The sequence below is a fragment of the Mobula birostris genome, chromosome 2 (assembly GCF_030028105.1).
Source record: "Mobula birostris isolate sMobBir1 chromosome 2, sMobBir1.hap1, whole genome shotgun sequence".
Taxonomy (NCBI): domain Eukaryota; kingdom Metazoa; phylum Chordata; class Chondrichthyes; order Myliobatiformes; family Myliobatidae; genus Mobula; species Mobula birostris.
In genome coordinates this window covers 146,149,431-146,221,519 of record NC_092371.1, presented here as the reverse complement: position 1 = coordinate 146,221,519, position 72,089 = coordinate 146,149,431, and positions in this window count along the sequence as shown.

Below are 72,089 nucleotides of genomic sequence, written 5' to 3'. Positions count from 1 at the left end.
TATGTTATAGTGAATTGCTTCACTGAGATGTAAATATCTGCCTTTCTATGTACGTCGTGAATGATTTTAATCTCACAGATGACAAATAAATCTTACTTGCAGTTTTTCCAGAAATACATATGTTGAATCTTGCAATAACAAAAAAATGCAGAGATTTCACAATGTTATCTTAAAAACATTAAAATTCAACTTCTGTGTTCAAATTGCAGTAAAATAGTGATATATCTCCTTATGATCAGTAATTAGTTCTGCATCAATCCTGAGGCATGGGTATAAACTTAATGGATAACAATTAAAGGACTTCACCTTTGTCTATTTAATTACAAGAATATTTTGTACTGTAACTTGCTGAATGAACTAGAGCATAAAATAGTAATGGAGCAAAGCACACAGGATGTAAATGAATGGGAAAAGTGGTTGGATATCACTATAATCGATGAATATGAAGGATTGCTGAGTACATAGTGTCACCCAGATGAAAGTACAATTTTGAGTGTGTGCATTAATCATTATTATTGGGTGAAGAAAAGTGAAGAAAAAGGAAAGCAGAGTTAAGAAAGAAAAATGGTAATTATGTGAACAGAATATAAGAATTGAATATTGTTTGACATTTTTAAAAATCTATAATGACAATTAAAGTCTGAAGGAATGAAAATTCATTCTTGTAATAATAAATTTTCAGTCCCAATGTTGTTGATTAGTGATAGTTAACAGTTCCCACATCCCTATAAAATGAAAAGTAAGCATGAAGCAATTGGGCTGTATTTTCTCCAGTAAGTTTAGTTCACGTGTTCAATGTAAATGCAATAGTTTTGTGAAAATGTTACTTGGTTTCCTAACTTACCATTAAAGATAACAGCTCTCTTATCCTGTGCCCCGTTGCAAGTTTTCCTTTAACTGTTTTGAAATGAAGCAAGGTATAGAGATGTTCGCCGAGCTGAACTGTGATTATTCATCCAATTTACATATGTATGGGTAGAAATGAACATTGCATGAAAAATGATGAGCAGTGCACAAAGCACACAGCCTTGTGGTTCATCTGTGCTGATGGTGATTATGGAGGAGATGTTGTTGCCAATCCAAACTGACTGGGAACTGGAAGTGAGAAAATTGAGGATCCAGTTGCACAAGGAGATACTGAGGCCTAGGTCATGGAGCTTGTCGATTATTTTTGAGGGGAGGATAATGCTGAATGCAGAGCTGTGGTAAATGAAGAGCGTTCTGGTTTTTGCGTTTTCACTGTCCAGATGTTCCAGGGTTGAGAAAATAGTCAGTGAAATGGCGTTTGCTGTTGACCTGTTGTGCCGGTAGGCAAATTGAGGTGGATCCAAGTTGCTCCTCAGGCAGGAGTAGATATGTTTCATCACCGACCTCTCAAAGCACTTCATCACCTTGGAAATACTGTAGGTGCTATGGGACAATCGTCATTGAGGTAGTTGCTACATTCATCTGGGGCACTGGTATAACTGAAGCCTGCTTGAAGCAGATAGGTAATGCAGGCTGCCGATGTAAGAGGTTAAAGATACCAGTGAACACTCCACCCCGTTGATTAACGCAGGTCTTCAGTACTCAGCCAGGTGCCCTGTCTGTGCTGGATGCTTTTCATAGGTCCACCTTTCTCTGTCATCGGCCTCAGAGATTGAAGTCACAGGGTCACGTTGAAGTTTAATTGTCATTCAACCATACATAAACACCCATGAATACAGCCAAACAAAACAGCATTACCCTGGAACCAAAGTGCAAAACACAGCAACAACAGTCATACACAGCACAAGGCATATACAACACAGAAGATGGCAAGCACAATTAAGATAATCAGTAAAATAGAGTCACACAAAAGAAGTGTATGATGCAAGACCCTGAATCTATGAATGTTGCAGAAATCTTCAGTCAGCCACAATACAGTTTGCCTTCTGCCAACAGAAAATTGGGGGGGAAGCACCGACTCCAGCTTGGACATTGCACCACACCGCCTCCGGTAGAGCACACCAACTCTGTTGCCCCTCTCCAGGGTGGCTATAAATGCCTTGACTTGAGGCCAAGTCCTCACTATGAATGAGGCCACAAAGCTGTTGTCCCCTCTGTGTTTTGTTGGTCAAAGCGAGCATAAGAGCTATTGACAAACAAGAGAAAAGCTGCAGATGCTGGAAATCCAAGAAACACACACATTGAACTCACCTGGAGGCAAAAACGTGTTGTCACATATATCGTTTGCTTTTACTTTATAGCAAGTGATAGCATTTAAGTTCTGCCACAGTAATCAAACGTTCTTCTGTGACTCAAGTTTGGCCTGGAATTTGCACTTCACACGTGATGTGGCTTCTGGAGATCTTACCTGGACCTCTTATATTTTACATGATCCCCAGACCACTTGTGATTTACATGGGCCCTCAACAGATTGTGGATCTCTTGCTTCTTCCAGCATTTCTGGTTGTGAAAGACTCTGAATGGTTTTGTGGGTACATACTTGTCCATGACTTCTTTAAGAAATCCAAGACAACCATGGCAAACTCTTCCAGATCCTCTGATGAACCCATGAATGTGGCCCAGTCCACCGGCTCAAAGTAATCCTGTTGCTGCTCCTCTACCTCCCATGACCACTTCTTTGTTGTCCCTACCTCTGGAACCTTGCTCGTTAGCCTCTGCCTGTGTGCAGATAGGAAGGGATCACCCAGGTGATCTGATTCCCTGAAGTGCGTTCAGGGGATGGAGTGGTAGGCATTTATTATCATGGTATAACAGTGGTCAAGTGTATTGGGATCTCTATACTGCAAATATGCGGTTGTGGCATTAGGCATCTTGTTCTACTCACTTTATACTTATGACTGTGAGGCTAAGTACAGCTTCAATGCTATATTTAAGTTTTCTGACAATACCACTGCTATGGACTGAGTCGAAGGTGGTGACAAATCAGCATGTAGGAAGGAGATTGAAAACCTGCCACAGCAGCAACCTCACACTTCATTTCAGCAAAGCTGAAGAGCTGATTATTGACTACAAGGTAAGGAAACCAGAAGTCCACGAACCAGTCTTTATCAGGAGATCAGAGGTGGAGAGAGTCAATAACTCTAAATTCCTCAGCATGACCATTTCAGAGTGTCTGTCCCGTGTCCAGCACATAACTGCCATTACAAAGAAGCCACGGCAGCACTTCTACTTTCTTAGAAGTTAATGCAGATACAGCATGTCATCTAAAACCTTGACAAACTTCTACAGGTGTGTGCTGGAGCATATACTGACTGCTTGCATCATGTCCTGGAATGGGAATATCAATGCTCTTGAACAGAAAACCCAACCAAAAGTAAGGGATACGGCCCAGTCCATCATAGGTAAAGGCATTCCTACCACTGAGCACAGTTACAAGGAGCGCTGTTGCAAAATGCAGCATCTATCATTAAGGACTTCCACCATGCAGATCATGCTGTTTTTGCACTGTTGCCATCATGTATAGAAGCCCCACACCCACGCCACTAGGTTCAGGAATAGTTATTACCTCTCAACCAACAGGCTCTTGAACCAGATGGGACAACTAGACTCACTCAACACTGAACTCATTCCACAAACTATGGACAACCTCTGGTCTCACTTTTAATGACTCCACAACTCACGTTCTTGATATTTATTGCTTATTTATTTATTATTAAATAAAATGAGAGTGAGGATGCCTCCACCATGGCAATGTGGTCTGGAGGTAAAATAGCAAGAGTCTATCAATTTTGTTGCAAGAACTAATATAATAGAATTACATAAATCAAACAATTTAGCGCTGTAGACCTTATGCGGAAGGCAATGTTTTGAATCAGGTAGCCTTGTTTCGGTATCACAGTTCCTGTACTGGCAACTTCACAGCTTATCCTCTGAAGTATATCTGCGAAATAGATCAGACTCAATTAATCAGAAAACTGGACTTGTGGAAAAGAGATGAGCAGAATATCTATGCTTAAGGATGAAGACAAGGTCAAAGCTGAAGTTTTAAGTTTTCTTAAGATGATATTGCACTTTAATTATTAAAGTGTGTTAATCAACTCAACTAAATTTAAAACAGAAACCAATGCTGTGTGAGAATGTCAGGAATGCAGAACTGGTGACACAAAACAACTGATATCAGTGATCAACAAAGGAATCGAAAATCCCCAGTGGCGGGAATTCTCAATAGTTCATGAAAAATGAATAGGAAGGTAAAATACATTCAGACCAAATCATTCAAGGAACCTCATCCTTGGCAGCATGTCTTTTCCTCATATGTCATAACCGAAACATGAGATCAAACTTGGTTCAAAGAAGAGTACAACTGTACATGCTGAGAGCAGCATTAGGCAATCCAGAACATGTTGAGTACTAAACAGCCAAAACAGCATGCAAGTAATCCATCAGATCAAAGCTCTGACTTCTGCCATAATCTGGCATGAATGGAGGTGGATAATTAAAAAAAACGACCAGCAAGAAGAAATGTTTCCAATGACGATGCCCAGAAAATAATAATAAGGATAGTGCTGAAAAATGTTTAACTACATCCAGCAAGCTGATGAGTTGTTGATTCATCTCTGTTTCTACATCTTTCATAAGGTTTCTGCTCCTAGTCATGAGGCTAAGTAAGTTTTTTTGAAATTATTTTGCTAATATTCCTTGGAAAAGTATTCCGTTGATCACATTTCTAATTTTTTTGATTAATACAGTTGGACTTTGGTATCTACATTGGATTCATAAATATATTGTTAACTGATATGCAAAGTTGTCCCTGATGGAGGTCAGTGCAAGACTGAGGCCAGAAGCTTGTCTCACCTTGATTTTTTTGGGTTATGTAATACTATTATTAAGGCAATTGTTCTGTAGTTAGGTCACTAAAGGAAATCTGTTAGTATGGGAGAAGATCAGGAAATTGCACTTCATTGTACATAGACTCTTGATAGTATGGCAAAAAATACAGTTAGAAGAGTTCAAATATTTTACAGTTAGTTTGCTTTTCTTGAGGTAAGCCACTGGTGAATGTATCCTCAGTTATCTTGGTGATTAGTTGATTACCTCTTGCCATTGAAGTTAAGTGCAGAGTTTTCTCTCCATCTTTGTATTGGATGGGTGATCATTTATATTAGCTATGGAATGGCAGGCATTCCTAATAAGATGGTTGAGCGTGTAGGAATCCTGGTGCTGCAGGTGATATGTAGATGATAACTAGGCAGAGATTTTTTCAAACAAACCTGATTGAAGTCCCTGCCAATTATTCAAAAAGTGTAGGGGTAGGCCGTTTCTTGTTTGCTAATCACAGTGCTTAATACATAGAGTGCTTGCATAACATCAGCCTTTGGTGGTATGTAAGCTGTGGTCAGGATCACAGAGGAGAACTCTCGATAAGTAGAATGGATGGCACTTAAGGTTGCTGCGTCTCAACACCACGGAGAGTTTATCATAAAACACAGATCCCCAGCTCTTGCCTTCTCTAACTGTACTGCAGATTGATCCTTCTGATAGATCAAGATCCCCTCAGGCATAATCGCTGTGTCCAGCGTGTCTTGAATAAGCTATGTCTCTGTGAAACTGAGAACGCAGCAATCCCTCATTTCCTTCCAATACAGAAGTCTTGCCCATATGTCCTCAGTCATGTTCTCCAGTGAGTGTACATTTGCTAACAAGATACTAGTTAGAAGAAGATTTATACCTCACTGTTTTAGTCTGCCTTGAAGTCCTCCACATCAACCTCTCTTCTGGCCACAGTTATGGACATCTGCTAATTAAAGGTAATGTACCTGCATTAGAACCAATCAACTAATTAAGAAGCTATCAACTCCCTACTTCAAATAAACCCAATGAATTGGACTCAGCAGCCATCTGTGGCAATGAATTCCACAGATTCACCTCTACCTAACTAAAGAAATTCCTCCTCATCTCTATCCTAACAGGACATCCTTGTAATACGAGGCTGTGCCATCTGTTACTAGACTGCCCATTTTTGGAAGGATCCTTTCTAGGTCCACTTAATCTTTCAATATTCAGTAGGTTTCAATGAGATCCCGCCTCATTCTTCTGAATTCCAGTGAGTGCAAGCCCAGGGCCATCAAATGCTCCTCATATGTTCACCCTTTTATTCCTGAGATCATTCTCATAATCTTCCTATGGACCATATCCAATTCCAGCAAATCCTTTCTTAGATATAGGGCCTGAACTGCTCAAATTGCTCCAAGTACAGTCTAACCGATGCCTTAAAAAGACTTAGCATTATATCCTTGCTTTTATATTCTAGTCCTCTCAAAATGAATGCTAATATGGCATTAATTTTTCTTAATACCAATTCAACCTCCAAATTAACCTTTAGGGAATCTTGCACTGGAAGTCCCTTTGCACCTCTGATTTATGAATTCACCCCCGATTTAGAAAATGGCCATATACTTCCCTACACTATATTCCATATGCCACTTCTTTGCCCATTATCCTAATCTGACCAAATCCTTCTGCAGATTTTCTGGTTCCTCAATGCTACATGCCTCTCAGCCTATCTTGGTCTTATCTGCAAACTTGGTCACAAAGCCATCAATTCTGTCATCCAGGTCATTAACATATAATATAAAAAGTATTTTATGTGCTTTTTATACACGTATTTTATGTACGCTTTTTTAAAATCACACCAGCAACTTGTGTGGTTTCTTTCAGGGAGCTTTTGTTCCTCTTGGCAACAGTTCCTGGCAGGTGCAGCCCCCATTTGGTTCAAAGGTTAAAATCACCTGATAGGCCCACTACATTATACATTGCATTTCTCTACTTATCCTTTACATAGAGGACTCTGTCAGTGTGCAATGACTGGTCTTATTAACAACAATTTGCAAGTGGATAAAATGGGGTGGCAAATTCTCTTTATTTAACTGTTCCCATTTTTAACTTCCGTAAGTTGCAATTGACCTTGCAATTTCATTACACAGAGGAAGAAACATTCAATAAATACCAACTACAAAATACCAACAATTGAAGTTCTGGCAAACTAATTAGAATGAGAGACAACATACTCTAGGTAGGAAGAAAGCCTTGATCTAACACACAAAAAAATAAGAATGTTGCTCAAATGAGTTCCTGTTCCTGAAAGAAGTTTAAAATCAGCTTATTTTTTAATATAAATTGGCATGTCAATGTTCAAAGGTTTCACTGTGCAATTAATTGCACAGCTCTGAGAATTAAGCCTTGTTTAACAAAGGGAACTCCAAAAATTGAGTCCTCCAAAAAATTAATTTCCTGTTCTTTATTGCTCATTTGCAGAATTCTCATTCTTTAAATAGAAAGGAAAATTGTTACAGTGCTAATTTCAATTCTGAAGGCAGCTCCATACGAAAACACCAAAGAAGCATATACATAGCTCAGAAGGTGACAGGAAATTAAATAGAAAGATGACAGCTTGCTTCTTGCTGATTTATTAACTTAGGTAATCATTTCTAAAATCTCCGATGAGGTCACTTTATCTGCAGGGATCCTGTTTTTAATCTGTAGCCTTGATGTTTTGACCCTGAGCACACAATGGGGATATCTCTCACATCTCACTGGGTGTAGAACATAAAGGGTCTCATTAACTAGTGGTAATAAGAAGTACCCAGTGTGTACATAATAAAGAACTGCAGTTCCCAGTGTGCAATGCTGATGGTTGACCTGGAACCAGAAGTGATGTTGTTGAGCTGGTTGAATGTGCTCATGTGAAGCTAGAAACAATACTGTAAATAAATAGGTTGTTTTTGTTTTTACCCATGCTGTTTGTCTTTATTAATAACAAATATAACATGGTGTCAGAAGTCGGCGTGAGGATTAAACACAGAGAGTAAATGTAGCATGAGTGATTAAGAAAGAGACACTAGGTTCCAACAGAGAGAAGCTGCCGGCCAGAGAGCACGTTATGTCCTGAAGCTGCCAAAGTTAATTGGACTCACCAAGAGAATACCTGGAGAGAGGCCGAAAATTCTGTCATTGATAAAGTCCTCCCATACCCAATCATTTTACTGGCAACCTACCTGATAACTGGAAATGCTTCAAATATCAATTCAAATATATGTTTAGCAGTGAGTAAAGTCGGAAACATGGATGAAGAATTGAAACCATCTATTTTTCTACATGTAATTGGCAAAGATCATTTGGAAGTCTATAACAGCTTTCAAATCGATGAGACAGCCTTTACGTTGGGCACTCTGATGACAAAATTTGAGGAATATTTTGTTCCAAGTCAAAACATCACATTTGAGAGATTAAGTTCTTTTCCTGTGACAAAAAACAAGGTGTCAGCTTTGCCCAATACTTAAGTGAGCTTCACATGCTGAGTAAGTCCTATGAGTTTGGAGATTTGAGAGACTCACTAGAGACAAAATAGTTAGTGGAATCACAAATAATGTTTTCAGAGAAAGATTGCTCTGCGAACATGATTTAATGCTGGAAAAGGATGTGGATACGTGTAGAGCAGCCGAAACTACACAACCTCAGGTCAAGGAGCTGCACAGGGCAGAAACAATCATGCATACAGTGAAAGCAGAGGGGTGGAGCACAAGGTGTTTCCCAAAGCAATAGCATAGCAAAGAGGTAGGTGCAAACAGCAAAAAAAAACAAATGTGGATATAGACACATTTCCCGCTTATGGAAATTCCTGCAAGAATTGTGGAAAGAAGAATAATTTTGCAAAGTGCTGCAAGGTGGGGGCAGAAAGGTGCAGATCATTGATGAGAAGCTGGAAGAAGTCTTTGTAGATTCTCTACAGACTGCTGGTGCTGGTAAAATAGAATGGATTGTTCCAGTGACTGCGAATGAGACAGTAATTCCATTCAAACTTGACAGCAGAGCCCAGTTGAATCTATTGTCCATGGATGATTACAAGACTCTCAAAGTTAAGAGCATGATTTGACCAGTGAATTTAAAAGTGACACTGAAGAGAAGGTTCCAGTAAAAGGGAACTGTAGAGCAATCTTCCAGCACGAGGGACAGCACCTAAAGGCACAGCTACTGATCATAGGGAAGTGTGTATGGCCAATATTAGCTCTGAGTACAGGTGAAAAGCTCATTGTGGTGGAAAGAGTTTTCCTAGTGGCTTCACAAACCCCACTTCACTTATGGGAGAGTACACAGGAGCCTTAGAGGGGTTTTGATGTTTGCCTGATGTACCTCACGAAACTAGCAACAGCATCCATGAGCACTTCAGGGAAGCACAAGAACTCCACCTTCCTTAAACATCTGTATCAGCAACACTAGCATGACAGTCAGGAAGCCAGTGCTGAACAGAGTGATCATAATGAAAAAGTTACCAGTCTTCCTTCCACATCATGCAGTTTTGGTTCAAAATTTGTCTTTGATTGACTTTCATTTAAAGACAGGAAATCAACAATATCTCCACAATCCTCTGTGAAGTTGAAGAGGAAAAATGAAAAAGAAAGCTGGGGAGACCACACAATCCCAAGGTCAGAACAACAGCAACAGTTCAACACTAACCAACAGGAGGAGTTGCTATCTACAATACGCAGCCAACAGAAGGAGCCCTGTAAATTGAGATAAAATTAGTTGGGGTTTACACAACGACTCATTGATCATATGGACGTAGTCCAGTGCTCCAATATGAGGCATGTGGAGTAAATTATGGCCACACAGCCAGAACAAGAGCAGAGATGAAAAGATAGGATCTCGGTAGCAGATGTGAAACATAAACTTGTTGCTCAGAAAGACATTAACATTAACACTAACACAGCAAGTGAAGGCAATATATCTGTGGAGACAAATAGCAGATTAGAAAGGCTCATCCAACCACCGCGGAGTCTGATTGAGAGTTAATGAGTGAATAAGGGACTTTATTTGCTTATTACAATTGAAGTTAATATAAATATCTTTGTTGGAAAGCATTGTTGTTTCTTGCAGGTTTATGATAACGTAGTATTGTGTTTGGTTTTTCCTTAAGGGGGAAGATGTGTTATTAAAAAACACATAATAAAACAGTTCCCTATGTGCAATCACTCCCAGAACAGGAAGTGATGTCGGTAAGCTGGTTGCACATACTCAAGTGGAGCTAGAGCCATTACTGTAAATAAATATCTGTAAACGTTTTTACACACACTGTTTGTCTTTATTAAAAACAAACATAATACCAAGTGTCTACAGTAACCTCCGGTGGGCTAAACATGGGTTAGCTTCCATTTATTATCTGATGCCTTCATTTTACTATATTGGCTCCCCTTTTATGTTCCCTTAAAATTGCCTGCAAAACGGGGACAGTGTGTAACGATAGAGGGCAGCCCACCTGTTTCTGTCTAAACCCATTGTGTCCCTCCTTCTCACTTTTGTCATCCCCATTCTACTTGCACTATCACCGTTACTCTTTTCCTCACCTGCCCACCATTTCCCACTAGCTCCCATCCTCCTTCCCTTTCTTCCATGGTCCACTGTCCTCTCCTATTAGATTCCTCCCTCTTCAGGTCTTTACCTCTTCCACCTATCTCCTCCCTCACCCACCCACCTTCCCCCTCACCTGGACTCACCTATCACCTGTTAGCTTGTACACTTCCCCTTCCCCTATCTTCTTATTCTGGTGTCTTCCCTCTTTCTTTCCAGTCCCAAATGAAGGGTCTCAGCCTGGGATGTTGACTGTTTACCCCCGTCCACAGATGCTACCTTACTTGCTGAGTTCTTCCAGCATTTTCTGTGCATCACATTGATAACCTGCTCTGTGGGACACACAGGAGGGAAGTGGGGTTTCTTTTTAAGTATATGGTGATTCTATCCTGTGATTTTAGTGATTGGTCTGGGATAGAAGCAGTAGTGGTTTTTCCATTAGGCTAGATGAACAGTGTTGTAGATTTTGGGCTATAAGATGCCAGGCAAGAAGGTAATTTAATATTCCTAGATGGATCATCGTAAGCTGCATTGCTCCTTAGAACCTCATTTGGAGACTTTGCATCTTGCTTGCCATAGGCTCCTCACCTTCTCCCAATCCCATTCAGAGCCTCTTCCTTTTCTCATCCATTTAGTAGTAAGGGCATGGCCACTTTCCAATGAAGAAATTCACCTTCCTGGCTATTATTCAGGTTGATGATGGATAGAGCTGAAATCAAACAAACTTATTTATGAGGGGCAGGATTAACCAAATCCTTAAACAGATCATCAGGGCTTATTCAACTGTAAACTCAACTCTGCATTTGTACGTACCCACGGTAAAGTTTCAGCCTCCTTGTCTATCGAAAGTGAATCTAACTCTACCTTAACAATACTTAAAGACTCTTTTCCCCAACTTTTTGAGGAAGAGAATTATGAAGACACAAGAGATTCTGCAGATTCTGGAAATCCAGAGTTACACACACACACACACACACACACACACACACACAAAATGCCTGAAGGAACTCAGCAAGTCAGGTAGAATCAATGGAAAGGAATAAATTTTCAAATTATTACAAAACCCTCAGAGAAAAAATATACACCTCATTTTTGCCTTACATTGGGAGTTCACTTACTTTAAACAACAATGTCCACCCCATAACCCTAGTTCTTGATTCTTCCACAAAGGAAAACATGCAAACATACATTCCACATCAACTTCCTCGCACCCCCCACCCCCTTACGATAACTGCTCAGGATCATTGAAATCCTGTCTTCACACCCATCGCACCCTGGACATCACCTGTTCCAACTCCTTCCTTCTGGTAGGCGCTTTAGATCACTGTATGCCAGGACAAATAAGTACAAGAACAGTTTTTTTCCGTATGCCATCAGTCTTATGAACACTTGAAATTTAGTCTATTATAAACCAAGTCCACCTGTACATACACAGGTATACCTCACTGTATATAGTTCACGATTATTTACATTATTGTTTTGTTTGCTTTTTGATTCTGTACAGCGAGAGCTCAGGGAGACAGGCATCAAATTCCCTGTATGTGTCCACATACTTGGCGATAATAAAGGATTCTGATTCTGATTCTGCTACTAAACTCCAGTGGTGCACACCTACCCTGTCCTCGTAAGACAATGCATAATTTCTAGGCATTAATCAAATAAAAGTCATTTGACTGATTTTAATGCTGTAACATCCTTCCTTAATTAGGGAGAGTAATGCTGTAGATCACGCTCTATTTTAGTATTTAATTTGTCCAGCAATATTCTGTTTGCTCTCCAAATCATTTATGATTCTGCATTCAAGAATCATTATGAACCATGCAAAGACATACAGATCCTTCTATAGCTCAAAACTCGATACCTCGCCCCGTTCAGATAATAAGCTTCTTTCATATTGTGACAAAATGGGTAAATTTAACTGTATCTCAGTGCGTGTGATAATATTAAACTAAATGTCAATAACTGAATACTCCATTTACTAACGCAAACACGAGGAATTCTGCAGATGCTGGAAATTCAAGCAACACACATCAAAGTTGCTGGTGAATGCAGCAGGCCAGGCAGCATCTCGCGGAAGAGGTACAGTCGACGGTTCAGGCTGAGACCCTTCGTCAGGACTAACTGAAGGAAGAGCTAGTAAGAGATTTGAAAGTGGGAGGGGGAGGGGGAGATCCAAAATGATAGGAAAAGACAGGAGGGGGAGGGATGGAGCCAAGAGCTGGACAGGTGATTGGCAAAAGGGATATGAGAGGATTATGGGACAGGAGGCCCAGGGAGAAGGAAAAGGGGTGGGGGAGGAAACCCAGAGGATGGGCAAGGGGTATAGTCAGAGGGACAGAGGGAAATACCATACCCTTCTCGCAATTCCTCCGTCTCTGCCGTATCTTCTCTCAGGATGAGGCTTTTCATTCCAGGATGAGGGAGTTGTCCTTTTTTAAAGAAAGGGGCTTCCCTTCCTCCACCATCAACTCTGCTTTCAAACGCATCTCCCCCATTTCACGCACATCTGCTCTCACCCCCTCCTCCCGCCACCCCATTAGGAATAACGTTCCCCTGGTCCTCACCTACCACCCCACCAGCCTCCTGGTCCAACATATTATTCTCCGTAACTTCCGCCACCTCCAACGGAATCCCACCACTAAGCACATCTTTCCTTCCCCCCATCTCTCTGCTTTCCGCAGGGATCACTCCCTACACGACTCCTTTGTCCATTCATCCCCCTCCATCCCTCCCCACTGATCTCCCTCCTGGCACTTATCCTTGTAAGCGGAACAAGTGCTACTCATGCCCTTACACTTCCTCCCTTACCACCATTCAGGGCCCCAGACAGTCCTTCCAGGTGAGACAACGCTTCACCTGTGAGTTGGCTGGGGTGATATACTGCGTCCGGTGCTCACAATATGGCCTTCTATATATTGGCAAGACCCAACGCAGACTGGGAGATCGTTTTGTTGAACACCTATGCTCTGTCCGCCAGAGAAACCAGAATCTCCCAGTGGCCACACATTTTAATTCCACATCCCATTCCCATTCTGACATGTCTATCCACGGCCTCCTCTACTGTGGAGATGAAGCCACACTCAGGTTGGAGAAACAACAACTTATATTCCATCTGGGTAGCCTCCAACCTGATGGCAAGAACATTGACTTCTCTGACTTCCGCTAATGTCCCACCTCCCCTTCATACCCCATCCATTATTTATTTATATACACACATTCTTTCTCTCACTCTCCTTTTTCTCCCTTTGTCCCTCTGACTATACCCCTTGCCCATCCTCTGGGTTTTCCCACCCTCCCCCTTTTCCTTCTCCCTGGGCCTCCTGTCCCATGATCCTCTCATATCCCTTTTGCCGATCACCTGTCCAGCTCTTGGCTCCATCCCTCCCCCTCCTGTCTTCTCCTATCATTCTGGATCTACCCCTCCCCCTCACACTTCCAAATCTCTTACTAGCTCTTCCTTCAGTTAGTCCTGACGAAGGGTCTCGGCCCGAAACATCGACTGTACCCCTTCCTAGAGATGCTGCCTGGCCTGCTGCGTTCACCAGCAACTTAGATGTGTGTTACTCCATTTACTAAGTCTTTTCCCCACTAACTAAAACGATTTTCATTTATTCACAACTTCCTTGTGTCTTCTTGATAACTTACTTTTCTCTCCATTATTGTGTCTTTAGCAGCATTATCAACCATACCTTGTATGCCTTCATTTACGTCATTTCCCTAAATTGTAAAATATTGAGGTCCCAGCACCATCTATGTGGTAGATCACTTCTAACATTGTTAAATCTTTGCAATCAGGAAAGGACACATTTATGAACCCTCTCTTTTTTTTCCTGTTTGAAAGCTAATCTGCTATCCATGCCAACATGTAACTGCCCACACAACAGGTTTTTACTTTCCGTAGTAACCTCCATCACTCACTTTCTGGAAATCTAATTTTAGAACATTGATTCATTCCGCTTTATTCACAATCCATTCTACTTTTCAAAGAACTCTAATAAATTGTTCAAACAAGATTTGTTTCTCCAAACTACATTGACTTTGCCTGATTATCTGGATTGTTCTGAGTGTCTTGCTATACCTTCTTAAATAGCAGCTTCTTATATTTTTCCTATGATAAACATCAAACTAATTGCTTTCCTATTACTATCTCTCTCTCTCTCTCTGTTTAAAGCAGTCTGTATTTTTTAAACTAATAGAACCTTACTCCATACCGGAACAATTTTGCAAAATTAAAAGCAGGCATCACTAGTTCACTAGTTCCTTCTTCTATGGCTCTAGAACAGTGGTTACTAAAGTGGGCGATAGCACCACATGGGGATGGTGGGAGTTTCTAAGGGGGCGATAAAGATAAAGGGGTGGTGGGGTTCCTTGGTAGTAAGGAAGGCAGCTGAGGGGTTACAGGCTTAATTTAAAAAAAATATTTACTTATTATAAGCATTTGATCTTCAGAGCTGCATAATAGATTACAATGGTCACATAATCGCCTCATCTCTTGCTAACCCACTGTTCTCCTAGAGTTTGCTCAAAGCATGTTAATATACTCTGATAAAGCAAACAAGAACTTAGCTTATTTTCAATCATTCACGAAAACGTTCAGAAATGGAAAACACTTCAAAAATTGTTTGCCAAGACTTCACAACAAAACAGTAATGTTTTGGGTGCTTCATAAACATTTTATTGCTGACTTGCTGAATCTGGAAAGCCCCATACAATTGAAGAAGATCTGACTCTGCCAGCAGTAAGGCAGGTTCTGTGTATGGTTTTGCATAAGTCACCAGACTGAATAATTAAAGTGATTCTGCTCAGTGAGAACTCTGTTCAAAGATGAATAGATAAACTGTCTGAGAAAATGGAAGACATATTGTGAAACTTACTTAGGACAACAGAACTGGCTCTTCAGTTGGATAAGCTAACTTTGCCAGGCAATGAAGCTTTGCTTCTTGGTTATATTCACTTGATAAAAGATGAAAGGATGGTTCAAGGGTTGTTATTTGCAAGGGGGTCTAGAAACAGATATGAAGGGGAGTCAATACTTCAGGTTGTTGAGCAACTTTTCAAAGAGGGGGCATTCCACTCACCAACATTCTTGCTTGTGCAAGATCTGGGGCACCATTAATGACAGGTTGCCATTGTGGGGTTATTACTTTTTTGAAAAAAGTTGGAACATATTTATTATTCATTGTGTAATTCACAGACAATATCTTGTTGCAAAAGACCTAAGTGATCAGCTGCATTAATCATTAAATGCTGTTATCACAGTGGTAAATCAAATCAAGTCCCATGCTCTCAATTCTCAATTATTTTGAGAGCTTTGTATTCAGGATTATGAACAGTTTGAACACCTGCTGTTGCACACAGAAGTCAGATTGCTCTCAAAAGGAAACTACCAGAGATGTTTTTATGCACTTTTTGAAACTATAATAAAATACTTTGAAGACCCCAGTGCTTCATTCAGTAATCAACTCAAGAATATTAGACAGAACATTGCTTATTTGTCAGAATTATTCACAATGTTTAATGAAAAATCAATCTTCAATTGCAAGAAAATTATATGAATCTTATCAAAGTCAAATCAAGTAGTCTCCCTGTGCCGAAGATGCCGCGTCCCAGCGGCCTCAATGACTACAGACCGGTGGCATTGACCTCCCACATCATGAAGACCCTGAAGAGACTTGTTCTGGAGCTGCTCCCGCCTATGGTCAGGCCACACTTAGATCCCCTCCAGTTCGCCTACCAGCCCCGACTAGGAGTTGAGGATGCCATCGTCTACCTGCTGAACCGTGTCTATTCCCACCTGGACAAGCCAGCGAGCACTGTGAGGGTCATGTTTTTTGACTTCTCCAGTGCGTTCAACACCATCCACCCTGCTCTGCTGGGGGAGAAGCTGACAGCGATGCAGGTGGATGCTTCCCTGGTATCATGGATTCTTGATAACCTGACTGGCAGACCACAGTACGTGTGCTTGCAACACTGTGTGTCCGACAGAGTGATCAGCAGCACTGGGGCTCCACAGGGAACTGTCTTGTCTCCCTTTCTCTTCACCATTTACACCTCGGACTTCAACTACTGCACAGAGTCTTGTCATCTTCAGAAGTTTTCAGATGACTCCGCCATAGTTGGATGCATCAGCAAGGGAGATGAGGCTGAGTACAGGGCTATGGTAGGAAACTTTGTCACATGGTGTGAGCAGAATCATCTGCAGCTTAACGTGAAAAAGACTAAGGAGCTGGTGGTAGACCTGAGGAGAGCTAAGGTACTGGTGACCCCTGTTTCCATCCAGGGGGTCAGTGTGGACATGGTAGAGGATTACAAATACCTGGGGATATGAATTGACAATAAACTGGACTGGTCAAAGAACACTGAGGCTGTCTACAAGAAGGGTCAGAGCCGTCTCTATTTCCTGAGGAGACTGAGGTCCTTTAACATCTGCTGGACGATGCTGAAGATGCTCTATGAGTCTGTGGTGGCCGGTGCTATCACGTTTGCTGTTGTGTGCTGGGGCAGCAGGCTGAGGGTAGCAGACACCAACAGAATCAACAAACTCATTCGTAAGGCCAGTGATGTTATGGGGACGGAACTGGACTCTCTCACAGTGGTGTCTGAAAAGAGGATGCTGTCTAAGTTGCATGCCATCTTGGTCAATGTCTCTCATCCACTACATAATGTATTGGGTGGGCACAGGAGTACATTCAGCCAGAGACTTATTCCACCGAGATGCAGCACAGAGCATCATAGGAAGTCATTCCTGCCTGTGGCCATCAAACTTTACAACCCTTCCCTTGGAGGGTCAGACACTCTGAGCCAATAGGCTGGTCCTGGACTTATTTCATAATTTACTGGCATAACTGACATACTACTATTTAACTATTTATGGTTCTATTACTATTTATTATTTATGGTGCAACTATAACGAAAAGCAGTTTCCCCCGGGATCAATAAAGTATGACTATGACTATGACTCCACGTTTCTGTTCAAGTTTACCCTATTTAGGTTCAACATTGGCTATCATGACCTTTTTCAATTTCCGAGTCTCTCTGAGTTGGAAGAGAAAGATAGAAAACAATATGATGACCTTTAAGTATACTGCACCTGTCTTGGGTGAGCTGCATAAAGACATGTCAGAGAGATTTTAGAATCTTCTTTTGATCCAAATTCCAGATCAAGTAATTAATCCATTGTTGAACATTGATAATGAGCTTGAAGCTCAGGTGCCAATGGGTAACTATGATGTTGTTGGGATAACGGAGACATGGCTGCAGGGGGATCAGACCTGGGAATTGAATGTACAAGGATATACGTGCTATTGAAGGGACAGAAAGGTGGGTAGAGGGGGTGGGGTGGCCCTGTTGATGAGGAATGAGATTCAGTCCCTTGCAAGGGGGGACATAGAATCAGGAGAAGTAGAGCCAGTGTGGATAGAACTGAGGAAGAGTAAGGGCAAAAAGACCCTAATAGGTGTTATCTACAGGCCCCCAAACAGTAGAATGGATATTGGGTGCAAGTTGAATAGGGAGTTAACAATGGCATGTGGCAAAGGAAATGTTGCAGTAGTTATGGGGGATTTCAACATGCAGGTGAACTGGGAAAATCAGGTTGGTACTGGACCCCAGGATAGGGAGTTTGTAGAGTGCCTACGGGATGCATTTTTGGAGCAGCTTGTACAAGAGCTGACCAGGAGTAAGGCTATTCTGGATTTAGTGTTGTGCAATGAACAGGATTTGATAAGTGATCTTGAAGTAAAGGAGCCATTAGGAGGTAGTGACCATAATATGATAAGTTTTTATCTGCAAGTTGAGAGGGATAAGGGCAGATCAGAAGTGTCAGTATTGCAGTTGAACAAAGGAGACTATGGAGCCATGAGGGAGGAGCTGGCCAAAGTTGACTGGTCGGATATCCTAGCAGAAAAGACAGTGGAACAGCAATGGCAGGTATTCTTGGGAATAATGCACAAGGTGCAAAATCAGTTCATCCCCTGGAGAAGGAAGGATTCAAAGGGGGGAAAGTGGCCACAGTGGTTGACAAAGAAAGTCAGAGATAGCATAGCATTAAAAAAGAAGTATAACAGAGCTAAGGTGAGTGGGAGGATGGATGATTGGGAAATTTTTAAGGAGCAATAGAACTTAACTAAAAAGGCAATACGGGGAGAAAAAATGAGGTATGAATGCAAGCTAGCTAGGAATATAAAGGAGGATAGCAAAAGTTTTTTTAGGTATGTGAAGAGAAGGAAGATAGTTAAGAACAATGCTGGGCCCTTGAAGAATGAATTGGGAGAAATTGTTATGGGAAACAGAGAAATGGCAGACGAATTTAATAAGTACTTTGGATCTGTCTTCACTAGGGAAGACACAAGCAATCTCCCAGATGTATGGATGGGCCAAGGTCATAGGGTAACAGAGGAACTGAAACAGATTGGCGTTAGGAAGGAAACTGTGATGAGTAGACTGATGGGACTGAAGGCTAACAAATCTCCAGGTCTAGATGGTCTGCATCTTAGGGTACTAAAGGAGGTGGCTCTGGAAATTGCGGATGCATTGGTGATCATTTTCCAATGTTCCTTAGATTCAGGATCAGTTCCTGAGGATTGGCGAATGGCTAATGTTATCCCACTTTTTAAGAAAGGAGGGAGGGAGAAAACAGAGAACTATCACCCTGTTAGCCTAACATCAGTAGTGGGGAAGATGCTAGAGTCCATTATTAAAGATGAAATAGTGGCATATCTTGATAGCTGTGATAAGATTGGGCCAAGCCAGCATGGATTTACCAAGGGCAAATCATGCTTGACTAATCTATTGGAGATTTTTGAGGATGTAACCAGGAAGATAGACGCGGGAGATCCAGTGGATGTGGTGTACCCTGACTTTCAGAAGGCATTTGATAAGGTACCACATAGGAGATTGGTGGGTAAAATCAGAGCTCTTGGCATTGGGGGGAGGATATTGACATGGATAGAAAACTGGCTGGCAGATAGAAAGCAAAGTGCAGCAGTGAATGGGTGTTTCTCAGAATGGCAGGTGATGACTAGTGGGGTGCCACAGGGCTCGGTATTGGGACCACAGCTGTTTACAATTTACATCAATGATTTAGAGGAAGGCATTGTGAATAACATCAGCAAGTTTGCTGATGGTACTAAGCTGGGTGGCAGTGTGACATGTGATGAGGATGTTAGGAGAATTCAAGGTGACTTGGATAGGCTGGGTGAGTGGGCAGAAACTTGGTAGATGGCATTTAATGTGAATAAGTGTGAGGTTATTCACTTTGGGAGCAAGAACAGGAAGGCAGATTATTATCTGAATGGTGTGGAATTAGGTAAGGGAGAAATACAAAGAGATCTAGGAGTACTTGTTCATCAGTCTCTGAAGGTGAATGAGCAAGTGCAGCAGGCAGTGAAGAAGGCTAATGGAATGTTGGCCTTTATTACAAAGGAAATTGAGTACAAGAGCAAGGAAATCCTTTTGCATTTGTACAGGGCCCTGGTGAGACCACACCTGGAGTATTGTGTGCAGTTTTGGTCTCCAGGGTTAAGGAAGGACATCCTGGCTGTGGAGGAGGTGCAGCGTAGGTTCACTAGGTTAACTCCTGGGATGTCCGGACTGTCATACGCAGAGAGGTTAGAGAGACTGGGCTTGTACACGCTGGAATTAAGGAGATTGAGGGGGGATCTGATTGAGACATATAAGATTATTAAGGGATTGGACAAGATAGAGGCAGGAAATATGTTCCAGATGCTGGGAGAGTCCAATACCAGAGGGCATGGTTTAAGAATAAGGGGTTGATCATTTAGGACAGAGTTGAGGAGGAACTTCTTCTCCCAGAGAGTTGTGGAGGTGTGGAACGCGCTGCCTCAGAAGGCAGTGGAGGCCAATTCTCTGGATGCTTTCAAGAAGGAGCTAGATAGGTATCTTATGGATAGGGGAATCAAGGGTTATGGGGACAAGGCAGGAACCGGGTATTGATAGTAGATGATCAGCCATGATCTCAGAATGGCAGTGTAGGCTCGAAGGGCCAAATGGTCTACTTCTGCACCTATTGTCTATTGTAATGAGGAATTAACAGAAAGGATAAAGGAAGAACTGATCTCACCACAAAATGTCTTTTTTTTGAAGCTGATGAAGGGTCTCAGCCTGAAACGTCGAATGTTTGCTCTTTCCTGTAGATGCTGCTTGGCCTGCTGAGTTCCTCCAGTATTTTGTGTGTGTTGTGAGATGGAATTTAATGTAGACAAATGTGAGGTGTGGTACATTGTGAGGATAAACCAGGGTAGGTCTTACACAGTGGGTGGTAGGGCACTGAGGAGTGTGGAAGAACAAAGGGATCTGAGCATAATTCATTGGAAATGGTGTTACAGGTAGACAGGGTCATAAAAAAAGCTTTTGGCACATTGACCTTTATAGATCAAAGTGCTGAGTACAGGACCTGGGATGTTATGTTGAAGTTGTATACAATGTTGGTGAGGCCTAATTTGGAGCATTGGCATGCATTTTTGTTCACCTACCTACAAGAAATATGTAAATAAGATTGAAAAAGTACAGAGAAAATTTACAAGGTTGCTGCTAAGACTGGAGGACATGAGTAATAAGGAAAGATTGAGAAGGTTAGAACCTTATTCCCTAGAATGTAGAAGATTGGGAGAAAATATGATGGATCTATACAAAATTATGAGGGATATAGAAAGAGTAAATGTAAGCAAACTTTTTCCACTGAGGTTAGGTGAGACTACAACTAGAAGTCATGGGTTATGGGTGAAAGGTGAAATGTTTAAGAGGAACATAAGGGGAAACTTCTTCACTCAGAGGTGATGATAGTGTGGAATGAGCTGCCAGTGAAAGTGGTGAATGCAATTTCAATTTCAACATTTAAGAGAAGGAATGGAAGGAATATTGAGGGCTATGGTCCGGGTGCAAGTTGATGGCAGTAGACAGGCTAAATGGTTTGGTACACAGCTGATGGGCCAAAGGGCCTGATTCTGTGCTCTAGTTTTCTATGACTCTATGACCAGATAAATAGATGACAACATTCAAGGATGCGCTCAAGGCTTCCTTGAAGAGAAGCCACTTTCCCACTGACTCCTGGGAACCTCTGTCCCATAACAGCTCAAGTAGAGAAAGAGCATTCAGGATGGCTTTGAGATCTGAAGCCCATGCATCAGAAGTACATAAAAGTACAACATAAGAAATGAAAGGAGCAGATCATTTCTCAAACTGCCCATCCGCCTCTCTTAGCAGACACCTCCTGCTCCCTGTTGTTCCCATATTAACCTCATCTGTCAGCTTTGTGTCCAGGGTATAAAACTGAGATAAGCAAATGGAGGCAACTCTTTTATTAAGGGTTCCATGTAAATGACTTTGATATGAATGAGACAAACTAGAATCTGCTGTGAATAGTGAGAGTCTTTGAGCAAAGGAGTGTCACAATAGGGTGCTGGAAACAGACCCAAATGCAAGACACAGACACTGAAGTAAAAGGAACAGGACTTGACTAGAGTAGGGATGTGACAGGACTCAGGCAAGGAGCAGGGACAAGAAAGCAGAGTTGGGCTAGGGAAAGAGGGACCAGGACTAGGAACCATGGACTAGGAGACAAGGCTTGGACTTTGAGCCCGAGACTGGACAAGGACCCAGAACCTGGGTCTTGCCTTGGGCTTGGACCCCAGAACCAGGCAAGGACATGACATGGCTTCAGGACAGGACGTGGCTGGGGTCTAGGGACCTGAGCATGGAGACAAGACAAGGCTCGGACTCCGAGTCAAAGACTGGACAAGGACCCAGAACCTTGGTCTTGCCTCGGGCTCGGACCCCAGAACCAGGCAAGGACATGACATGGCTTGAGGCTGGGGTCTTGTAAATTGAGTTTGGCTTAGAATCCTTGAGGCTTGGGGTCTTGGGACTTGAGCTTGGCTGCAGGCTGGGGATCTTGGAGCTTGAGATTGGCTTGGGATCCTCAAGGCTTGGGGTCTTGGAGCTTGAGCTTGGCTTGGGATCCTCGGGGCTTGGCTTGGGATCCTCGGGGCTTGGGGTCTTGGAGTTCAGAGACAGACTGGGAACTAAACATCAACATAGAGCCGGGACTTATCCTTCGACAAGCCAGAACTCATCTTTAACACGACACTAACATGAGACAGGACAGAACATAGACAGAGCCAGGACTTATGCTAAGATAAGCCAGGACTCAACTTCATCTCCACACCAAGGTGGGACAGGTCTCTCTGTCAGGTAATGGCAGAATGGCCAGACTTACCCAACAGCAGCAAAGACAAGAGAAGACAGGTCAACCCCTCCCCCCCCCCCCCCGCAGGGCAACGGCAAAATGGCCTGGCTGACCCCACAGAGGCAAGGACAAGAAGAGACAAACACGAAGAACAACAGACAGTTCCATCTCTGCTCCGGGGAAACTCCGAGTCTCAGCTCAGCCAGCAACCTCAGCTGGCTACGGAAACAGCCAGATCCCTACCTAGCTTGGAGTGGCTGGCAGCCACTCAGCTGGTCCAGGAAACAACCGAATCCATACCACAAAGACTACTCCAATGAGTGGCAACAAGGCTCCTTGAAACAGTGGTCCTCCAACCAGGCCTAGGGATCACAAATGGTTTCACTAGCCTTCCATCAGCAGGTTGCTCCAAGGAGGACTGACAAGACAAACCAGTAGCCCACACTCAACCCCAAGGCTACTTATATTGCAAGCCCAAAGATGGGAATCAGATGCCTATGATTAACTCAATCAACGGTCAGCTGGAAGACCCGGCGTCCTGAGTCCAGGGGCCGGACCGTGAACCGGAATGGGGACTTCACGGACCGGACCATGACAAGGAGAAGTAAATGGTTTGTTCTCTCTTTGCACAAAACACTGATTGGTGGAACGCTTGCAAAAGGTAATCAAACAGGATAAGCAAATGCTGCATCAGTGGTGCTGGATGTCAAACATAAAGATTTGGCTCATGATTTGTACAAAGCTTTGGTCTCCCTCTAAATGACATATTACTGAGCACGTGGTATTTGGAAAAGACAACTTTTCCTAAATAATATTAGGGTGCAAAGGGCTAAATAATGAAACCTGGGTGACTCTCAGATGCTAAAGTTTACATAGGTGGGGTGATCTGGTCGCTAACTTGTTGAAGGGTTTCAATATGTAAGATATAAAGAAGCTATTTCTTCTTGGCAGACATCACAGAAACAGGAGAATTTTCACAAAATTGAAGGTTGGCCATCTGTCAAAATAACATTCAGATCTTGAAAATGGTTATGGCTATGGCATCTTTGAAGAGCTAAAGCATCTGCTCCTTTTCACAGACATGAAAAGTGACACATAGGAATAAAAGCAGGAAATACAGAGGTGGGCTGAGTAAGTGAGTGCAGGTAGAGCAATTGCAGATGCATGCAAGGAAGTCTGATCTCATTGCTTTGAAGGGTTGAATCACTTGTTATGTTGTTAGATAGAAAAATTTATCTTGTCAGTGTTTAACGTATCTGCAGCTATCATGCTCTGGTTTGACTTACTTCTGCCCAGCAGAGAGTAGTTTCATTCATTTATTTGTTCACCAGTGCCTGTTATCCTGACTCTAAGATCAAAGTTTAAGCAAAGTCGGTGATGAGGTTCTAAATCATCATGTGCAAACTTTGGTTTAAGTACCCATTGGGATCAATAAGTAAACTCTTTATTGAGAACATTTGTATGGTAGCATACCGATTAGCATAATGCTATTACATCACCAGCAACCCAAGTTCAATTCCCGCCATTTTCTTTAAAGAGTTTGTATGTTCTCCCAGTTCTGCATGGAATTCCTCTGGGTGCTCTGGTTTCCTCCCACATTCCAAAGACATATGGGTTAGAAAGTTAATTCATCACATGGGTGTAATGGGGTGTCGTGGGCTTGTTGGCTTGCAAAGGTCAGTTACAGTGTCGTAAAGTAACTAAAGAAATAAAGGAAGGGATATGACCCAAGTTACTGGAGTTAACAGCTTTTAATGGTCAGGGGAGTTTTCTAAACACAAAATAGCACAAAGGTGCTAAAATGCTATATAGTGATGGCCGCAGGTTATACTCCACTTCTGCAATTTAGTTCCATTGGATGAAGTCTACATCTGGCCAATGGTTGCACTCTGAATATTTGGTTTCTTTGACCACAATAGAATTGAACTAGCGGAGCTGGAGCACAATCAGCAGCCAATAATCTTGCAGACATTTTGCGCGAGTAACAAATGCCAGTTTTCTCTTAATGTGTTGGCCCAATTGGATTAATTGAACTTCTGCAGCTGAGGGCTTGTTCTTTCCAAGAAGCATTCTTTTCCATAAGGTCTTGGAGTGAGCTTCTGATCTGTTTAGCCAGTGCCAATGGAAGAACATCTGAAACCTATTAGTGGGCAATCCGATCACACACAAATCTCACTCTCCCTCCAATTTAATAACCCAGTGGAGTGCTAATTCATCTCATTTTTCTGCTTGTATATTTTCTTGAAAAAATAAATCATTTCCAATGGTTTTGAGTGACTTGGTCATTGCTCAGGATAAGTAAGTAGACTATTAGCCTCCAAAGACAGCGAAAAAGGAAAGAGAAACTTGTGCTTACAGAGCACCTCTTGCAGTCTCAGGATATCTGGAACATTTAACAGCCTTAGATTACCTTTGTAGTAATGGTTGGATTGTTTTAGTAGAAAAACACAGCAGGCAGCTGGCACATAACAATGAGAAAAACGACCAATTGGTTTCTTTTAGACTGAGGGATTGCTATTGACTGGGAAGAATCTCCTGCTCCTTTCAAACATTAACTTAGGGAAAAGTATGGCTGGCAAGCAGGCTGAATCTCAGATTTATTGTCCTTTCAAATACAGAACCTCAACAAACCAGCTCCTCCTTAGTACCACACTGAAGTAGGAGCCTCATTATGTGCTGCCATTCAGGAGTTCAGCTGGAAATCTTTACCTAGATGCGCTGCTTGTGGTCCTGGTCCATCCAGACTTTCTTTCTCTGGATGTAGAGGGCTAAATGAGTATGTCTGTCCGCACCCAGCAGTCATCCCACAGGGCAGAGGGGAACTTGGGCAAATCATATGCCTCAGGCAGGGCATCCTGAAATCTAGCTTCAGCAACTTATCCAGCTGTCAAAGTCTTCTTAATAATTCTTAAATGTATCTGATAGAGAAATGAAAGAACATAAAAAGTAAACTTTCATTGAAACAGTTTAAAATATTAACACAGATAATTTATTGAATGAGCACTTGCATACTTCTATCTTTTCCCCACTGTAAATTAAAAGAGGTTACACCCTCCTACACTCCTGGGCTTGAGGTTGTCAACTACATGTAATTTTGATCTGGCTTCACTCCCCGGTATATTAACGCTCCTCCTGATAGGAGATAGACTGCCAAGTTCTTTCAAAAACTGTACTGAGAAGGCAGGGAGATATTCTAATCTTGTGGTACCAGAGCAATGAGAGCAACTTGGCCAGAATGTGGTGCGAGAAACACCATTTATATCTTCGTAAGGCCTGCTGAAGCTTCAGCACTTTGCAAGTGAGGAACCTGCACAAGTCCTGAGCAGCGCAGCTTCAACCCAAGAAGGCCTTTGCTGCGCAAGATTTATGTTGCAGTGGCTGCTTCACTGTAACCTTTTGGAAAGCGGGCGGAAGCTGGAGAACACAGAAATCCCTTGAGGAGAAGGGCAAAGAATCTCCCTTGTCACTGCTGAGTCTGACAGACCCTTCCACTTCAACAAGGATAGGAGAGAGCCCTTTTCCCCATGTTCAATCTCCATGTTCTTGATACTCTCATTTTCCTCGGAAGGTACTTCAAAGCAGCAGCAATATCAAGGTGGGCATGATGTGTGAATAAGGGAGGCTCTGAAACCACAATAAGGACAAGTAAGGATGCAATTTCATCCACCTGCCCTAATGCTTTCTCATTAATGCTTTGAAGTTTACCAAGGTTAGTCTGCTCAGCCTGTAACAAACCTAGCCAGCAATCAGCTTCTCTGCAAGGTGATTGTCATCTGCCATGTAGGAAGTAGGTCAGCCAGGAGCCAGGTGCTGTGATACGTGGGAAGCCCTGTCACTGCACAAAACAAAAACCCATCGTGGTGGGTAGGAAGATGGTAAGTGAGATTCACTTTCTACCTACCTTCCCACCCATCACCTGAACTTACCTAATCTTTACTGACTTGTGCTCCTCCTCTCCCTGCGTTTCTTATTCTGGATTCTGCTTTCTTCCTTTCTCATCCTGATGAAGGGTCTTGGCCCAAAATGTCAGCTGTTCATTTCCCTTCATAGATGCTGCCTGATCGACTGAGTTCCTCCAGCATTTTGTGTGCGTTGCTTAGTTTTTGAGTTACAGAGAAGGTCGAGGGGGGAGTGGGGTGGAGGATGAATGAAAGTAAGGTCTTGGCCTGACGCTACCTGGTCTGCAGAGTTCCTCCAGCAGTTTTTGTGTGTTGCTTTGCATTTCCAGCATCTGCAGATTTTCTCATATTTGGAAAGAAAGAATTATTGTGATAGTTGAGGCTTGGATTGTTGTGGGCTTGCATAAAGGCGTCCTCTGGTCAAATGACTTAATGGGAGTTGTAAGAGGCTGATAATACAAAGAAGTGTAATTTTGCTAATAGCAGGACTGTGGGACATGCTCAACAGCGCGGATTATATTGATTGAAAGAGAAAAAATGAAACTAATTTCACAGATGGATGACTCAATAGCAGAAATGGTCAGTTCTGATTCGGAGAAAGAAAGCAAGTTATCTTAAGTCGGAGAAATCAACATTGCATTGGGAAAACTGCAATGTGCTCAGCCGACAGATAGGGTGCTGTTCCTCAAACTAGCATCAGAGCTGTATAAAGGAAGGCAAGAGACTACAGTGGGACTCCAGTGAGATAATGAATTAAAGTGGCAGGCAGCAAAAATCTCAGCATCACTTATGTAGACTGTACTCAAGTGCTTTACAAAATTATCATTAAATTTGAATTTGGTTTTGTCAGTGAGGAGATCACAAATCTGAATGCGGTACGCCTATTTACAAGAAGCACAAGAGGATAGATTTCTGCCTAACCTGAAAGTACAGCTTCGGTCCCTGGATGGTGGGAAGGGGAGAGCTAAAAGTCCAATTATCTGAAGTTATTGAGGAACTGAGATGTGACAGTTGATCAAAGCCCCCCTACATCAAGACAATTCCTTTCCTCCTGTGGAAGCTGCTTGACCCACTGCTCCTGCTGTCCGGGAATGTAATGGGTGACCGATGGTATATATTGTTCATAATAGAAACAGTTCTACATAATTCACAAACACAGTCATTGGGTTGTTGTGTTCAATTTAAAAGATGGTGTCTGACGTAATGACATCAGTGTAAGGAAACAGCTTGTTGGTTTGGTGGTAATGGAAGTAAAGGGGTGTAGTATTTTGTTAAGCACATAAAATGATTTTCGCATGCTTTTTTTGCAAAATCCTACATTGGTGCTCCCGACATTCTGGTACGATTCCAGAGTTACTCAAAGACATGTTGAGCAACGCAGTCACTTTGGAGCTGCCAGAGCTTTGGGAGCAGCACACAACCGTGTGATTCGTACAGGCAGAGGCCCAGTTTACACTGTAAGAAATCACTGTGGAAAATACAATATTACGCTATCATAGCATCACTAAGTAGTTCCACTGCAGCCAGAACAGTGAGTCTGCTAGAAGACCCACATACACATGAAAAATAAGTCACTCTCACAACTCACCCATTGCAGACTTCTGGACTGTCTGGGTTTGAGTGCGGCAACAGTAGTTCTCCTTGCCTTGCCTAGGTGATGCTAGGTTTTCAGAAGTAATGGACCACATGCTCTCTCTGCTGGGCAATCACCATCCTTATTTTATTTTTAAAGACGCCTTTATGCAAATACCTGATCGAGTTTGCACAGCCCTCACTAATATACCCATGAAAGACTTTAGAGGGGTTGCTAAGATGGCCGATAGTCTACACTCAGCCAGAGATACACTGTCCCTCCTCCTTTCCCTACGTCAATAAGCCCTGTCAGCAGAGCATCCAGCAGACTTGTGCTCACAGCTCCAAACCAGACAACAGCAGGTCTATGTTTTTATCAGGTATACTTCAGCACAAACTCCAAGAAGTGCTGACCACCATGCAGCTTTGACAGTGTCGGAGCATTGCAACATCAAAGGTCTGTGAACACGGTGGGTTACAGCTGCCAGGATCATTTCTTGTCCATTACAGGCATCCTTTCAGGGTGAACTTCCTGTGTGACACAGGCATTCAACTGAGTGTGCTGTCAGCGTCGCCCATGGTTATAAAGCAGAGATTGACTGACCCTCTCTGGAGGCCACCAATGGCAGCAGTATCCAGACTTACAGGACACGACACATGATGACCTCCTTCCATGAACGACATTAAGCTGGCCAGCACAAAGGCCAAGTTTGCTAATGTAGAAATGCTTGGTATTATTCGCAGATCGAATAGACCTTGGGCTTCGTCCCTCCACATGGTCCCTCAGACTGATAGCAGTTGCCATTCATACAGTGATTACCCCTGCCTTAAAGAGGTCACGACCTGGTCACTTCTTGGTCCCACATGACCTTAGGACGGACGTGTGAGACTGGAGTGCAGCCTGTGCTTTGGGTCAGAGGGTGAAAATTAACTGTCGTGCTTGAGCACCATTGCTATGTTTAGCAGGAAAGATAAATTTTTCTAAAGTGGACTTGGTCAAGAGCTACCATCAGGTGCCTGTGTGGCCTATTTGAGTTTCTGCACAAGTCATTTGCAGTGAAAACTGCAGCACATTCTAATAAACTCTGTTAACAGACTTAGATATTCCTTCTGTTTGCCTGGATGACATACTTATCACCAGTGTATCCAAAACTGAACATTTGCTATATCTCCACACATTTTACAAGTGCTTAAGCTAACATGGGCTAATTACTAACCCTGCTAAGTTTCAGTTCAGGTTGTCTGCTGTTGACTTTCTCAGCCACCGCATCTCCACAGAAGGTGCAACATCCCTTCCATTAAAAGTCGCTGCTAATATGGACTTTGCATTTCCCCGCAGTACCAAAGCACTGCGAGAGATTTTAGGTATGGTGAATTTCTTTCACTGTTTCATTCCACGTGCTGAGGAACTTGTGCTTGCCTTGTATTGTGCCTTTAAAGGCAGTGCCATAGTCGCATGCTTGAGTAGTCAGCAGACATTACCAGAGCAATTGACAACACCAAATGAGCTCTTTCGAACGCAACCCTACTGGTACACCCACACCTGAACACACCTGTAGCCGTCGCTACTGATACCCCGTGTGGGCACTGTACACGAACAGCGGGTTGGAGGCACATTGCAGCTGCTTGCCTTCTTTAGCCTGTAGCCTCGCATCTCCCCCTCCTGATACCTGATAAAAACATAGACCTGCTGTTGTCTGGTTTGGAGCTGTGGGCACAAGTCTGCTGGATGCTCTGTTGACAGGGCTTATTGACGTAGGGAAAGGAGGAGGGACAGTGTATCTCTGGCTGAGTGTAGACTATCGGCCATCTTAGCAAACTCTCTAAAGTCTTTCATGGGTATATTAGTGAGGGCTGTGCAAACTTGAAGCACAGCACGTTTGAATGTGAGCTTCTTGGTCTCCGGCTGACCACCATATCTGTTTTCTACCGCAGGGTTAACATTTCACAGCATTGTTGACCACAAGCCCAACGTGTCAGCCCCTTGGTCTGCACATCAGCAGCATACCTAGCTTACATTTCAGAATCCACAACTGACACACAGCACATCAATGGGAAAAAATAATGCTGTAGCTGATTGCCTCTTACGGCCCACCGTTGATGCCATACACATCGGGGTTGTCTCTGCTGGCATGGCAGCCACCCAAGCTACTGACCCAGAGGTCCAGGCTTATAGGACAGCAATCATGGGCCTGTGGATGACTGACATCAAGTTTGGGGAATGATTTTGTCCTATCTTGTCTTTTGTCACCATTAATTGACTCCAACATCTTCCCAACCACTGAAGTCAGGCTAACTGGTCTATAATTTCCTTTCTGCTACTTCCCTCCTTTCTAAAAGAGTGGGGTGACATTTGCAATTTTCCAGTCCTACAAAACCATGCCAGAATTCAATGATTCTTGAAAGATCATTCCCAAGGCCTGCACAATCTCTACTGCTACCTCTTTCAGAACCCTAGAGTGCAGTTCATCTGGTCCAGCTGACTTATGTACCTTTAGGTCTTAATTTGGACCTGGTTTTTCCCCTCCACCTCTCCCATGGTTTCACACATCTCCCTACCTTGGTGGACTGTGACACCTGAGGTTGTCCCAATCACATCGATGATGGCTGTGGATGTGGCTCAAACATTCGTTTACACCAGTGTTGCTCAGTTCAGCACCCCATCTGATATTTCTTCTGACCACATTCACACCAGAGCTCTGGGCTGCATTGGCCCAGAACCTCAGTATTAAAATTGCATCATACCACGGCATATTACCCACAGCCCAATGGCCTGTGCGAGTGGTTTTACCATTCCTTAAACGTTGCTCTCAGGACCTCCCTGACGGATGAGTGCTGACAGGATCACCACCCATGGGTCCTGCTGGGGAGTCAGAACTGCTCCAAAGCGGACCTGCAGTCCCCCACAGCTGAGTTGGTTGACGGGTAACAGCTATGAGCATCGAGTCATTTTATTCCTGACGCCCCTGTCAGCTGGTTGGCTTCTCAGCAGGCTTTACCCTCCTCAGTAAACTCAGTTATTTTACACTTATTCCTGTCTCCCACTGAGGCATACAGCAGTCTTGGATTACGTTCATTTTTGTTCGCCATGATGCACATCAACACCCCCTTAAGCCCAATTGCGATGGCCTGTTCTGTGCTTTGGAATGGGATGAAAGACTTTTATTGTAGATAGGAAGGGTAAACCTGATTGTATTTCTGCAGATCGCCTTAAACCGACCCACCAAGACCTGGATGGTTCCCTCACCATACCCCACCGCATCAGAACATGACCATGTGTATGTCAGCACACCACTGGATGAGCCAAAATCATGTGCTATTACTCCAACCAGGGCACATGGGACCCGAGCCAGCTAGATTATCTGAGCTGCAGACAAACTCACAATGCCAGTTTTGGTGAATTCTTGGGTGGCCTGTGTCACATAATGTAATGTGTGACAGATGACACATATTGTTCAAAATGGCAACTGCGCTGAAAAATTCACAAACTTTGTCATTGAGTTGTTGTGTTCATTTTAAGATTCCATATCTGATGTAATGACATCAGTGTAAAGTGACTGCTTTTGGTTTGTTGGTAATGGAAGCAAAGGGCTGAGGTTTTTGTTAAGCACATGAAACGACTCCCGTATGTTTTACTGGCTAATTCCTACGCTGCAACAAATTCCAACAGTGTAGGGCTTTGTTGCTACTGCAGAAGGAGGGGCCACTTTGGGTGAGAAATCGCTTCAATTATTATGGCAGTTCTCCACCCCAAGGGCGTCACATTAGTGGCAGCAGTGCTTTTGATGTGTAGGAATGTAATAGAACAGTACTAAAAACATTGGCTACAATGTAAAGAATGAAAAGGATTTGCATGGTTTATTCTTGTAAATAATGTTTTATTATGATTGAAGTTTAATTTGATAATAAAAAAATACTCTTTGTTACTCCAGATTCCAGCATTTGCAGTTTTGTATCTCTGATATTTTATTAAACAAAACAATAATTTAGTTTTCTTTCCAGAAAACCTAGCAATTTGGTTTATCTTTTTTCTGTTGTACAGGTTTGCTTTCTATAGAAAATCACTGTAGAAAATGGAATCTAATTCTAAAGAGATTAGCTTTATTTGTCTCATGTACATAAAAACAAAAAGTAAAATACATCGTTTGTGTCATATCAAGTCAGTGAGGATTGTTCTGGAGGCAGTCTGCAAGTGTTGCCATGCTTATGGCACCAGTATAGCATATCCACAAATCACAGACCCTAGTCCCTATCCCAGTTGTATGTCTTTGCAATGTGAGGGGAAGCCAGAACACTCGGAGGAAACAAACACCATTGTGGGGAGAATGTATGAGCTCCTTCCAGCAGAGGCAGGAATTGAACCTCAATCTTTACAGCTAGCGCTGTAATAGCATTATGGTAACTGCTGCGCTACAGTGCCACTGCAGCAATTGACACAAATATTAGTTTTCACATTTAAACTAAACCTTTAACATCTTATCCTCAGAGGAATTAAAGGGGAGAGTCACACAGCCTCAACGTCAGATTCAGATTCATTTATTTATCACATGTATATCGAAACATACATGAATATCAGAACCAGCTATTCAAGTGCAAAGAGATTTGTTTGTTTTATTGACTACACAAAAGCATTTGATAAGTGAAGCACAATAAGTTATTTGAAATATTACAGGAAACTCTAGAACTAGATTTGAAAGACCTCCGCCTAATCAGAAATCTGTACTGGGAACAAATTGCCGCTGTAAGAATAGATGGAGAAGTGAATCAGTTTACGAAAATCAAGAGAGGCGTTAGACAGGGGTGTGTTTTCTCCCCTGATTTGTTTAATGTGTACAGTGAAACAATATTGCAAAAAATAAGAGACAACTTGGGAATCAAAGTTGGCGGTGAAAACATCAATAATTTTAGATATGCGGATGACACTGTGTTAATTGCAAGTACAGAGGAAGAACTACAAAATTTAACTGATATTATTGTTGAAGAAAGTGCAAAAATGGGTCTATCAATTGCAAAAAGACAGAATGTATGCTGATATTCAAAAAGAAGGAGAATCCTATCTGCAGGCTGAGAATAAACGGAAAAGACATAAAACAAGTACAGTACAGAACTTTTGCTACTTAGGAAGCTGGGTGACATCAGCTGGCAGGTGCAACATGGACATCTAAAGAAGAATATGGATGGCAAAAGACACTTTTATGAGAATGTAGAGTATACTGACCAACACTAAACTAGGCATGACAACCTGCCTCAGAGCACTGAAATGTTACATTTATCCAGTTATGTTATATGGCTCAGAATGTTGGACAATATCTAGTAACATGAGGAAACGAATTGAAACAGCAGAGATGTGGTTTTTGAGGAGGATGCAAAGAATATCATGGATGAAATGAATATCTAATGAGGATGTCTTGAACAGAGCAAGCACAAAAAGAGAAATAATGTATGAGATCATGAAAAGGCAACGTGACTTTATTGGACATGTGATTAGGAAAGAGGAGTTAGAATGCGCGATAATTACGGGAAAGATTGAAGGGAAGAAAGCAAGAGGAAGACAAAGGCAAATGATGATGGAGACAGCAGCCAGAGAACTGGAAATGAATACCAATGAATTGATCCACTTGACCCGAAACAGGAGTGTGTGGGCCATGGCAGTCAAAGCTCAAACTGGGCATGGCACCTGATGATGATGATGATATCTAAACATACAGTGATGGTGGGTTCCTTCATGTGTCTGGAGAGATGCCGTGGAATTATAGATTGAGAACAAATTAATCCCTCAACATAACAAAACAGCCTTCCTTGTTCTTCTTCATTGTTCCGGCATAGATTCTTCAGCGCTCTTCAATCCATTGAATTTACATTCATTGGTAAATATCTACATGTGTGTCTTTTGGAAATGACTGAGGCGCCAACAATAACAGCTGGTTTTGGATTTGAGAGGAATGCTACATAAATATTCAAATTAATTTAAGAACACATTGTAATTTGAATTCCTTAAACCAACAGCAATTTTTAGCCATAATCCATGGAAATAAAATGTTGATTATAGTTTCAGAAAGCAAGCTTTCATCGGGATAAATTTATGTCACCCTCTTTAACTTAAAATATTAGTCCAATTTTTTTCCCTAGTTTCATGTGGACAATCGCAATAGAAAAAAACTCAATGAGCAACAGCACCACTCACCCTTTTATTCTTTCACACAATAATATGAAACAAAACTAAAATACTTCAGATGTTGGAATTCTGAAAAGAAAAAAAGTGCCAGCCACTTCAGTTAAAGCATAGTAGACTAGACAATATTGTGGGAATAAGATTAAAATCAACACTTTAGGTCAATACCTTTTCATGTGAAACTGCAAAGATCAAACTCCGTAATTAACTTAAAGCTATTATTCCCTTTAAGTGTTGCTGCTCCTTGTATTTTTTTCATAATAAATCATGCTTGGCACTGGAAATTACAAGGGCTGCCAGCTCTTGCTCCACGCTTTCCCTCCACATGTTTATCTTCCCTTTATCTTGCACTCCAGATGAAGGGTCATGAACCAAAATATTGACTGTTTATTCCCCTGCCTGACCTCTGGCTTTTTCTGTGTGATATTTCAGCAGCTTTGCTCTCTGTAATTCTTAAACCAAGTGTCAATTTCTCAAAAGTTTTAATGCACAGTTTATCAATGTCTTTTTCTTCATTGCCATTCTTTATAATTTTTCCCTCTGGTTTAAACAAACTGATCTGGCAAATCTTTTTCAAATTTCTTATTTCAAACCTTCATAATAGCATGTAGCCTCACTGTTAGTAATGGGCCATTTAATTTCACGCAGACTCATTGAACTCTGCATCCATCCTGTCCCTTCTGCTGTGAGTCTCCAGCCAGACTAATCAGAGTCATACTGAATTTCTCAGGCAGATCTTAATCAGGTTTCCTCAGATCATTTCAGCTTGCCATGTACTACTGGGAGGTTGCAAGACTTGTGTTCCCTTAAAGGTTCTTCTCTTGAACTAACTAGGATTTCAGCCATGGTAACCTCGCTTGCACCAATACGCCACAGAATAGGAACTACAAATCGATGGGCTTGCCACTGTTTATTGGCATTCTTAAACACTCCAATTTGCCAGAAGCTGTCACCATACTGGTAATTCCAAAACACTGGAAATATTAAACATGTATGTTCAAAGAACAAAGAACATACAAACTCAAAACTTCAACTTGTTTGTTAAAAGATCAGTAAGCCATAATTTGCTGGCTATATATGACCAATATTCACAAACCTGCCAATCTTGAGTGGGTCCCCCATAGGAATTTCCATGCAGAAGTCATCCTGATGTTCATTGTCTGAGCCCTTTGCTGTTTAACCCTTCTGGATATACAATAAATCCCATCCCAGTTCTGAGAAACTTTGACAACTACCTACACCCCCATGCCTTAACCAACTTTTAAAACTATCAAAGATGGTCTCTGACTTTTAGAAGTGTTCAAAGCCACTAAAATTTTAAACTATTCTAAATAATTACACTAAATGTGTGATACAATTTTAGAGAACCTCTGTATCCCACTTTCAAAAATCAAGTTACTAGCAGGGAAGTAACCATGTTCTTACAAAAAGCAAGTACATACTCAATGGGCTGAATGGCCTCCAGCTGTGCTGTTACTGCTCTATGATTATGTAATTTTGAAGGGAGAATACAACAATCTTTATATACAGCATAGTATTATCTGGGGTTAAATTTCAAGTCATAGAGAATGCTTGACAGTACTTCACGATCTAAATTAAATAAATAAAATTTGACGTACCTTTCATCTATTACAATCATTAAAAGTGATGGAGTCATTATTTCTGTATGAGGTCTGAGCACACATATTCAGTGGCAGCTGGTTATCCAGTGTAAGTGGTGGGGATCTGCAACAGGTTTCCACCCTGGTTTTAGACTCCATGAGGAGTCCGAGATGGAGCATAATTGGCAAAGGAATCCCAGCAAACCTCAGTTGAGGATTTCCACATTCATGCAAGAATCCAATAGGTTCTGCTGTTTACATGAGGAAAAGTATTGACTTATCACAGGATTACAGTTGTGTCTTTGGAAAATCCAGACCATTACTTAAAATGCTTAGCATAGCACAACTTCTAAGCTCATTTTACAAAAGGTTGAGCAGCTTTTAGTTCCATGAACAGTAGAGGGTGGCATTGACATTGAAAACAAGCAAAATTCCGTATGTTTAAGCTTTAAAGATTTAAAATTTTTAAGATTTGTAGAGCTGTCAATCCTCTTTCCTGAATCCACAAACCTTTGCTCTCACACTCAACTCTTTACATCGAGAGTGAACCGTGACTATTCAGTTCCATTCACAGTGAAAATTCATCCAGTTACATTTATTCCCAACATACTGATGATACCTATGGCACTATGCAAAAGTCTTAGGTGCATATATATAGCTGTGGTGCCTAAAAGTTATGCACAGAACTGTATTTGTCAACGTCGAGCAGAGAGCGAGTTTGTAAATCTGTTGGGAGCAAAGAATGTTGCGAACATTGATGGGGGAGCAGCATGGGAGGGGTGTGGGACAGGTGGCAGAGACCGAGTGCTGGGGCAGGAAGTGGCACGGGTGCAGACACACCTAGCAAGGTCATTTCATTCGAAACAATTGGTTTATTGATCATTACAGAACGTCGCTCGGGTGCTTCCTGTTACTTCCCCTCCCTTCCCATTTTCCCAACCATGATTCTCCTCTCCCTACTCCATAATAGAGACCCATATCAGAATAGGGTTTATCATTATTCAAATATGTCATGAAATTCCTTGAAGAAACATCGACTGTTTATTCATTTCCATAGATGCTGTCTGACCTGCTGACTTCCTCCAGCACTTTGTGTGAGTTGTCATGAAAATCGTGTTTTTTTTTTGCGGCAGCAGTACAGTGTAATACATAAAATTACTACAGTACTGTGCAAATGTCTTAGGCTCCCTAGCTATATGTTTCTAAGACTTTTGCACAGTACTGTATGTGTTACTGTTTTCAAACTCAACACATGCTGAAATGTCACTGTTTCCCTGTTTATAAGGTTTTTTTATCAGTGTTATCTTTGGCTCGATATTAATGGTTTATTTTGCAGACCAAAAACACATCATATTTCCGGCTGGATTGTAGTCTGGTAAATCTGTGGAATTCATTGCCACAGACAGCTGTGGAGGTCAAGTCAGTGGGTATATTTAAAATGGAGGCTGATAGGTTCTTAATTAGTAGGCTTGTCAGAGGTAACAGGGAGTAGGAAAGAGAATGGGGTTGAGGGACAATAATGCAGCCATGATGGAATGCAGAGCAGACTCAACTGGCTAAATGGTCTTATTCTGCTCCTGTGTCTAATGGTCTGTCAGAGCTCAGAGATTAAATATTTACCAAAACCCAATTACATGAATTAACCAAGAGCTTATTGATTTGTTAAAACATTATCAATTCACACAGTAATTAGGAATAGCTTATTATGTGTATAACAGTTTTGTTACATCAGGTGCTGATGGAATAGATGTGTATTTCCGGACTTTACAGAATTGTAGTTAGATACAAGGTTACACATAAATCAGACTAATTTGTCTTGGTCTGGTAGGGACCATGAAAAAAAAAAGCTGCATAGGTTTGTGGACACAGCTCAGCACATCTCTAAAGCCTCCCCTCAATGGACTTTATCTACACTTCTTACAGCCTTGGTAAAGCAACAACATAATCAAAGATCTCACCCACAGCAGACAAATCTTTTTACTCCCCCTCCCATTGGTTAGAAGATATAAAAGCCTGAAATCATGTACCACCAGGCTCAAGGACAGCTTCTATCCCATCGTTATGAGACAATTGAACAGTCGCATTGTAGATAAGATGGACTCTTGACTTCACAATCTCCCTCATTATGACCTAGCACCTTATTGTCTGCCTGCACTCCACCTTCTCTGCAACTGTAATGCTTCACCCTGTTTTCCCTTGTGTTTCCTCAATGCCCTGATGTGGTGAAATGATCTATATGGTCTGTGTGTGAAACAGTTTATCACGGTACCTCACTATGCGTGCTAATCTACCATTAACCTGCACATCACTTTAGCAGGACAATAATCAGGTGATAAGAAAGAGTGGAAAAATCAAATTGGTGCATTTGAAAACTATTCTGAGTTTGTACGGAATGAAGAATTTAGGGCAGCTGTGAGTAATCTTAAAAATGATCGTGATTATGCTGGTGAAATGTTTAACTCCTCAGCACTGACATCTTTTATACTGATTAACATGAAATTTAAAGGTTAAAGATCAGATTTATTTGTCACATGTACATCACAACATTGAAACTTACAGTGAAATATGTCGTTTGCTTCAAGTCATATCAATGAGGATTGTGCTGGGCAGCTTGCAAGTGTCGTCATGCTTCCAACGCCAGCCATAGAATGGCCACCACTCACTAACCCTAACTGTACATCTTGGGAATGTGGGAGGAAACCAGACCAGACTCTTTTCCCCAGATGGCTTTCAGAGCCAGAGTCTATGTAAAGCAAGGCGAATGCCTTACTGCAAAAACTAAGGGTGATTGCTGGAGTTGGAAGTTATAGAAGAAGGTAGTGCCATTTCTTGCAGCTGTTGGCTTGATGGTGCGGAAACATGACAACAGCAGCAGTACACCTGGAGAACGGATACCTGACAATGAATAAGGTTGAAACTGAACTGAAGGATCTGCATGACATCACAAATGGAAGAAGCAGCATTTTGGGAATTTAAGACGGGTATTTTCATAACAAGATTATATTGCACTCCAGAAATAACTTTTGCTGCAATATATATGGAGCTAATAGATTAGCACGTTGGTGCTATACATTGGAGACAGACCTTATTTCGTTATTTATTTAGCGATACAGTACAGCATAGTGTAGGCCCTTCTGGCCCTTCAAGCCATACCAAACCAGCAACCCCCAAACCCTGATTAACCCTAACCCAATCATGGGACAATTTACAATGACCAATTAACTTACCCGAACTGTGAGAAGATCCTGGAACACCTGGGGAAAAGCAATGCATTCCACGGGGAGGACGGAAAGAGACTCCTCACAGAATGCACCATCCAGAATGCCACGCTAACTGCTATGTTACTATGGAGTACTTTTAGTTCATATCCAGTGCAAAGTGATTCAGTAAAAATTCTATCAATATCTGGGGAAAGTGAAGAGAGCTTAGGTTTTTGTTTATTTTCAAATCTCTGCACCAAAAATATGAACCTACATTCTCTATATAAAGATACACAAATTTTCTGAATTATTTTTCTTGATGCAGTGAGATACAGAATTCAGCCTCACTTGGCATTAAGTTGTAATTCATTAATAGGGGAACTATAGTTGGGTAATAAAATTGAGTGAAATATTCAAATTGATGATCTTGGAGACTTTTCTGGGTTTGAACTTAAGATGATCAATCACATTTAACCTAGGGTTTGCTCTAGGGTAGATGTGAGTGATCTCAACATTCTGATTACACTGGTAAAATATTTCATTCCTCTGCAATAACATCTCTTCAAGTGAGTGTTGTGAAGAATGCATCCAGTGTTGAAGACAGCATGCAGGCTGAGCAACTCCAGATGATTCAGTTGGCATTAGAATGCATGATGTGGTACTGAAACCAACTGACTCAGACCCTAATTAATGCAGAGTTAGCTGAACTCAGCCCATAGAACTGTAACGATGCAAAGAATCAATGAATATTCTCAACCAGCTGGTCAAAGAACAGAGGTTACTGTGCCATGCTTCTTATTAAGAAGAAATGCATGCAGTTTTTGCGTGGTGACATGGCTAGGCTTAGAACATAAGACCATAGGACACAGGAGCAGAATTATGCAAGTCAGCCCATTGAGTCTGCACCACCATTCCAACATGGCTGATTTATTGTCACACTCAACCACGCTCTCCTGAACTTCTCCCCACATCTTTGACACCCTGACTAATCAATATCAACCTCCACCTTAAATATACCCACTGACTTGGCTTCTACAGCCATTTGTGGCAATGAATTCTACAGATTCATTCCCCTATGGCTAAAGAAATTCTCAATCTGTTTTAACTGGATATCCCTCTTTTCTAAGGCTGTACCTTCTAGTCCTAGACTCTCCAATATGTTTCAATGAGATTTCCCATTATTCTTCTAAACTCCAGTGATTACAGGCTTAGAGCCATCAAACACTCTCATACTTTAACCCTTTTATTCCTGGAATCATCCTCGTGAACCTTCTCTGGACCCTCTCCAATACGAACAATTCTTTTTCAGATAAGGGGTTCAAAACTGCTCACAATACTGTAAGTCTGGACTGACCAATGCCTTATGAGGCCTCAGCAGAACATCCTTGCTTTTATATTCTTGGCATTTGCCTTCCTTACCACTGATTCATCCTGCAAGTTATCCTGCATGAGGATTCTCAAGTCTCTTTGGACTTTTGATTTTTGACTTTTCTCCCTATTTAGAAAACAGTCTCCACCTTTCCTCCTTATGTCGAAGTGCACGACCATATGCTTACGCTGTAATCCATTTATCACCTCTTTTCCCATTTCCCAATCTGTCTAAGTCCTTCTGCAGACTCTGTTTCCTCAACACTACCTGCACCCCCACCTACCTTGGTATCATCTGCACACTTGGCCACAAAGTCATCAATTTTGTCATCAAAGTCTTTGACATATGACATGGAGTCCCAACACAGAAACCTGTAGAACACCACTAGTCATCAAAGCCAACCAGAAAAATGTAGAACATAGAACCTAGAATAGTACAGCACAATACAGGCCCTTCGGCCCACAATGTTGTGCTGACCCTTAAACCCTGCCTCCCATATAACCCTTCACCTTAAATTCCTCCATATACCTGTCTCGTAGTCTCTTAAATTTCACTAGTGTCTCTGCCTCCACCACTGACTCAGGCAGTTCATTCCACACACCAACTACTCTCTGAGTAAAAAATCTTCCTCTAATATTCCCCTTGAACTTCCCACCCCTTACCTTAAAGCCATGTCCTTTTGTATTGAGCAGCAGTGTCCTGGGGAAGAGGCACTGGCTGTCCACTCTATCTATTTCTCTTAATATCTTGTACACCTCTATCATGTCTCCTCTCATCCTCCTTCTCTCCAAAGAGTAAAGCCCGAGCTCCCTTAATCTCTCATCATAATGCATGCTCTCTAAAGCAGGCGGCATCCTGGTAAATCTCCTCTGTACCTTTCCAATGCTTTCACATCCTTCCGATAGTGAGGTGACCAGAACTAGACACTGTAATCCAAGTGTGGCCTAACCAGAGTTTTATAGAGCTGCATCATTACCCCGCGACTCTTAACTCTGTCCCTCAACTTATGAAAGCTAACACTCCATAAGCTTTCTTAACTACCCTATCCACCTGTGAGGCAACTTTCAGGGATATGTGGACATATACCCCCAGATCCCTCTGCTCCTCCACACTACCAAGTATCCTGCCATTTACTTTGTACTCTGCCTTGGAGTTTGTCCTTCCAAAGTGTACCACCTCACACTTCTCTGGGTTGAACTCCATCTGCCACTTCTCAGCCCACTTCTGCATCCTGTCAGTCTCTCTGCAATCTTCAACAATCCTCTACACTATCAACAACACCACCAACCTTTGTGTCATCTGCCAACTTGCCAACCAACCCTTCTACCCCCACATCCAGGTCGTTAATAAAAATCACGAAAAGTAGAGGTCCCAGAACCAATCCTTGTGGGACACTACTAGTCACAGCTCTCCAATCCGAATGTACTCCCTCCAGCATGACCCTCTGCTTTCTGCAGGCAAGCCAATTCTGAATCCACCTGGCCAAACTTCCACGGATCCCATGCCTTCTGACTTTCTGAATAAGCCTACCATGTGGAACCTTGTCAAATGCCTTACTAAAATCCATGTAGATCACATCCACTGCACTACCCTCATCTAATGCCTGGTCACCTCCTCAAAGAACTCTATCAGGCTTGTCAGACATGATCTGCCCTTCACAAAGCCATGCTGACTGTCCCTGATCAGACCATGATTCTCTAAACGCTCATAGATCCTATCTCTAAGAATCTTTTCCAACAGCTTTCCCACCAGGGACGTAAGGCTCACTGGTCTATAATTACTCGGACTACCCCTACTACCTTTTTTGAACAAGGGGACAACATTTGCCTCCCTCCAATCCTCCGGTACCATTCCCATGGACAACGAGGACATAAAGATCCTAGCCAGAGATTCAGCAATCTCTTCCCTCACCTCGTGGAGCAGCCTGGGGAATATTCTGTCAGGCCTGGGGGACTTATGTATTTTAACAACTCCAGCACCTCCTCTCCCTTAATATCAACATGCTCCAGAACATCAACCTCACTCATATTGTTCTCACCATCATCAAGTTCCCTCTCATTGGTGAATACCGAAGAGAAGTATTCATTGAGGACTTCGCTCACTTCCACAGCCTCCAGGCACATCTTCCCACCTTTATCTCTAATCGGTCCTACCTTCACTCCTGTCATTCTTTTGTTCTTCACATAATTGAAGAATGCCTTGGGGTTTTTCTTTATCCTACTCGCTAAGGCCTTCTCATGCCCCCTTCTTGCTCTTCTCAGCCCCTTCTTAAACTCCTTTCTTGCTTCCCTATATTCCTCAATAGGCCCATCTGATCCTTGCTTCCTAAACCTCAGGTATGCTGCCTTCTTCCACTTGACTAGATTTTCCACCTCACTTGTCACCCGTGGTTCCTTCATCCTACCATTCTTTATTTTCCTCACCAGGACAAATTTATCCCTAACATCCTGCAAGAGATCCCTAAACATCGACCACATGATCATTGTACATTTCCCTGCAAAAACATCATCCCAATTCACACCCACAATTTCTAGCCTTATAGCCTCATAATCTGCCCCTCCCCAGTTAAAAATTTTCGTGTCGTCTCTCTAATTCTATTCTTATCCATGATAATGCTAAAGCCCAGGGAGCGGTGGTCACTGTCCCCCAGATGCTCACCCACTGTGAGATCTGTGACCTGACCCGGTTCGTTACCTAATACTAGATCTGGTATGGCATTCCCCTAGTCGGCCTGTCAACATACTGACAGGAATCCTTCCTGGACACATTTAACAAACTCTGCCCCATCTAAATCATTGGAACTAATCAAGTAACAATCAAAATTAGTGAAGTTAAAGTCACCCATGATAACAACCCTGTTATTTTTGCACCTTTCCGAAATCTGCCTCCCAATCTGCTCCTCGGTATCTCTGCTGCTACCAGGGTCCTATAGAATACTCACAATAGAGAATTTGCTCCCTTCCTGTTCCTGACTTCCACCCATACTGACTCAAAAGAGGATCCTGCTACATTACCCACCCTTTCTGTACCTGTAATAGTATCCCTGACCACTAATGCCACCCCTCCTACCCTTCCTCCCCATCCCTTTTAAAAGGCCCACTTTATTCTTACTCTTTGCTTCCTGCCAGTCAGCCAATCTCCTATCCATGTTAGAATCTTTCCTGTATTACCATGGTCTCTTGTCTTGTTCAGCAGCCTCATATTTTACTCCTTGTGAAAGGACTTCTGAAAATCCAAGTAAGCAACACCCACTGACTCCTGCTTGTAATTTCCTGAAAGAATTTCAACAGATTTGTCAGGCAACATTTCCCCTTAAGAAAACAATGCCGACTTTGGCTTATCTTATTATGTGCTTCCAAATACCCTAATGCCTCATCCTTAATAACTCCAACAGCTCCCTAACCAGGCCTATAATGATTTTAAGTTCCCTGGCCCCCACCACTTTATTTTTACCATGGATGTCCAGTCCCTATATATTTCCATCCCCCACCAGGAAGGTCTCAAAGCTCTCTGCTTCTTTTTGGATTCCATACCTAACCAGTTCCCCTCCACCATCACTCTGCTCCGTCTAGCGGAATTAGTCCTTACTCTTAATAATTTCTCCTTTGGCTCCTCCCACTTCCTCCAAACTAAAGATGTAGCTATGGGCACCCGTATGGGTCCTAGCTATGCCTGCCTTTTTGTTGGCTTTGTGGAACAATCCATGTTCCGAGCCTATACTGGTATCTATCCCCCACTTTTCCTTCGCTACATCAACAACTGCATTGGCGCTGCTTCCTGCACGCATGCAGAACTCATTGACTTTATTAATTTTGCCTCCAACTTTTACCCTGCCCTCAAGTTTACCTGGTCCATTTCCAACATCTCCCTCCCCTTTCTAGATCTTTCTGTCTCTGTCTCTGGAGACAGCTTATCCACTGATGTCTACTATAAGCCTACTGACTCTCACAGCTATCTGGACTATTCCTCTTCTCACCATATCTCTTGCAAAAACGCCATCCCCTTCTCGCAATTCCTCCGTCTCCACCGCATCTGCTCTCAGGATGAGGCTTTTCATTCCAGGACAAGGGAGATGTCCTCCTTTTTTAAAGAAAGGGGCTTCCCTTCCTCCACCATCAACTCTGCTCTCAAATGCATCTCTCCCATTTCACGCACATCTGCTCTCACCCCCTCCTCCCGCCACCCCATTAGGAATAACGTTCCCCTGGTCCTCACCTACCACCCCACCAGCCTCCAGGTCCAACATATAATTCTTCGTAACTTCCGCCACCTCCAACAGAATCCCACCACTAAGCACATCTTTCCCTCCCCCCTCCTCAGCTTTCCGCAGGGATCTCTCCCTACATGACTCCCTTGTCTATTCGTCCCCCCCATTCCTTCCCACTGATCTTCCTCCTGGCACTTAACCGTGTAAGCGGAACAAGTGCTACACATGCCCTTACACTTCTTCCCTCACCACCATTCAGGGCTCCAGACAGTCCTTCCAGGTGAGGCGACACTTCGCCTGTGAGTTGGCTGGGGTGATACACTGCACCGGGTGCTCCCGATGCGGCTTTCTATATATTGGTAAGACCCGACGCAGGCTGGGAGACCGTTTCGCTGAACACCTACACTCTGTCCGCCAGAGAAATCAGGATTTCCCTGTGGCCACACATTTTAATTCCACGTCCCATTCCCATTCTGATATTTCTATCCATGGCCTCCTCTACTGTAAAGATGAAGCCACACTCAGGTTGGAGGAACAACACCTTATATTCTGTCTGGGTAGCCTTCAACCTGACGGCATGAACATTGACTTCTCTAACTTCCTTTAATGCCCAACCTCCCCTTCTTACCTCATCTGTTATTTATTTATTTATTTGTTTATTTATATTTTTTCTCTCTCCTTTTTCTCCCGCCGTCCCTCTTACTATACTCCTTGCCCATCTTTTGGGCTTTCCCCCCTCCCCCTTTTCTTTCTCCCTAGGCCTTCTGTCCCATGATCCTCTCATATCCCTTTTGCCAATCAACTGTCCAGTTCTTGGCTCCATCCCTCCCCCTCCTGTCTTCTCCTATCATTTTGGATCTCCCCCTCCCCCTCCCACTTTCAAATCTCTTACTATCTCTTCTTTCAATTAGTCCTGACGAAGGGTCTCGGCCCGAAACGTCGACTGTGCCTCTTCCTATGGATGCTGTCTGGCCTGCTGCGTTCACCAGCAACTTTTATGTGTGTGAGGCCTATAATTTCCCTTCTTCTGCCTCCCTTTTTTCTTAAACAGTCGAGTGATATTTGCAATTTTCTGGTGCTCCGAACCATTCCAAAATCTACTGATTCCTGAAAGACCATTACTAATGCCTCCACAATCTCTTCAGCTACTGTACCTCTTTCAGAACACTAGGGTTTAGTCCATCTGGTCCAGGTGACTTATCTATCTTTTGACCTTTCAGTTTGGCAAGCACCTTGTCAAAGTTCCAAGTACATTGATTACAAAGTCATCATCATCTTTATGTGCCCTGTTGTATGACGTGAGCAATCATGGTCTCTATGATTTTTATATAAATTTTTATACTGAAGTGGGTTGCCATTGCCTTCTTTTGGGCAGTGTCTTTACAATACCACTTTACTCCATTCACTGCTTCATGGTGTCATGTGAATGTCATCAAGATATGAAAAGGAAAAAGGAAAGATACGGTTTCTGACATTCCTTTGCATAGGCTTAGTTATTTTATTAATCACTTTCTCCCCATTGGAAGGTCAGATGCTGCCTAATAATTGTCCAGTGTGCACTGGTCCTTAAACCAAAACTTAAAACCTACCTTTTCCATGTAATCATCTTCTAAAATGTAATAACGTAACAACCCAGGCCTTATTAAACAATAGCTGGAGAACATTGGGGCAGCATGCTAGTGCAGTGGATAATACGACGTTCAAAAGGCTGGAAGGGCCTATTTCACACTATATGCCAATTAATAAACATTCAGTATCAGACAAGTAGAAAATATGCCACACAATATAAAGAACTTCTAGATCTGGACAACACCTATATCCACTGTCTTTGCAGAAATTTTGACAACATGCCTTTATAAACAAGTAAAAATTTATTTTTATTGGGTAGAGAACCATATTTTCTTGCATCCATCAAACATCTTCCTACTACTGTGATCCTACTAATAATCCTTTTTTAATATAAGTTCAAAATCAGAATTAGAATCAGGTTTACTATCACCAGCATGTGACGTGAAATTTGTTAGCTTAGTAGCGGCAGTTCAATGCAATACATAATATAGCACAGAGAGAAAAAAATTGTAACAATAAATAAAATAATACATATTAATAAATAAAGAAGTAAATTACACATATTGAATAGATTATTAAGATGTGCTAAAACAGAAATACTGTATATTAACAAAGTGAGACAGTGTACAAAGCTTCAAAGTCCATTCAGGAATCGGATGGCAGAAGGGAAGAAGCTGTTCCTGAATCACTGAGTGTGTGCCTTCAGGCTTCTGTACCTCCTACCTGATGGTAACAGTAGTGAGAAAAGTGCATCTCCTAGGTGATGGAGGTCTTTAATAATGGATGCTGCCTTTCTGAGACACAGCTCCTTAAAGATGCCCTGCGTACTTTGTAGGCTAGTGCCCAAGATAGAGCTGACTAGATTTACAACCTTCTGCAGCGTCCTTTGGTCCTGTGTTGTAGTCCCTCCAAACCAGACAGTGATGCAGACTATCAGAATGCTCTCCACGGTACAACTATAGAAGATTTTGAGTGTATTTGTTGACATGCCAAAGCACCTCAAACTCCTAATAAAGTATAGCCACTGTCTTACATTCTTTATGACTTCATTAATGTGTTGGGACCAGGTTAGATCCTCAGAGATCTTGACAACTAGGAACTTGAAACTGCTCACTCTCTCCACTTCTGATCCCTCTATGAGGATCGGTATGTGTCCCTTCGTCTTATCCTCTCTGAAGTCCACAATCAGCTCTTACATCTCATTGACGTTGAGTGCCAGGTTGTTGCTGCGGCACCACTCCACTAGTTGGTATATCTCACTCCTGTACGCCTTCTCATCACCACCTGTTGTATCGTCAGCAAATTTGTAGATGGTATTTGAGCTATGCCTAGCCACACAGTCATGTGTATACAGACAGTAGAATAGTGGGCTAAGCTCACACCCCTGAGGTGCGCCAGTATCGATTGTCAGTGAAGAGGATCCCTCTTATCAACTTCTACTCAACTTCCTGGAGGTTTATTATAACTAGAAACTTGCTGGACAAGCTCCTTATATGCTGTGGGTAAAAGTGCCAATCATGGACTTTAAAGATTAGCTTTATTTGTCAAGTGTACATCAAAACAAGTGAAATATGTTGCTTGTGTTGAGGATATTGTGGTTGCACCCTACAAGTTTTGCCGTGCTTCTGGTGCCAACATAGCATTCCCACACTTACTAATCTTAACCTGTACATCTTTGGAACGTGGGGGGAACCAAGATCACTTGAGCGATCTGCAGTAGGTGACCTGTCTTCCAATTCACCAAAGCATTTCTGCCCTCATCAGAGCCCTGGCCAGGAGTGTGATTGAATACTCTTCGTTTTTCTAGATGAGTGAGTTTACAGGAATCAGGAAAAAACAGCTTTCTTGGGAGGCCTCTGTTCACTTTAAACAATCACTCTATTTAGCATTGGGACAGTGCAGCCAAAATGTGTGTCATTAATGAAATACATAGCAGTAGTTACCTACCAAACCCACAACTTCTACCCACCTGAATGGCCACCAGCATATATACGGAACTATTACCTACTGCAAGTTCTTTTTCACTTTCATAGATCAGCTGTCCATCAGTGTCTGGGGAAACTCCTGGAACCCCTTTACCAAAAAGCATGTGGGAGCATCTTCAGCGCAGTTTGTCTCACCTCTGACACTACAGGCAGCACTCGATTACTGGAAGCAATCTGCCTCATTGTAGTGAGGCTTAGACTTTGTTAGATCAAACGAGGTGGGGCTTGTGACACTTGTTCAAGGCAAGCATTATCTAATCTACGAGTCGCTCAGTCTAGGGCACAGAATTAATGCTAAAGGCACAAAGATCAGAATGCTTAGAGGGATATGGGCCAAACTTAGGCAAATGGGAGTCACTCAGATTGATTAACTTGGGCATCAAGGATGAGTTAGGCCAAATAAACTATTTCTGTGCTGTATAACTCCATGACTCTGACTAAACTCTATCATTTTAAAGAGGATAGAGTCACAGAGAAGTACAGCACAGAAGCAGGCCCTTCAACTCATCTAGTCCATGCTGAAACCATTTAAACCATCTGCTCCCACCAGGACCATAGCGCTCCATAGCCCTACCACCCATAAACCTATCCAAAGTTCTCCTCTACTTTGAAATCGAGCTTGCATGCACCATTTGAGCTAGCAGCTCATTCCAAACTCTCATGACGCTCTGAGTAAAGAAGTTTCTCCTAAAACTTTTCACCTGTCACCATAACCCATGATCTCTACTTGTAGTCCCACCCAACCTCAATGGAGAAAGCTTTCTTGCATTTTCCCTATCTATTCCCTTCATAATTATGTTTACCTTGATCAAATTGTCTCTCAATCTTCCATGTTCTAAGGAATATAGTCCTAACCTATTCATTCCTTCCTTATAACTCAGGTTCTCCAGACCCGGAAACATGCTTGTAAATTTTCTCTGTACTTCTTTAACCTTGTTTACATCTTTCTTTTCAGTAAGGTACCAAAACTGCACACGGTACTTCAAATTCGGCCTCACCAACGTCATATACAACTTCAACATAACATCTCATCTCGTGAACGCAATATATTGATTTATGAAGGCCAATGTGCCTAATGCTTTCTTTATGACCCTATCTACCTGTGACTCCATTTTCAACAAACTATGGGCCTGCATTCCCAGATTCCTTTGTTCTACCACACCTCTCAGTGCCCTATTGTTCACTGTGTAAGACCTACCTTGTTTGGTCCTACCAAAGTGTAAAACTTCGTACCTGTCTGCATTAAATTCCATCTGCCATTTTTTAGTCCATACTTCCAGTTGTTCCAGCTCCCTCTGCAAGCCACAATAGTCTTCCTTGTTGGTCATTGCACCCCTAATCTTGGTGTCTTCCACAAATTTGCTGATTTAGTTGACCACATTATCATCCAGATCATCAATATAGATGGCAAACAACAAAGGACCCAGCACTGATCCCTGCAGCACACCAGTAGTCACATGCCTCCAGCCGGAGAAGCAACTACTCTCAAAGCTAATGTCTAACCCAGTTTACTACCTCATCTTGAATGTTAACCGACTGAACCTTTGTGACCAACCTCCCATGTGGGATCTTGTCAAATGCCTCAATAAAGTCCATGTAGTCAACATCCATTGCATTGCCTTATTCCACTCTTTGGTAATTTCCACGAAAAACTCTTCTAAATTGGTTTGTCAAGACCTACCACGCATGAAGCCACACTGACTATCTTTTATCAGTCCATGTCTATCCAAATACTTGTATATCCAGTCCCTTAGAACACCTTCCCACAACTGATGTCAGACTCACCAGCCTTTAATTTCCTGGTTTAAATTTAGAGCCTTTTTTAAACAGCAGAACAGCATTGGCTACTCTCCAATCCTCTGGTACCCCTCCTGTCCCTAAGGATGATTTAAATATCTCTGCTAGGACCTCTGTAATTTCTGCACTTGCTTTCTGTAAGGTCCAAGGGAACATCTTGTCAGGTCCTGGGGATTTATCCATCCTGATTTGCTGCAGGGTGGCAAACACTATCTCTTCTGTAATATACACAGGGTCCACGAGGCTGATGACACTTTGCCTCACTTCTATAGACTCCGCGTCTATCTCCTGAGTACATACAGAAACAAAAAATCCATTTATGATCTCCCACATATGTTTTGGGTCCATACATGGATTACCATTCTGATCTTCCAGAGAACCAATTTTGTCCCTTGCAATCATTTTCTTCTTAACATATCTGTAGAATCTCTTAGGATTCTCCCTCATGCTATCTGCTAGAGCAACTTAATGCCTTTTTTAGCCCTCCTGATTTCTTTCTTAAGTGTTCTCTTGCATTTCTTATACTCCATAAGCACCTCAATGTTCCTACTTGCCTATACCTTCTGTGCACCTCCTATTTTCTCTTGAAAACTAAGGTTTCTACAGTTGTTATATTTTTCTTTTATTCTGACAGGCACATACAAGCTTTGTACTCTCAAAATTTCACTTTTGAAAGTCTCCCACTTACCAAGTACACCTTTGCCAGAAAGCAGCTTGCTCCAGTCCACACATAACAGATAATTTCTGACAGGATCAACATTGGCCTTACTGCAATTTAGAATCTCAGCCTGTGGATCAGACCTATCTTTTTGCATATTTACTTTGAAGCTAAGGGCATTGTGGGCACTATAAAACCTTCTGTCACCTGCCTGTTTCGTTACCAAATAGCAGATCCAGTATCGCATACTCCCTCATTGGGATTGTCTTGTCTTGTCCAAACTGCACCAACTGCCGCCGCTGGGCTATAAACATGCTGATGAAGGATTTCTACGTTCTGATGAAGGAAACTTTCCTGAACACATTTGACAAACTCTATCACATCTAGCCCTTTTACAGTATGGGATTCCCAGTCAATATTTGGAAAGTTAAAATCACCTACTATAATAACCTTATGTCTATTGCAACAGTCTGCAATCTCTTTACAAATTTGCTCCACTAAATCCCTCGATCCCTCAGACTGTTAGGTGGTCTGTAATATTGCCCATTAACATGGCCATACCTTTCTTAATACTCGGTTCCACCCATATGCCTCACGAGATAAGTTCTCCAATTTGTCCTGATGGAGCACTGCTCTGATATTTTCCCTGGCTACTAAGGCCACATCTCCTCCTTTAATCCCTCCCACTTTGTCATGTCTAAAGCAATGGAAACCTGGTATATTGAGGTGCTAGTCCTGCCCTTCCTGCAACGAAGACTCACTAATGGCTACAATATCATAATTCCAGGTGTTGATCCATGCCCTGAGCTCATCTGCCTTTCCTACAATTCTTGTACTGAAATATACGTAGCTCAGGACACTAGTCGCACCATGCTCAGCCTTTTGATTTTTGACTTTGTCTGAGGTCTTACCAACATCTGTCTCCATAACTTCTCCATTAACTGTTCTGGCATTCTGTTTCCCACCCCCTCTGCAGCTCTAGTTTGAACCTCACCATGTAGTATTAGCAAACGTTCCTGCTAAAATATTAGTCCCCCTCCATTTCAGTGCAAACCATCCCTTCTGCACAGGTCCCACTTTTCCCTAAAAGAGAGCCCAATGGTCCATAAATCTTATGGCCCCCACTACATCAACACCTTAGCCACGTGTTAAACTGTATAATCTTCCTAGTTCTGGCCTCACTAGCATGTACGATGGGTAGCAATCCTGAGATCACAACCCTGGTGGTCCTGTCCTTTAAGTTAGCACCTAACTCCCTGAACTCCCTATGCAGGATCTTGTCACTCGTCCTACCATGTCATTGGTACTTTTATAGACCATGACCTTAAACTGTTCACCTTCCCACTTGAGAGTGCTGACGACTCGATCTGAGATGTCCTGGACCCTGGCCCCTGGGAGGCAACATACCATCCAAGAATCTCGTTCTTGCCCGCAAACCCCTTTTTGTTCCCCTAACTAATGGATCCCCTGTCACCACAGCTCACCTCTTATCCCATCTTTCCTTCTGAGTCACAGGGCCAGACTTAGTGCCAGAGACCTGACCACTGTGACTTTCCTCTGCTAGGTCATCCCCCCAACAGTGTGCAAAGTGATTTACCTGTTATTGAGGGGGATGGCCACAGGGGTACTCTGCACTGGCTCCTTAACCCCTTTCCCCTTCCTGACAGTCACCCAGTGTCCTGTGTCCTGTACCTTGGGTGTAACTACCTCTCTATGCGCTCTACCTATCACCCCTTCAGCCTTATGAATGATATCGACTTCATCTAGTTCCAGCTCCAATTCCTTAACCTGAATTTTAAGAAGCTGCAGCTGGATGCACTTCTCACATCAATTATATCATCTAGATCACAGACGTATAACGTGTAAAGACATGGTCCCAACACAGACCCCTGCAGAGCACTAGTTACTGGCAGCCAAACAGTAAAGCCCCTTTTATTCCTTTCCTTTGCCTCCTGCTGGTCAGCACATTTTATTTCGGTGCTAATATCATCTAATGGAGGTCTACCTGCAGCTCCTGCACGTCTGGTACACAAGTCCTCTCTCCTGCACTAAACAAGACCTGCCCTATCTGCACTTCTGGTAGCCCTTTCCCTATGCCCTGCCTCCTCCAATAGCAGCCTTGTATAGGCTCCTGTAGTGGCTGCTATGAAGATTGTGACGTTAATGGCTGATGTCCTAGATGGACCCTTGACTTCATAATCTATCTTTTTATTGTTACACTGCACTTTCTCTGAGCTGTTACACTTGTTATTGTTTTACCTTGTCCCATACTCTGCAATGTTTTGATCTGTATGAGTAGTATGCAAGACAGTATTCTCATTGTATCTTGGTACATGGGGCAATAATAAACCGATTCCAATTCCTTCTCTAATTGCTATGAAACAAAGCATTGACAAGCACATGGAATCGAGCTTGGTGCTGAAGAAGCCTGCACTGGTTCTCTTTATGGCTTCTTCCTGCAAATGAATTCTTCTAAATTTTCCTAAGAATTGTCCAGACCCAGTTCAGATAAAGTGCCTTGAGCCAAATCATTGACTGTTCATTTCCCTTCATAGATGCAGCCAGACCTGCTGAATTCCTCCAGCGCTTTGTGTGTTGCCACTGATTTCCAGCATCTGGAGTCTCTCATGTCTCAAAACTATCTGTGATGAACTTGAGAGGAACCTTTGAAAGGAACTTGATTTGTGGATGAAACTTAAAGAGCATCAAAGTAGGTGAAATCGAATTTCAAGGCAAGTAATCCCGAAGTGAATAAAAATAAATAGAACAGTGAGATAAAATGATTGATTGATTGATCTCTGTTCTTATTGATTGCAGTTTTGGGGTTGATAATTTATACATGTCAAATATGTGAAACACTAAGCTCATCCTTCATGCAAACATTTTGTCTGTGGATTAGAAGAAATGCTCAGGATTCCCTGCTGGCATTGACCTTGTCAAGAAATGTTCATATTATTACAATGAGTGACCACTAGATACTGAACTATTTCCATGTCTGATACTGACAGTGGGAATATCAGCAGTTCAAAATTTGAAATGAAAGCAAACATTGGAGCTTGAATGTCCTCACTTGCTCCAGTGTACCAATGCCTAGAGTTCACCACAATGCCCATACCCTGAGTTTCCAAGGTCCTCATGAGTTTTACTCCATCCCCAGACAGCAGTATCGATGTGGGGTGGCATTGGTGGGTGGGTGGTGGAGAGGCCTGATGTTGTTATTTCTAACCTTGAGTTTCCAATGACCTGTCAGGGCCACAAAACTTGATGTATTCTCAATGGAGGCAGATGTACAGTCTGCCTCTGTGGTGATTTCAGGGAAGGGATTGTAGGACCGAGTTATAAAGGACACAAGAACAAATACATTGGATTTTGTACACAAATAAAGGATGTTTTGTGATGGTTCCTGGTGACCTATGACTTTTTCTGGTATATGAAATATTTACCTTTATTGTATTTTCAGTCAGTAAAATCATGTTGATTATTATGTTGCTTCATCACTTCGCAAGATTTGATAACTTCATAGTTTGGGCATATTAGATGATAAAATATGATGAGAAATCAAAGTTCACAGTAAATGTATTATCGAAGTACATATATTGTCACCATATATTTTGTTCATGAGATTCATTTTCTTGCAGGCATTCAAGGTAGAACAAAAAGCCTATAATAAAATCAATGAAAAAAGACAAACTGTGCAAATACAAATGCAAATAGTAATGATGATAATGATAATAATACCAGGATGGATTCTGAAGCCAATCAAAATAGACCTTTGTGTTTCAACAATTTTATTTTATTCTATTACCACATGAAATATGCTGCATTATTCCCTGAACCCTTTTGTAATGTTCTATAATGTTGACAAAAACATTTTTCCAGATGTTAGACCACTACCAATTATTAGGATTTATGATCCAGTACTTACTTTCCCACATTTTCTTTTCATAAGCAGACTTTCAAAATGAATGCTATCAATTGACTGATTTCCTGTCAAATTCCAAGATAAAACAATTTATTTACATTTGAGTGTCACACTTTATCAAGAGCTGAAATGCAAGCAAGAAAAAGAAGCGAGTCAAACATTTTCCTGAAACTTATTTATGTTAGGAGGTAAATCAGAGGGTAGTTGCTAAAATACTAGTGTCCTTTATAATGTACCTTTAACCACTCATATGGCAGCATACTGATTCAAGAATCCTTGCAGTGTGTTTGAGTGCGGAAAACAGGAACAGTGAAAACCTGGGTGTGAGTAAATCTATAATCCTGGAAGGGAAGTCTTTCCAATGAATATAATAAAATTCTCAGAAATTGTTCCTTAGGCCTTGAAATCACTTTTTGGATGAAGATGTTCTGTCCTTAGTAAAACCCAGATTGAAGCTTCTTTTAAAGTAGCAGAGAAAACATTTTAAAACAATTACAGGTGCAAGTATCCAATGGCATCGTTTCAGTGTATAAATAAGCATTTCTGTAGATTTTTCTGATAAATCCAACCATAATTTAAAACAATGCCAGGGCTGGAAGTTAGAACAGTTGTGTTGTTCAAGATTCTTTTTTATTGTTTAGACATCTTTGCTTTTTTCTAAAAGAAAAAGAAACTCTCTTTTTTCACTGAATAGCAAAAATGTCAAAAAACAACCAATCATGACCTAAATAGCCCCTTTTCCCCAAACTTTCCTGGCTTTTAAAAATTACCACTCTAGTGATAAAGCCGAAACCAAAATCCATGCAGGCAACTGTTCCTCCTACTTAAAATTGAATTCTGACAGATGCTCGCCCATATGGGTTTGCAGAGTCCCTGGGGGACAAAGTGCAAGAGGTTGATATGAAAAGGATGGCAAATTCATCTCAGCACTAAGCATATGTACTCTAGAACACAACACTACATTTCTCAAACTACAGGTTGCAGTGGTGGAAGAGATTTCCTTCGAGCAAGAATCATCTCTCATGGCAGATTTTTCATAACGTTTTATTAATCCAACCATTTGTCTAATTTCTAACTAATTGGTAGCTATGGTTATAGTTGCAGAATTATTATCATCCAGTGACAAAGTATATGGCCAGAATGGCTGAAATGTTCAAACTGATAGGATTGATAAGAGTCCTTATCAAAGGATGTTTAGAAAGTGGGGTACCGAGAGGAGGTAGGGCATCTGGTAGAATGGTGAGAATGTAGTAACCTGAGTCTCAACATGGACAAGACCAACGAGATGATTGTGAACCTTAGGATGGTGCAGGTTGATCACACCTCACTACACATACATGGCTCGTCGGTGCAGAGAATTAGTAGCATTAAGTTTCTGTGAGTGCACATAACAGCCGTCCTCACCTGGTTCATCAGCACTACATCTTTGGTCAAAAAAGCAGAGCAGCAACTCTACTTCCCGAGGAGACTGAAATGAGTGAGCCCCCTCCCCCCATTCTAACTAATTTTTACAGGAGCACTATCGAGAGTGTCCTGACCAGCTGCACCACTGTTCGGGAATTGCAAGATGTCTGACTGAAAGTACCTACAAAGGATTGCATGGATTGTTGGAAGGATCAATGCATCATGCATCAAAGATATTTATCAGGATCACTGTGTATGCAGGGCCCTTAGCATCGTCAGTGGCCATCCCATTCACCGAACTAGCTCTTTGATCTTCTACCATCAGGCAGGAGGAACCATAGCATTAGGACACGAACTGCTAGGATGGAAAATAGCTTCTTCTTCCAGGCTGTGAGACTACTGAACACTCTGCCACCATAAGACAAGACATAAGAGGAGAATTAGGCCATCTGGGCCATTGAGTCTGCTCTGCATTTCAAGCATGGCTGATCCTTTTTTTTGTCTCCTCCTCAACTCCAGTTCCTAGACTTCTCCTATTAACCTTTGACGCCATATTCAATCAAGAACCTATCAATCTCTGCCTTAAATACACCCCACAACCTGACCTCCACAGCTGCATGTGGGAACAAATTCCACAAATTCACCACCCTTTGGCTAAAGCAATTTCTCCGCATCTCTATTTTGAAAAGGCGCCCCTCTGTCCTGAGGCTGTGCCCTCTTGTCCTAGACTCTCCCACCATGGGAAACATCCTTTCCACATCTACACTGTCTAGGCCTTTCAACCTTCAAAAGGTTTCAATGAGATCCCCCTCATCCTTCTAAATTCCAGCGAGTACAGACCCAGAGCCATCAAACATTCCTCTTATGATAACGCTTTCCTTCCTGGAATCATCCTTGTGAACCTCCTCTGGACCCTTTCCAATGCCAACACATCTTTTCTAAGATGAGGGGCCCAAAACTGTTCACAATACTCAAGGTGAGGCCTTGAAATGAATGCTAACATAGTATTTGCCTTCCTCACCATTGACTCAACTATTCCTAATCATATTATGCCTCTCCAAATGTTCATAAATCCTGCCTGTCATGATCCTTTCCATCAACTTACCAGCCACTGAAGTAAGACTCACGGGTCTATAAATTCCTGGGCTATCTCTACTCGCTTTCTTGAATAAGGGAACAACATCTGCAACCCTCCAATCCTCTGGAACCTTTCCTGTCCCCATTGATGATGCAAAGAACATTGCCAGAGGCTCAGCAATCTCCCCGCTCAGCTCTCGCAGTAGCCTGGGATACAACTTGTCTAGTCCTGGAGACTTATCCAAGATGCTTTCCAAAAGCTCCAGCACACCCTCTTTCTTAGTGTCTATATACTCAAGCTTTTCAATCCACTGTAAGTCATCCCTACAATTGCCAAGATCCTTTTCTGTAGTGAATACTGAAGCAAAGTATTCATTAAGTACCTATGCTAGCTCCTCCAGTTCCATACACACTTTTCCACTGTCACACTTGATTGGTTCTAATCTCTCACATCTTATCCTCTTGTTCTTCACATACTTGTAGAACTTCACTCATCTTCACTTGCCCCATCATTGAAATAGTCCCACAATCTATGGACTCCCTTTCAAGAACTCTTCATCTCATGTTCATATATTTATTGCTTATTTATTGTTACTTCATTTTTTGTACTTACAGTTTGTTGTCGTTTGTACGCTGGTTGAAGGCCCATGTTGGTGTGGTCTTTCTTTGATTATATTGTGGTTAATATTCTATTATAGATTCATTGAGTATAGAGGATGAATCTCAGGGTATGTGATGACATATAACTTTACTTTGAACTTTTGAACTTTAGATCTTTGCTTGTTTCATGATCAGCATACCATTAAGTGGCATATGTTCACTTCGATTCTAAGAAATTCTTTTTTCAGTATATGATTATGATCTACATTTTGCACTTTATGCAGTGTTCTTTTATTTTTCATTAACTTCTGTTCTTTACACATGTGAGGTCTCTTCTCAAAATAGTCTATGATACACAGAGGCCTGCACATCACCTGGGAACATTCCCAGTACCTTGAGGAATTTTCCATTTGTGACATCAAGTGCTCAAAAATATTCAGGAGTTTGGAATTTTGATGTGTTATGTGTGTGAGTTATATGTACCTTGTGTGGGCACGTGGCTAAGTGGTTAAGGCATTGGACAAGCGACCTGAAGGTCGTGAGTTCAACCCCAGCTGACAAATGTGTTGTGTCCTTGAGCAAGGCACTTAATCACACATTGCTCTGCGACGACACTGGTGCCAAGTTGTATGGGTCCTAATGCTCTTCACTTGGACAACATTGGTGTCGTGGAGAGGGGAGACTTGCAGCATGGGCAGCTGCTGGTCTTCCATAGAACCTTGCCCAGGCCTGCGCCCTGGAGAGTGAAGACTTTCCAGGTGCAGATCCATGGTCTCGCAAGACTAGCAGATGCCTTTACTTACTATATATACCTTGATTCGAAAGGGATGTTGTTTCATCTTGTGGTATACATGTGTATAATTGAATTACAAAAAATTAAAATTGAACTTGAAAAATCAAAGTCAAACTTATCAAAAATGTATGTTACCAAGTACTCCCTCAAAATTCTTTTATTTTCAGATATTATATTTACAGTAAAATAAAGAAATACAATATAATTTCTGAAATAAATTATACGTAAAGACATAAACAATTTTTGATTAAAAAAGTGCAAATAAAGGGTTAATGTTTTAATGCATCAAGGGGTATTTATATGTAACTGTTAAATATTCACTGAACCTACCAATAAGAAGCTACATTATATCTTAAGTATTTCCTGTATCTAATATACTAGCATTTATTTATGAAAGATGATACATAACCATAAAACCATATGTTTTCATGTAAATTTTCTCTCTGCATGTAACCACATCAAAACTATTTTTGATAAGTAACACATATAACCACAGCTTTATTTTATTAGATATGCAAAGTGCTCCAAGGAAACATCAGCATTTGAACTGTCAAATGCAGTTTAGTCTTGCAGTACTGAAGGAAACAACTGATTTTGAACAGTTATGTTACCTCTCTGCATTGGGCAGTACATGTTAAATGGTGCTGTGATTACGCACAGAGTGGATCAGCTCAAGAGACAGTGGTTTTACTCATCATAAATAAATTATAAATATCATTAGCAACACACACAAAACGGAACAGGTGAAGAATCTCGGTCCGAAACGTCATCTGTTTGTTCCCCTCCACAGATGCTGCCTGACCTGAGTTTCTCCAGCATTTTGTGTGTGATAAATAAAATTTCTAGTTCCTTAAAATATTCAGCTTAGACATTGTTATTACTCTTTTTATGAACTTGTTTATTACAATTTTCCCAAGCTTTTTCATCAGTGTAAATAAATCCTAATTAAAAGAAACAAATTATTTATAATTGCTACTTATGTGAATAAGTTTGGGATATTTTTAACTGATCCCCTTCTGAAAATTCATTCAATCACTGTCCATTAACTTCACTTGACAATGGGGTTTTTAAAGCAGCTGCTTATCCAACCAGGTCAGTTTTCTGACAAGCATAAAATCATTCCAGTTTTGAAAATGATATTTGTCATGGCTGAATCCATTCTGTTCCTTTACTAACAATTAACTTGCAGGTTATCAGATTCAAAATCTCTTCATTCTAGCACTGGTTATATTCCTAGTATTCTTTCTGTATATCTAATAAGTTATGTTTCAACTTATTAAAGACAGCTATATTGATTGTATATGCATAAAAATTAAAACTTTTACATGTTGATCTCTTACTAGGTTGCTATCTACTTGACGGTTTTCCAGAACCTGAACGAAAATCAAAATTAAATAGCAAAACAAAAAGGGAAAGCAAATTAGACATCAGATGTGTAGGAATGATAAGGTGAAAAAACATACCAAAAAAGAGGGAAAGGAAAAAAATTAACCATATTGTCTAGAAAGGCAGCTCTGGCTCAGTTGATAGCACTCTGGTTTCTGATTTAAAAGGCACTTTATGCAAATCTCACTCCAAACACTTTTAACCAGATTCTTGCCTGTGCTCTTATGCAAATGCTGTATATCCATTGGTGATATTTCAAAGAAGAGCAGGAACATTAACTCAGGGATTCCCAACATTTTTTTATGCCATAGACCCTTACCATTAAACTGAGGGGACTGTAGACCCCAGGCTGGCAATCCCTGTCCTAGATCCTGGCCAATATTTATTCCTCAAGAATATTAGTAAAACCTGATTTACATCATGTTGGTTTTGGGAGCTTGCTTTATATCTTAAAAGATTATATTTCAGATAATATTTCAAAGGTTTATTGATGAAAGGCTTTTTTATTTTATAATAAACTAATTGAGGTAGAGGGAGGGTAGGTTGAAGTGCATGCAAGTGATGCACTGAGTATTTTAAAATAAAATACTTCTGCAAAACACTTTTGTTGGGTAATGCCAAACAAAGTTCAATGTCCTGATTCCAAAAGTAAAAGGGAGAGGAGGAGTGCCTCAGTCAATTTGAAGTTCTGCTGTAGTTGGAATGACAGGAGAAAAACAGAGCCAACTTGATTAGCAGAGTAGAATGAAATTTTAAAAAAAGTTATTTTGTTGACAGAATAGGAAAAAGATAACGGAAATTTATATTGAAATAATTAAATTAATCTGGATAATTAAATAAATATGAAATAAAGAAGTTGGTGCCAATAATGTTGATCATGCAACTGACAGATTTTTATAAAGTCCCATCTGGTTTACTAATGTGAAGGATATTTTCAATCCTTACCCGCCCGCCCTTTATCATTTATGTGACTTGAGGCCAATCAGTCTTGACAGTCTCCTTTGTGCAGCTGCACTTGGGGAAGAAAATAATTTTATCTGAAATATACATATCATATTCTGTGTATAAAGTATATGTACTCAGTAGAAAATAAGCACCAAGTATCATGCTCAAAGAAATAATGCCAAGGAAGTGGTTGAAAGAGGAACATTTAGGAAGTAGTGACCAAAAAAAGAGTTAAGGAAAGGTGATGATCGCAGATAAATGTATTTCTATGAGGGGTAAGGCAATTTTTCTACGTAGACTACTGAAAGTATATAACCATATAATATATATGGCTAGATTTGAAAGCAGAAACCTAAAAGGCTGAGTATGGTGCGACTAGTGTCCTGAGCTGCATATATTTTAAAACAAGAAGTATTGTAGAAAAGGCAAATAATAATGCTAAAGATGAGGTAGCTGGTTTACAAACAGAGGCAATGTGTAGTGAAGAGAGGCTGTTGAAAGGGCAAAGTTGCAGTCAAGACAATGAGTTGCGATGTAAAAGGCAGACAAAATCAGAAAGGGCGAATAGAGGACTGAAGGTGTTGTATTCAAATGTGCACAATATACGGAATAAGGTAGATGAACTTGCAGTACAATTGCAGATTGGTAGATATGAAGTTATAGGCATCACTAAATCATGACTCAAAGAAGATTATAGCTGGGAGCTTAATGTTCAAGGATACACATCTTATCGAAAGAATGGGCAGGAAGGCGGGGCGGGTGTGTGGAGGCTTTGCTCTGTCGGTAAAAAATGAAATCAAATTATTAGAAAGTGATGATATGAGGTTGGAAGGTGCTGAAGCATTGTGGATAGAGCTAATGAACTACAAAGTTAAAAAGACCCCTGTGGGAGTTGTATACAGACCCCTAAACTGTAGTAAGGACGTGACCTACAAATTACAAGAAGAGACAGAAAATGCATGCCAAAAGGACAATGTAACAATAGTCATGGGGGATTTTACTATGCAGGCAGATTGGGAAAATCAGGTTGGTGCTGGATTCCAGGAGGGGGAATATAGGGAGAAGGCAGGAGATTGGGGCAGAGAGGAAAACTGGGTCAGCCATGGTGAAATGGTGCAGCAGACTGGATGGGCCAAATGGCCTAATTCTGCTCCTCTCTCTTATGGTGTTATGGCCTTGTATCCTACTCAAAGCACAATTTCACAGCACTTGGTGACAGCTATGATTGCCATCAATCAGTGAGATGATAAGTGCTCTTCTAACCCTAGCTAAAATACCTATAGATCATCTTTTCACAATAAATTAGGATGCCACAATTTTTGATCTAGTTTTCCTTTCTAGTCACAAAACTACATGATCCAGCTTGGTTCTATCTTGCTTATTTTTGCAGCTTAGCTATAAAATTTGATGTCATATCTTATTTTTTTAGTCTGAGTTCTGTTGTTACCCAGAAGAAAGCAGAGACTTGAGATGGGTATTGACATTAATCGACTGCTGATGTTCTCTGAGTGAATACCATTCAAATGGTGAAGTGAGTAGAAGGTTGATTTTTTTTCAAGAATTATTGGGTATATATTCCTCTATGCATAATATTTTTGACAGCCTTAACAAAGTTATTATTGTGAAATGAAAATGGAAGTAATGAAAAACATAGACCTTGACTTCATACAAATATTTATTCAGATGCCTTTTAACTCATTAGCTATAGTAAAACAGAAAGGGAAAGAACACCACATTTTTTTTTATATATCCAGTTTCTGGAAAGGTTTTTATCTTCATGGACTGCTGGAAAACTAAAAAAATGTTAAAATAAGAAACAACAATAGGAAGAGACTGGAAAAAAGTGTTAGCTTTTGGAACTCCAGGACTCTGTTTCTGAGAGACTGACAGTTCAGAATACAGCGAGGTTGTTGCAGTAACTGATCGAGGTTATGCTCTCTAACCTTGAGAACTATTATGTGATTTTCCATGCATCCACTAACCCTGCTTGATGAAATCTGTTTGGGAATGCTGAATATGCTTATTTTAAAACGGTAAATTTTAAATGCCAGGACACAGCGTGGGCTGCAATGCAGCTGTGTTCAAAGGGTTTGATATCATTTATTGTCCAAACATGTGCTCCTAATAAATACCACATCTTGGCTTTTGAATACTTTTCTGAATTGTACACTTAAAAATGCTTGAGGAAAATGAACACGTCTAATTTTAGTCAATTGCTATTTTAGTGAGTAGCTAATATGCTTCAGCTAAAAATCTAAGCCATTCCCTTGCAAAATACAGCAACACATTTCAAGATCTATGTAGGAATGTATGTCATGCAGCCTTTTAAAATATAGTCATGACAGTGACAAGATCATCCATTTTAAACTATTTTATCTTTCTCCTTATTACTGTATTTTGGACCCATGTCACATTCTGATTTAACACCTTGACCAATCCAGCTAGATTTCACAAATTTAAAATGTGTGACAAAAATTATGACAAAGTTAACGGTTTGAAAAGGGCTAAGTAGCCAGAACAACAGAACCACTGCAGAACAACTTCCATTCACCATACATTGAATCATAAAAACATAGAAAATATGTAACAGTAGACAATCATCTCATTATATCCATGCTGATCAAAGTGTTACCAGACTAATCCCACCTTCCAACGCTAGGTTCACAGCTCTGGAGGACATGGTCCAACAAAGTGCATTAAAAATGAGGAGAATTTCTGTTGCTACTATCCTTTCAGGCAGTGAAATCCATACATTCCTCAGTTCACGTTCAATCCTACTAATTTTTTTAAACTATGACTTCTCGATTCAGGAAGAAAGGTCCTTACTTTTTTGTCCAGGTCCCTCTTAAATGTTTATACCTCAGCTGTTGTCCATCCCTACCTTTTCTATTCTTCCCATGAAGTTGCAATTTCCTAATCCTGACAACATCTTTGTAAATCTCCTTGCACCCTCTTCAGTGTTATTACAACTTTCTTCATAGTGTGGTGATCAGAACTGTATACAACATTCAAGCTGAAGGTTTCAAACATTAATAACACGAGGAATTCTGCAGATGCTGGAAGTCCAAAGCAATGTATGCAGAATGCTGGACTCAGCAGATCAGGCAACGTCAATGGAACTGAATAAACAGCTGACGTTTTGGGCTGAAACGCTTTCTGAAACATCAACTTTATTCATTTGCATAGATGCTGCCTGACCTGTTGAGTTCCTCCAGCATTTCATGTGTGTTGCTAAAGAGTAATAACATTGGGTGTATAAAACTTTTAGGTTTGAAATTAATGCTGACTTTACCATTGTGCAGTGGTTTTAAGATGCTTTGCTATCATGATGGCAAAAAGACGTCAGTATTTTTCCAACCACAGGTGTTAAGCTAACTGATATTTACCTGGAACTTCAATAGTAAAGTTTACCTTTATCTGAATGCACAAATTAATAAAAACAATACAATAAATGAATTGAATTAGCCATTATCAAACTGTTCTTCTTATTACAATTATCGAAGTATGTTAATTAGATTAAAGTGGCATTTCCCTGAGTATTGCTAATACAACTATCAGCAATTTCACAAAATAAATTAAACAAGATAAAGAAACAGCTGGAGTTTGCATTCCAAACCGTGGATGAACCAAGAGGTACATCATCTGCTGAAGGCTGTATCTGTGGCATTCGTGTCTAGTGACCCAGGCCTGTACCAGAAAACCAGGTATGCTTTGCAGAGAGCTATTTCAAGGGTGAAGAGACAATTTCAACTGAGGTCGGAGGCGACATCGGATGCACGGCGACTGTGGCAGGGTTTGCGAGACATTACTTCCTACAAAGTGAAACCCAATAGGATGAATGGCAGCGATGCTTCACGACCAGATGAACTCAACGACTTCTATACACGCTTTGAAAGGGAGAACACAACTACAGCTGTGAAGATCCCTGCTGCACCTGATGACCCTGTGATCTCTGTCTCAGAGGCCGATGTTAGGCTGTCTTTAACGAGAGTGAACCCTCGCAAGGCGGAAGGTCCCAATGGAGTACCTGATAAGGCTCTGAAAACCTGTGCCAACTAACTAGCCAGAGTATTCAAGGACATTTTCAATCTCTCACTGCCACGGGTGGGAGTTCCCACTTGCTTCAAAACAGCAACAATTATACCAGTACCTAAGAAGAATAATGTGAGTTGTCTTAATGACTATTACAGCCACATCGACAGTGATGAAATGCTTTGAGAGGTTGGTCATGACTAGACTGAACTCCCACCTCAGTAAGGTCCTGGACCCATTGCAATTTGCCTATCACAACATAGGGTAATTGCAGACGCAATCTCAATGGCTCTGCACAAGACTTCAAACCACCTGGAGAACACAAGCGCCTACGTCAAGATGCCGTTCATCTACTATTGCTCAGCATTTAATACCATCATTCCCACAATCCTGATTGAGAAGTTACAGAACCTGGGCCTCTGTACCTCCCCCTGTAATTGGATCCTCGGATTCCTAACCAGAAGATCACAATCTGTGCTCATTGGTGATAACATATCCTCCTCGCTGACAATCAACACTGGCACACCTAAGCCCCACTGTTCTACACTCAACATACACATGACTGTGTGGCTAGGCAGAGCTCAAACACCATCTATAAATTTGCTGATGATACAACCATTGTTGAAAGAATCTCAGGTGGTGATGAGAGGGTGTACACGAGTGAGATATGCCAACTAGTGGAGTGGTGCCATAGCAAGAACCTGGCACGTAACGTCAGTAAGATGGAAGAGCTGATTGTGGACTTCAGGAAGGGTAAGACGAAGACACACACACCAGTCCTCAGAGGGATCAGAAGTGGAGAGAGTGAGCAGTTTTAAGTTCCTGGGTGTCAAGATCTCTGAGGATCTAACCTGGTCCCAACATATCGATATAGTTATAAAGAAGGCAAAACAGCAGCTATACTTCATTGGGAGTTTGAAGAGATTTGGAATGTCAACAAATACACTCAAAAACTTCTATAGCTGTACTGTGGACAGCATTCTGACAGGCAACATCACTGTCCGGTATGGAGGGGCTACTGCACAGGACCGAAAGAAGCTACAGGGGGTTGTAAATCTAGTCAGCTCCATCTTGGGTACTAGCCTACAAAGTACCCAAGACATCTTCAGGGAGTGGTGTACTGTAATTACTGGAATTGATTATTTTTTATTTTGTTTATTTTTTTTTCTCTTCTATATTATGTATTGCATTGAACTGCTGCTGCTGCTAAGTTAACAAATTTCACGTCACATGTCGGTGATAATAAATCTGATTCTGAAACCAAGTAAGTGAAAATTGAAGATAACGATGAAGATTTCTATTGTTAATCAAAAAAAAAGTCCTCTTTTACGTTCTTGATTAGATCACCCAAAGAATTCTGATTTTGGACTCCGAATAATTTTGAGGATTTTGAATGGAAAGAAAACCAATTCAGTGTAACTTCCAGATACTGACTGGGATTAAACCAGCATCTAAATAAGATGTATTCTTTTACAGAGAAAATTATTAAGGGCAGAAAACAAATCCACTGGTTCAATTGATAATATACTTTAATGAACTAAGTGTACTGATTTGCTTGAAAATGTAATGCATTTTTATTTTTGATAAGGTTCTTTTCAACAGGAAAATTGATAATCATACAGATATCCTTTTTTTTTTAGCAACAACCCTCTTCAAAATCATTTTTCTTTTGCATTGTGTGTGTTTTAACTTCACTCTCAGAAGAATACTTTGGTAGGCAGCGGTTGTTTTTCTTCTAATCTGATGTATCTTTTATTAGTATTTATTTGAACTTGTGTAACTTGTGATTGCCTGTAACTGAGAGATATTTTACTGATGGCTTATCTGTGTATTAATGCTATTTGCATCAAGCCCTAAGATTGTGGGAAGTACTTAGCTAGGAGGGCAAATAGATCAGGTACGTTTTAAATTGTCATAAGTCACCATTATTTTTTTGTACAACATGGGTCCTCTTTTGTGCTCCTAGTTTAAATCATTATAAATAGAAATTGCTCCACATGTGAATTGCACAGAAATGAGAAAAACTGGAATAATTATTAGTGTTTATCATTGCCCTAAGACTTAAATTAATAAATGACCTGATGCAGTCAATATTCTATTTTAAAGTAAACTTTATCTTAAAAATTAGACAAAATTTAGAACTGAAGAACACAATGGAAACCAATTGAAAATGAATTAGTTCTACATAACAGAGGTAAAATTTTCCTTCTTTATTCCAGCTCTCAATTATTTTTCTTTATTATTTATGCTAATAGAATGCATCCTAAACACAGGTACTTAATTACAAATAATTCAAAAAAATCTTTCACTTTTTACTTTGCCATCCTTTCATAGTTCAGTAGATGCATCCTCAACTCCCCGTGGAAACAACCCTTAACCCATTTCCCCTTGCCATTCTGAATAAGTCTGCTGTATTTCCCATGCTTCCAAACTGGTTTGAGAAAATCATTTTGTACATTTCTATACAACAAGAAATATTTAACATCACAGCTACAGTCATTTTAAGCTTTGGAAGTGTTGTCTTGCTGTGCTATATTCATATTTCTGAGTACTGTCCAGAGACAATGATACAGTCCAGACTTTATGCTTGAATTGCTACCTGTGGGGGGAAAATTCATTCTTGTTGAAACCATTTTTATTTTTCTTTGAGACTCCTTAGCCTATAAAATTTCATCTTTTGGCACATGGGTAATATAGCAGCTAATTTTTAGTCATCTTGCTATGGGATTTTATATGAGCCTGTTCCATTAATATCACCCTCTCAATCACGCTCTGGAGTAAGTTCAAACTGTATTTCTTCATATCAGACTGACAGCACGTTGGCGATGAAAGAAAGACCTGTATTAATGTAATGCTGTTCATGATGGCATGGCAGTGGAGCAGCTAACGTAATGTTTTACAGTGCCAGGGCTCAGGGTTCAATTCCTGCCATTGTCCATAAGGGGTTTGTACATTCGTTCTCCCGGTCATCTTGTGGATTTCCTCCGGGTGCTCGGGTTTCCTCCCACATTCCAGAGATGCATGTACTAGTGAGGGTTAGTAAATTGGGGACCATGTATGTTGACATTAGAAGCATGGCAGAACTTGTGGGCTGCCCCCAACACATACTTGGATTGTGTTGATTGTTGACGTAAACAATGCATTCCTCTATGTCTTGATATACGGCTGACAAATAAAGCTAATGTAATGTAATCTAATTTTCAAGATAACCCAAAGCAGACAGACAAATACATTTAGCTCCTGTTGTATTGTAGGAAACACAGAAATTATTTTGCACAATTATCCCATAGTAATTTTCAGAAATGTTAAAACTAGCACATAACTTGTTAGTGACATTGAGTGCAGAAATAAATGTTGCCCTCGCCTGATTCAAAGTTAGACCTGATAGAGTCAGACGTAATTGAGGGCAATAGATAAGATTTATTGTGTAGATCCCTTAAACCAGAGGTTATAGATTTTAAGATGAGTAGGGAATTAGAGGATCAGAGAAAAATATTTTTGAGAGGAAGTAATTTTCAATGCATTGCCTTAGAAGGTGGTGGAAGCAGGTATGCACACTATGATGGAAAAGCATCTCGACTCACATGAATTGCCAAGGCATAGGAGGCTATGGAACAAATGCTGGAAACTGAATTGGTAGAAATGGATGCAAACAGAAGGAAATCCACAGATGCTGGAAATTCAAGCAACACACACACAATGCTGGTGGAACGTAGCAGGCCAGGCAGCATCTAAATGGATATTTGGTGGTCAGTATGATCATGTGGCTGAAGTGTCTTCCGTCCTGCTTGACTTTATGAATTTATGACTGATTCAAGGAAGAATGAAATATGCCTTCTGGAAGCAGCATTTGATATAACTAGCACAGTGGTTAGCACAATGCTATTACAGCTCAGGGCGTTTCAGAATTCAGAGTTCAATTCCGGCACTGTATGTAAGGAGTCTGTATGTTCTCTCCGTGGGATGTATGGGTTTTCCCTGTGTACTCGCAGTGTCTGTGCGAGGAGTGGCGCCCCACACAGACTTCTAATCTGCGCCTCGTAAGGCATGAAAATGCCCGACGCAGGCCTCTCATGGTCTGAGTCGACATTCCCTCCCTTGCCCCCTCCCCCTCCCTCCCTCATTCCCTTTCCTGGGTGCTCCTGCTTTCTTCCATAGTCCAAAGATGTACTGGGTAGGTTATTTGCTCATTGTAAGTTGTCCTGGGAATAGTTTGGGGTTAATTGGGGTTGTCAGAGGAATCTTTTCACAAGGGGATAAATGGCTTTTTCTCACAGAGGGTGGTGGGCTTATAGAATGAGTTGTCAGAGGAGATAGTAAAGACAGGTACAATTAAAACATTTAAAAATAGTTGAACAGCTACTTGGATAGGAATGGTTTGGAGTGATATGGGCCGAACATAAACAAATGGCATTATCTTAAATAGACGTCTTGGCTGGCATGGCTGTGTTGTGTTAAATGCAATTTCTAAGCTGTATATGAAGCGATGAATAAAGGGGAAATAAGAGTGGGTGTACAGAATGTGAAAGCCAATTGGAGTGAATGAAAAGAAAAATGTGAGTTCAAGGTGAGGACAGAACAAGGGCAGCTGATCAGATGTTTTCATAATTAATAATAAGCTTGCAATCCTCTTGCAATTGATACTAAGCTGAAGGTGGAGGATGTAGGTATTAGACAATCCAAAAGGCAGCTTCACAAAGAAACTGGGGTGTAGCTTTGCTTTGATTTTTCAGGGTGATCCTTGAGTAATGTGCAGTGTTGGTAATCAAGTAAAAAAACATTGTATCTGATGCAAATAGATCTCATAATGATTTATACTCTGGCTATCAAAAACAAAGTAAAAAGAAACTGCAGTTGTTGGGAAAACAAAGTTTTGAAATAATTATAGTTGAGCTACCACCCATGAAAAGAAAGCAGAGTTCATGAAACATTATCAACCTAAAGGATTATTTTGGTTTCTCTCTCTAGGAATGCTGCTCGACTTGTTGGGTTTTATGTCTATGTTGATTAATTGGCTGATCTAATCTATCTTTTTGAGTTAGAGGTGCAGGGTTGAGGGTTTTTTTGAAGTGGGAATGGCCAGGGTGAGAGTAAGTGATGGTTTTGTTTTGGGATTTGGATAACAGATTGAGATTTGAGCTGGTAGCAAAACAGAATGATGACTTTAGAAATGATCTAGTGTATGGAAGGTTAAATGCCATATAATGGGATATTGAAAGCAGAGTTATGGGCAAAATGGAAAGGGGAGTTTTTTCACATTCAGACAAATGAAGTTGGAAGTCTTGGAAAGTAAGTAAGATGTAGATAGACAAGAATTAAAGAAAGTGGGCAGAAATCGCCTTAATTGAGATCTGAAAAGGAAGAAACAGGATCATATGATTCAGAATGATTGACTGCACAACCAGGAACTTTCCAGCAAGGATTTAAGGCCCCTAAAATTGTGAAATTTTGCTCATAAATGAACAATTACTCTGGGACAGTAATCATGGCTTATCCACCAACATCATCAATGAGTGAGATTGGACCAGAATTATTAGTGTGTGGCAAATCTAGTGAGAATGCATTTGGCGATAATTGGTGTTCCTGCACACAAATTGGAAGTAACAATTGTGGAAATGAAAGGTATACACAGTAACTCATTTCCATTCTAGGGTAAATATGTTATAGACTAAAGACTGACAGTCACTTTTTCTGCAATTTTTGGAACACTTAATTATAAATAATGTAGGCTAACATATTTGAATAAAAATGAAATTCTTCAAAGGACTATAGATGACTATACTTCCTTAGTTTTTATATTTTTATTTTTATATAACCTTCAAATAAAAGTCCTTCCATGAAAACAGGAACATTGATCATTATAGAGGTTCTTGCCTAGAAGAGGCCCATTCCATGAATAATCCTTCTGCTGACTTGCCTCTTCAGAAGAAGACACAATTATCAGAGGGAAGGGAATTCAGCCATTATCTGAGGTTGACCCTGCCACCTGTCCCAGCTTTGTTGGATATAGCTGCCAGATCCTGTGAATCTTTACATGTTTCACCCTGATGCTGGTATGTCTAATGCTAACTGCATATCCCTGCTGCTGGCTGCACAATCACTTGACAAGGGCCATGGGCAACAGTGACACTAGAAACACTACCCATGTTGGACTTTTCTTTGATGCTGCCTTAGAACAGCATATGAGAGGAGCCGGAGTCAGAAGTTAGATGTCAGCGGAAACATGAGTATTTGAGTACATGAATTTTGTCACCATCCACTCTAAATGGAAAATGGAGGGTGAAGTATAATATCCAAATAAGCAATACTCAGTCAATAGCCTGAATGATTTTATTTTGTTTCAGAATGTCACTGAATTTGAAGCCATTATCTATCACTGAATACAATTCATACTGTGACTTTCATTAATTTAACATTCTTGCTATTTTTTTACAACTTTGCTTCTTGCTCACTCTACCTAATAGCTTTCATGGAAGCAAATTAAATTTTAATTGTGATATTGGCCAAAAAGAAGTATCAAGGCCGCTCATTCAACAGGAAATGGATATCTGCAAAGTTTACAATACAGGGAGAATAAGACGTTTCTATTTCACTACACATCTGCTAAACTATGATTTCTGGAAAGTTAAGATGGGACACATGATTGAGGAACAGCAGCAGTCAAGTCACAATAAAGCAGGTGAATTTATTTCAGCGCAGTCGGTATCTGAGTATAGTCAACCAGACATTGTCAAAAATCCCATCTGTGTCAATAAATCATAAATAATTCAGGAACTAATGTGGAAAAAAAGAAAGGTCTCTGGGGCGGTACATCTGGCAAAAGAATAAACAGACTGTTCTCTCCCAGCTAACTTAGCTACAGCAGCTAGCTTCTAATAACCAGCCATCTATCATGGCTTTGAACTGTGGCTCATCTTTGTCCAACACTACTGAGTGCTTCTAAGAAAGGCCACTTCATATTTCAACTTCCAAAGCTTAAGGTCATTACATCTGTGGCATTCATCCAATAGAACAAAGATTATAACTCTTTCCACAGCCTTCAGTTAGATTTTCATCCAAACCTTGTTTATTTTTCTTGGTTTGTGTCAGGCTTGTGAAAAGCAGAAAATGCTTTGGAAATCTTACACTTTGTTCAGTCAAAAAAAACCCAGGAAAATATCCATCATTCTATTAGAAATATAATGACCTACAGGATAGTCTGTGCCACTTTTTGTTGCTTGTCTCCCTAACAACGTTTCTAAGAGTGAAAAGATGACAACATTCTGTAGCTCCACTTAAGAATAGCACTGCCATGCACCCTTGTGTAAGAGACACTTTCTCCAAAGTAATGGACTGCTCTAGTTCAGCTTCTCACAGCCGCTATT